Raw genomic sequence first — 72,089 nt, 5'->3', positions numbered from 1 at the left:
AACCAGCTTGGGAATGTTAAACAGCTCCAGATTTATTTTTTAATATGAACTAAAACGTGGAGTGTGGCCTAGAGGTTTGGCAGAACCAGGCGAGCCTGCTCCTTCACGCCACGGGCTGAGGGCATCTGGCCCAGGCTTACAAGCCACTGGCGCTCTGTGGAGACGAAAGGCTTGGGAAGGCAGGCTCTGCTCCTCGGCCAGGTGACTCAGCAGAGAAACCACAAAGCAACTCAGGTCGTCCCAGCCCTTGGGGGCTCACCTAATCCAGCTGCCACCACAGAACCGTGAGATGTTTCTTCTTCAGAGAATTGATGTCCTTCAGTGCATTACTAGAAAAACAACAATTCTACCAGGAGTCTACATAAAATACAAACGTCTGTTTGTGCCATCCTTCAGCCATCATGTTCTTGTCTTGAGAAAGTTACAAATTTACTCAAATCATGACCCAAAGGATAGGGCAGCAGAATGGTAACACCCTGCTTTGCAGCTTCGGGGACATCGTCTCAGGGAAACAGGCTATGTTTTAGACAGGCCTGCTCTTCCTGAGCTTTCAGTTTAAAATGATGATGAAGAGGATGTGGGAGGCAGGAGAAAGAGGTGCCGTTTTTGTCTCCACTACTGTGCTGTGGTTGTCTCTGTGATGTTAGCAAAGACACTTAATCAGAAGGGGCCCCTGTTTATCAGCTAGGCCGAGACAGCTCATGGGATTTATTTTGTCAGTGAGCCTTGTTGTCTTTCAGCAGCCTCCATTTCAGAGAGGAGCAGTTACTGCTTGGCTCTTTGAGTGTCTAAGAGCTAACTAATAGTTTGCAGCTTTTTATCCATATCCACATTTTCTATCTTGCCCACGTTTTGGAAGATTGAGCTGAGTGGAGTGTTTGCACTTACTGAAAGTTTGAACTCAAACAAGGCATCAGGAGTTCCTTACTGGGACCAGAGACTGTCGAGCTGATTTGTTCGGGTGCTATTTCAAAACTCAAAATACATCTGAACAGGTATTTTTAAGTCTTCATTGAAGACTTTTCTCATCATTCTTCGACAGTCTTGATTCACTTAAAAATGAAAACAAAAACAAAAACGAAACTCTACCTGGCTCCTACTTTGTCAAAACCAGTCTTATTTATTACTCTAAAATAGTATAGTACTCACCAGTTGTTCTTTGGTTTTCAAGCTGTTTAGCATCTGGGCACAAAAAATTATTGTTCTACCCCAAATAACCTCTTTATGTCTTGAAGACTCAAAAGCAACATAATTAGCTTACACACTTTTATTCTGCACTTAATTGTGTATCAGTTTTTGTCATTTTCAAAATAATGTCACAGTAAATCTGAAATGATATTATCAGGAGTTTGTTATTTGGGATCCCATGCTATATTTCAGTAATTATGCAAATTAATGAAGTAAGACAATCTTATTTAGAAGCAATTCACATGATAAATGGAAAATAAAACAGAAGAACATAGTTAAGCTCAATTCTCATTTTTACAAGCTGTGTCTTATCATATTACTGGACTGAAACACAGGCTTTCATTGTGAAATGCTGTATCTGTAACAAGTAAGATCATTATTAAAATTAAGCATTAAAGAGTACATTCTTTGCTCGTTCTTTATGCAGCTTGAGAGTATAATGCATTTTTCAAATTGCTACCATATTGTTTCAGAAATGCTTATCAATGTGAAGTGTCATTCAATTTCATGGGGTCCTCTGTTCCCATTCCCCCAGTTGTAAACCAAACAAGAAAACAGATGTGTGATTGCGGCTCTTTTGAGTATTAACGTTCAAAAAGATGTGCCTTTCCGCCAAATTCCAAATATTCTTGTTTTGTTTTGGATACTCTCACTCCAGATTGCTGCTTTCTATGACTAAGAGAAGCAATAGTCAAAGTGGTGCCATGAGAACTCGTTTTCAGATATCTCTTGCCTCTGGAGGCGTATGTCTCTCCTTTATGCCTCCATCTTTGGGACCTCCATGTTGTCTCCTAAGCTCTTCCACCTATTATAACTGGTGCCTAGCAAAGAAGCTAACATCAGTGGTGCCTGGGTGGCTCAGTGGGTTCAAGTCTCTGCCTTCAGCTCTAGTCATGATCTCAGGGTCCTGGGATCGAGCCCCACATCGGGCTCTCTGCTCAGAGGGGAGCCTGCTTCCTCCTCTTTCTCTCTCTCTCTCTTTGCCTGCCTCTCTGCCTACTTGTGATCTGTCTGTCAAAGCAAGAAAGAAAGGAAGGAAGGAAGGAAGGAAGGAAGGAAGGAAGGAAGAAACTAACATCACTTATTTCTAGTGTGGTTCCATATCCATGATTTCTGGGGTACTTGCTTACCATGTAGTGAATTAGAACCCCTATGTTAGAAGGGATCCTAGCAGCCCCAAATGCCCTTTTCCTTTTGTCACTTCAGAGACAGAAAGTTTACTCTTTCTCTGCCATTGTCGATGAGCGTTTTCTTTCCTCCTTTGTTTTGTTTTGTTTGAATGTTCTTGCTTTTGGTGAGCCCAAATCCGCTTCTCTGTACTTTTTAATCATTAATCTTAATTTGCCCTCTAGGGTAACACAGAACAAATCTAACTACCTCTTCCACTTGACAGCTTTTCAAATATCTGGGGAGAGGAACCATATCTTTCCTTTGCCTTCTTTTAGTCAAGTTAATCATTCCTGGTTCTTTCATTTGTTCCTCATTTGACATGGTTTCCAGATTCTGCCAAGCATTTCCCCTTCCCACCGCCCATCTTGATTGCCAACTGTGAATAAATTCTCGTTTCCCAATGGTATAAAATATGGTATCCAAGACTGAGCACAACATTGGAAGGTTCTGGAATTGACACAGGGACAGCACAGGACCTATAATTTGGTATCTATACTTCCCTTAATGAGACTGGCTACATACTACAGCTTCCTTTCTGTTAACATTTTTTAGATCTACTGTGCATCAGGCATGGCACTGGAGAGAGAATGATGAACAAGACAGACCCAGGTCTCACCCTTGTAGAACCTATAATAGAGATCCACTCATGTAAACAAACAATTATCAGATGGCGTGAACATGCAGAGATAGGTCCATGGATAAGGTACAGGAGTGAGAGGTTAACAGCCATTGATTCTGTGGGCTTTGCAGGGGAAGTAGTACTAAGCAGAGATTTAATGGCTGCCAAGCCGGATTGCTCCTTCTGATAGTAGTTTTTCAAATGTAAGAGTGCATTTTTTCTGGCAGCTGTCAAGTGACAGACTCCTTATTTTTAGAGGAATTTCAGAGCTTCCCCTTCAGTGACTCTGGAACTTAAACTTCACCTTCTCTGTGATGAGACCAGCACAGCCAGTGCACCTGGAATTTTTAAGGCAAGACAGAGATCTGCTAGTAGGTATCCTTTTGTTATTTAAAAGGTCTAGAACTTACACTTGAAATGGTATTTTTGGCTGGTACAAGTATTCTGTTAGTGACTTTATTCTTATTTTTCCAAAAGCTGAAAGCAAATATTCTAATCCACAAATTCAACCATGTCATTAAGAGATACACACTTTCAAATGCTGCCTTGGAAAAAAGCTACACATGGATTTATAGCGAAGATTTGTCATCAAATTCTGGCCTGGTTTCTTACCCTAGGAATTGGGTGGCTGACACTAATTCTCTGCTCTTTTACCTAAGGCTAAAAGCAGAGATAAACAGTGTCAAAAACCAAACTTTGCATACTGAATAAAACAAAGCAGAAAGATGAGTTTAATGCAAGACTTTTGATCTGCAAGCCAGGAAACTCAAATCTACAGAAGCGATGAGTGGGTTGTTTTCAGACTAAGGGATTTTTATGCAATAAAGAAGTTATTTCACTTTTTTAGTTTATTGGTTGCCTAGTGGTCTTCTTTCTTATTTGCATCAGGGTAGCTAAATAGGTGAGCAAGGATGTCCAGAGATGGTGTGAATAGATTTGGCATTTAGGGACTGGCTGATGTCCTCTGCTGATTTCTGAGAAGAGTCATAAATTCCTATAAGGTTAGATTAAGTTTCCTTTAGGGTCCTGTGTTGACCATTTCTGTTCTACCCCCGATATAAGTGACTCCACTTTAGATTAGTTCTACAGCAGAAAATCCTAGCCTACCTCTATTGTAGGCCTTTCATGGAAAACAGGAATCCATTCCATACACATCTTATCATGTCATTCTTATTGATTTGCAGTTTCTTTGCTTTTCCCATTAAGTCTCCAACCCCTGACAGTGCTTCATTTTGTTCTCAGCCTATTTCATGCTACTTCCTGCTAATGGCTGAGGAAGGGTTGATGGCCAAGGGAGGGTTGATGAGTGATGCAGTGAAGGGGGAGTTGGGGCTGGAAAGGTAGGAAGTTGGACAGAGGACTTAAAATTTCCTTGAGGGTAAATACTATGTATAAAAACACTTCTGGGGATTGAAGCTCAATTTATTTGGAAGGAGGCAGAAAAAATTTGCTTATTCTGCTTGACAAGGTCTAGTCTATGTGAGACACCATGAGAAAAACCCCTGGTTGGCCACCTTTCTCACCTACAGTTTACTTACCTTTCTGTGTGTATTACTGCGGATAAAATGTAGATGACCCTATGGCTCAAACGGGGGGATAAACAAAAAAGCTCAGGAAATGCTTTATTTATGTTGCCATTTACCTCTGTGATCATGGGCATAGATCTTTCCTTACATAAGGTTGAAATACAATTTCATTTTCTGTTGTTAATCTCTGAGAGATTGGAGTTTTATGTCTCTGAGCTTCAATTCCTTAGCTTCAGAGGTGACCTTGACGGTGCCAAGTTCTTATTATGAAAATGGCTTAAATGTGTGCAACACTTTACAGTTTAATAAAAACATTGTACCGGATTATCGTTACACTTTATCCTACTTTGACTTAAACAGAAAGCTGTTATCTCTATTGTACAGGAGAGGAAACTGAGGCTCAGGGGGGATTAGAGTTGCTTCAAGGCCACTGGTGGTAAGTTATGGAGTTGCTGGTATATGCAAGTCTTTGCATTCTGCCTCCAGAACTTTCTCTACTGAATGACACTGCCCAAGTCGTTATAGTTTATAAGGCCCCAAAGCAAGTAGTACTGCAAGTGATCATCACAAGGTCTCTCTAAGGGAGCTGAGGCAGGCATTATAAGGCATATTGTTTCTTTTGCTCAACCAATTAATAGGCTAAAGTAGAAAGAACCATGCTTAGTTAAAAGTCAAAAAAACCTTTAGGTCTCCATAGTATTTCCTTTGGCTTTCAAATCTCTAAGGCTCTTTCACATCAACGTTTTTATAGCATACCTACTCTTTAGGGAAGTTCTTACTGTTGAATGTAGTTGACCAACCGTGGCTATTATCAGTTTTGATTAAAAGAAAGAGATGTTATTGAATAAGAATTGACACTGTGGTCTCCAGGTATGATTTCTGGATGAATGTTGGCTGGCAAGGCATATAGTCACATGTTAATCTTCTATCTTTCTTTTCTTCATCTATCATGTCTACACTCTTCTATTTCTAAAAACACTTAAACTCAGTCACCACCAGCAGCTGGTGACTTGTCTAGACTTTGAGACAGTAACTCATCATCAGACCTCTCTAGCCACCCCTGCATTTTTCCTGCTCTGACTGCCAGGTGCCCCTACCAGATAAAGCTCTTCATAGATCAGCTTCATGGACATGTCACCTATGCAGCTGTATAGGACATCAGCCTTACAAGTATCCCATGTTTGGTTGAATGCTCCACTGTCACCAACTTGAAATTCTTTCCACTTTGGAACAAGGGGCCCTGTATTTTCCTTCTGTCCTGGGCCCCACAAATTGTACACTGGCCCTGGCTCCCCAACTAAACTCATTACAACATACACAGAGGTTCACGTTCTTTTTCCTTTCATTTGGTTCAGAGATGTAGACTTCTAGCTAAGAGACCAGGACTAGTCTTTGGCTAAACTTTATTGAAAGCTGAAAACATTTTCTAAGATACAAAGACTTCTGGTCATGTTTTCTTTCTCATAAGAAAACAGAGTTACACAGCTATCTTTAAAAAAGTTCTTAGAGTAGAACTCAAGTTCCTGTTTTATAAGAGAATGGTCCATTAAACAGAAGTCCTATTTAATGACTAAAGAGAAATGGAAACAAAGACAGAGAGAGAGAAAATAAAAAGAGAGAGAGATAGGGAGAGAGGAATCACCTGCAGATAGTCAAAAGTGAGTGTCAGACTCCTGTGCTTAGGGACTGAAAAGCTCAGAAAAGAGGAAAATAATATAACATGGTGTGTTAACAGTATTGGAATTAAAATTAAAAAAAAATAAGCACTTGAAATTTTTAATACATCCCCATTTTTTTAAAAACACAAGCTGAGGAATAAAAAAACTAAACTTGAACTACATTAGAGGGAAATACTTAAAAAGTAGACTAATTGAAGAGTCCATGATTTTCTTTGTTTCCTCTTTAGAGAATTACCCAAACTCTGAAATTATTAATAGTTTTGTATAAGACTTAATTTTTTTTCTTGTCAGTTGCTCCTAGTTAGTCATCAAAGTTCTCCAACCCAAATTTACTTAATGGCTATATGGGCATATTTTACTACATTAGACTGTCTTGTCATTACAGGGATTTGGTTATAGAATTTGTTTAAAAACCTTAAACATAGTGCATGGTTATCTAGGTTCTATGTCCATCTTTTGACTTGGAATTTACATCTTCCTTATCTCTGTAGGGCACAAAGAGAGGCATTAGAGTCGGGGCTGGGGGGAGAAAGAAAAGGCACAATCCCTCTCTGAAGAAATCTACAGAGTAGTTGGGGAGAAATGCACCAATGATTGCAGTGCAATGTGGGAACAGGTAGATGGTAGATGGGAAGTGGAGCCAAAGTGCAGTAACGGGGCCTTCAAGGGTGCAACCACCACAAGTCTTAAGTGAGATCAGAGAAAGCTCTTACGCAGTACAACAAGCAAACAAGGGAGGCATGACTTTCACCAGTTTTCAAAGTCATGAAAAATAAAAATATCACACACTTAAACTTCGATCGAAATGAACTTTTCCTTTTGCTAGAAGTTTAGGGAGTTTTGATAAGCACTGGTTTGTAAGGTACTTTCAAGAGAGCAATGGAGGGTAGCATAGCTTATTAGCTCTCTCCTTGGATCTATGACAAATATTAGTAACTAATTATGACTTAGAGTAAGTTACCTAACCTCTTTATGTCATGATTTCTTTACATGTAGATGGGTTTAAGAAGAGTATTTATCTCATGTAGTGTTGCTGTGAGGATTAAGGGAATTCACATGCTTAGCAGAATAAAAGTGTAGTCAATATTAACATTATTATTATCTTGACAGCTTCAAAGAAGTGTTCATACTTAGAGGGATTTTCTTCATAAGCAATCAAGCCAGATGCCGATTTTTTCCTCCATTCATCTTTTAAAGCTGAGTGTCTGGAAGGCAAATTAGAGGACATTTTCTTAATCGGTGGCATTGATTTTCACTTTCTCAACATATCATTGCTCATTTGTATTGAAACATAATAGTAAATGCTAAAACAAAACAAAATAAAACAAAACAAAAAGCCCATTGGCTCAGTTACAGAAAGAGTCATGAGAAGAGAGCCAGTAATTAAGGAGGCACTGGGCTTCACCGAGGGTAGTGAATGGGCCATGAAAAGGGCATTTTCCATGGTTCACACATGAGTGAAAAGCATGGACCTCAGAGCCCAGGAGCTCTCCACACTTTCTAGCCCTGCGACCTTAGGCAAGTCATTAAACAGCTCTGAGCCTCAGTTACAGATTTTGAAATGAAAAATACAATTTATGGAAAAAATAGAATGAAAGAGGAAAAAAAGAGAAAGCTTCCTCTGCTTTTTTTCCCACAGCATTTTACTGAGCTTTAAATGGAAAGATGAGTGTAAAAGTAGTGTATAATTTGGCATTCAAACTTTAATTTTTCTTTCTTTCTTTGATCCAAAGGAAACCTGTACACGAATAGTAAAATTATGTTTACCTTTTTCTATGCTAAGTGTTTGATTCCTCTCCCTGCTTATTGCTTAGTCAGGGATCACCCAGGTCAGGCTTCACAAACCTGGCAACACCCTAGAATCACCTCAGGGGCTTTTAAGAAATGCAAATGTGTGGCCCAACCCCTAGGTGTCCTGACTTCCATCTTCTCAGTCCAGCTCAGTCACTGGCAATTACAGGGCGGAGAAGGGATAAAAGATGTATTTGTAGATCATTTATGAAAGAGTCAGAGTTGGAAAATGACTGAAACTTTTAATTAAAGAGGAATGAAAATCTCGTTCTGCTTAATTTTCTAAAGCCACATTTCAGAATCACAGCCTGTGAATGAAAGCAGGTTAGCGGTGGCCTTTCCACCATCCCAACGTTGCTTTGGCTTATCTTGTTTCACTTTTCATAGCTATACTGAGAAAAGTCCTCCTCTTTTCTATATACTAAATTTCCATAGGTAAATGCAAGGAATGCTCTATTACCTAATTGTGGTGCATGAAGCCTTTTCCAGTTTGCTATCACCTGCTCTTGGTTTTGACTTTGAATCTCTTGATCTTCCTCCCCACTGACAAGAACTTTCATCTTCTGAGATGTCTGTGTGAAACTTTATTAATCTCCCTTGGGCAAAATTCTTTAGCAGGCTCCACATTTTCCCTTCTGTGCACTCTGCCCTCTTCTCCCCATCCGCTCTTTAGAGAGTGGGGACCATGAAATTTCCTCTGGGCCTACGGGTAGGCCAAGGGCAAATAGAGACGTAATAAAGGAGAGGTTTGTAAGCCCCACTCCTAGCTCTGGTCATCATCTTCCTTTATGAGAAATCCAGAGGTCATTTCCCAGGAAGGGATGGGGCCTCCTCAGGGTATAGACCCTTGGAAAGTGAATAGTCAGCAATTTATTTCTGGATTTGTATGCCCAGGAAACCTGAGCAGCCTGCTTTGACCAACATGATTTGTCATCTAGCATCAAGGGCATTTTTTATGGTCCTTGGTTCCCTGTTCTGAGAGAATGGTTATAACTTTCAGGAATATCTAGTTTGTGGCCAAAAGCAGGTCATTTTTGACTTATTAGGAGAAAAAGGAACTTGGGGACAAAACAAATGGCCTTTGGAGAGGAGAAAAGTTGCTTCTAGCCATAAAAGTAATCCATACTTGTTATAAAGGTTTCGGGAAATGAAAGAAGGTATATAGAAGTGAAATCAGCGAATATTCTCTAGCAAGAGAGGTAAGACTTGTTAGCACTTTGCTGCATTTTATAAACCATTTTTTTCTATGCATGTAGAATAGTCCCCAAATTAGAAAACATTAATATGAAGTTTGTATACTATTTTCTACTTAACATGATCTTAATAGCATTTTGCACATCAATAACTATTGGCCATGCACTTTTTTTTCCTCCTTAAGTGTCTCTACACCCAACGTAGAGTTGGAACTTACAACCCTGGATGAAGACAGCATGTTCTCCCAACTAAACCAGCCACGTGCCCCTAAAAACAGTCACTTTTGATGACTGCATAATATTCCACTGTGGGCATGTTCTTATTTTTAACAATAAAATCCCTTATTTTTTGAATATTTTGTGGTGTTTTCATTTAATATAAGTGAAGTCTAAAATATGCCTCTGTGCACAAACTTTTATGGGTTTCTTATTTTGAAAAAAAAAAGTTCTATAAAATGGGAGTCTTGCAAAGAAGGATTATGGGCTCTCAATGCTTGTTTCCAAACTGCACTGGGGAAAGACTGTTCTTGCTTATACTTGACAAGTGGAATACAGAGCATGTGTTTCAACTTACCTTTGCTGAGCAAAGCACATCTTACTCCAAACCACATTTCTGGCTCATTTCCCTATAATAGATTATAGAAAACTGAGCATGAACTACTGTGTTTCACCCAATCTAAGACTCCAGCAGTTGTGAGATGTACCATAATAGAATATAGCACTGAGAAAGAAAAATTGTCAAGGGTTAAATTAGGATGAACCATCAATTGTAAGACATACCCCAATTGCAGAAATGTTCAAGTGTGAAAACTTGTACAACTCAGAATGAAAGAAATATGCATTTAATTTTATTTTCTTTGGACCTTTTGCAAGTGGGTCAAGATGGATGTGACATCAAATGCAGGGACAATGGCTGTCTTTGTCTGACGCACTGACATGGCCTCTGGGCCTTCTCTGCATCACTTCCTCACCTCCAACCCCTCTCCAAGATTGTCCGCACCATACCTATCATTACGGTTCCTCTAATGACCCACCTGAGTTTTCTCTTCTTTTCATTATGCTTCAGAATCATAGGGCTGACGTTAATGGAGTCATCTAGGGACAGTGTGGGGTGGGGGTAGGGCGTAGGAGTAGAGTTTACATACTGAGTTCTCTTGAAATTTTAACTGACCTGTCTCTTACAACACTTTGGTATGACTCAGTTATTTTGTATGACCACCCATGCTAACCCAGTTCTTTCTTTTTTAGGTCAATTCCTACCATTCTAAAAACTTACTCCCAAATTTTTTTTTTAATTTTTTATTTTTTATAAACATATATTTTTATCCCCAGGGGTACAGGTCTGTGAATCACCAGGTTTACACACTTCACAGCACTCACCAAAGCACATACCCTCCTTACTCCCAAATTTTGTAACCATTTTTCCCTACTTATGTAGGGAGAGAAATGCACACATACACACATGATTTACAATGCCTTCTCTCCTCTCTCTGGAGTATGTGTGTATGATATACATATTATATATATGCATATACCACATATACATATGTGAACACCCATGTACATATGTGTATATATACTTCTAGAAAATATATATATCTTCAACTTATAAATACATATTTTATACTATACACCTTGTACTTCTTGGAAGAAAGAGGGTATTCATATATATGTCCATATTGAGAAACACACATCCATAGTTTATTAATCTATATATTTCCCAGAAAAATATAATGTATATATTTATAGTCAGTGCCATGGAAGAGACTTTAGCTATATCCTTTTATATTCTTTTATAAGCAGGTTAGTATGTAATAGCCTTCTTTTCCCCACCAGAGTTCTGAACCGATTGAGATAAACAAAAGAATAGCTAAATGAAGATCAAAATATCATTCTATTTCTGATAGAGCGTGAGCTGGAGAATGCAATCTAGGCATGAGGTACAATAGATTTACTATGCAACATAGTCCAGAGCTCGGCCTTCAGGACAGGTAACACTGGACTACTGTAACCCTCCCTCTCCCCCAAGAGGAGCAGGTATTTAATTTCAAAGGTTACTGCGTGGTAATGAGCAGATGAGAATGCGTGCCTTTCCAGGGTCAGTCAATTCCTAAACATAGTAGGGGGAATGGGTGAGCTGGCCATGCCGGGCGTCTCTGCATACCTCACCCATTATCCATGCCACTCTGCCACCAAGGGGGTGGTGCAGGGGACCAGGAGCATTAGAGAAAAAACAAATAAAAACCCCTCCTCTTGGAAATCTGATGAATGGAAAAGACAGACTTCTTCCCCGTCACTGGCCTTTATTTTACAGAGGAGAAAACTGAGGCCAAGAAAATTTCATCCTCTTTGTCAGAAACATGTACCCAGTTAATAGCAGAATCAGTCTTATATTTTTCTTCTCCTGGCTCCTACTTTGGTGTTCTTCTCTAGAGGAAAGGGAGCTGATGGGCTAATTCATAATAAAAATAAAACCTACTGATTCATTCAACTAATATTTATCAGACATCCAGTGTGTGCCAGCCACTGCCTGGTCCCCGGAATTAGTGCTGAACAATACAGAAAAAGCATCTGCCTTCTTGAAATTTACCTCTTAATTGGGGAGACAGATAATAAACAAGCAGCTGAAAGTAGGCTACATGCTACAAAGACAAGCACAACAGACCAAGAGTGACAGAGGCGACTCTTAACAGAGGGCATTTTGGGAAGGCTTCCATGAGTAAGCGAGAGTTGAAGAGAGGAACCAGCTATCGGATTTCTGCAGGAAAAGGGTTCAGCCTGAGGGAATGGCTGACATCTTAGAGGCCCACTGAGTCCCAACATGCTTGGTTTTGAATGCATATTTTGCTAATTTAAGGAGAGGGAAAGGGACACAGAGGGTAACAACCAATGAGTGGATATTTTGGTCCCCACATAGAAGATGAGCACTTTCTCCTCTTCCTAAGGCTAATCTCGCTAGCAATTATCAGCAGATTAAACTCCTGGGTGGAATGTCCCTAGAAGACCTTGCAAGCTCCCCTTTTAACTCTCAGCTGAGCAGTATTATTCTAGGTTACTCGTCTGGAAGAATGGCTTGGAATGATCTTTATTGTCCTTTGGTTCTCCCATGCTAATAATAGCGCAGCACCCTCTGCAAGCAGGGACTGCCATACACATTAGGGGCGAGAGTCTCTCAAAATCCTCGACTGTTGTATGGCTTGTTTGCTGTCATCCCTTATTAGTGAAGGTGTCACAGTCCCAACTCGTATCCTGTTGGGCATTTAGTATGTTTCTAGTGAATGCTTGTATTACATTGATTTTGAATCACCAATGGCATTAAGTTGGTAAACAACACAGCTTTAGAAGAAATCCTCTGAGCTTTTGGATATTAAGATATTCTTAACTTCTGCTCTTTCTTTGTTACAGCCAAGTCCCTGGTAAGTTCCAAAGGATTGTATAGCCTGGCTCATCACTAGGCTAGGGATCCATAAAGCTTATGTTTCAAGCTAGCTACTACTGTCACTACAGTGTGACATGATAGGGACCCACAGTGGTGTGAGATTTCAGGGAAACTGCACATTAAGAGCCAATCCATTCAGTTCACCTGGAAGAAAAGTCATTGGGCAAGAAGTGGGAGGGTAGCAATGCCCGGGAACATTAACTCACTCAGCATGGTGCTGAGCTAGTGTCTGTCAGGGGGGCTACATAATTAAGGTACGTAGACTTTCCAAACTATGGGAGGGGAGGAGAGGTAATGGGGACTGGAACAGGTCTGGAAAAAGCTGAGCTGTGTGTGTGCATTAGTGTCTTTAAAAAGCACAGGTGAGGGAAATGCCTCTCAGAAGTAAGGAAAGAGAATTGGAGGTGGCTAATCACCTTTCTCTCTACATTCGGTCTCTCTGTGAAAAGCCAGGATAGAAGAGATGGGGAGATGAAAGTGTGCTGTGAATTAACAGCAGAGGAAAAGCCTTGGGTGCAGGATGAGAATACCCTGCCCACCATTGTATTCGCCCTTCCCCCAGTGTTCTCTAACACAGTGCCCGGCAATAGGAGGGGTTTGGTTCTTATTTGTTGAAACATTTAATAATGTTTGACTGAACAAATGAATGAGTGTGGTACCTTGAGTCAAAGCCCAGTGTGCTTTTCAGGGCCTACCTGATCAATTGGTCTTCATGTAAAAACGAATTGTATAGAGAGAGGCTATTTAAGTGAACTCCAAAGTCACATTGTATCTAACAGGATGACTTTGAATGTACTCATCTCAGGCTTTTGGAAAGTTGAGAGAGGACTGTGACCATGAGGCAGAAGCATAAATAGTAACCTGTGCCTAGACTTCCTATAACGGAAATATTTATATGAAGCCTTTCATTGTAGGGTTTGTCATACCTCTCAATTCACTATGAGCAAAAGTTTTACTATTGACGCACACAATTCACTTCTGCCGACTTTAGCAGGAACTTCAGAAGTGCCTCAAAGACCCATATAGGTTACACGTGGTCCTTGAGACAATGAAGTTCTTATCTTCAGTTTCTCTCTGCCCAGCATATTACTTAATTGTGCTCAGTTATCTAAATATGTGTACATTTCTTCACACCTGTCCACCCAGCCTTCATCTGCTTATCTATCTACATCCATCCATCTGTCCCTCCACCCATTTCTCAAATTCTCCATTCCCACATCTAATCATGCATCTATCCACACTTTATCCATCCCTCCATCAGTCCATATATTCATTCATCCATCCATCTATCCATCCATCCATTCATCCATCCAACCATCAGTCCAACTGTCCATCTGTCTGTTCACCCATCCAATTCATACTTTATAAGCACATTTTATGTGCCAGGTTATGTGTATTGGGAATAGACCTAACAAAGACATGGTCCTCTGTCCTAATAGCTCATTGTCATTTCTGTTATGAATTACCTCTTGGGCTGATACAACATGTGGTTTAAACTTCTATTGCATTTTAATATTCGTATGCTTGTCCATTTGCACAACTACAAAATTAGCTTGTTGAGACCATGATTTGTCCCAATTTCCTAATCATATTGATGAGAAATCTGTGGATCAGGGAAGGTATGCAATTTGCCTCAAGTTTTCTCAACTGCTGATGGCAGAAGAGAAACCAAGACTTAGGTGTTCTCAGTGATAACCCAGGAGAACTCTTTCTATCACCTCCTGTGCATTCCCCCTGCTTGTGCCTTCAGGTAGTGTACATCTGGGGCCAAAGCTGAAGTGGGTACTCACTTTCTGAACAGGATGTAGATTCTATGGATAGTCTGAAGTCTGGGTCTCATTATTACCCAGGAAGACCACGCATGCCATGGGAACAGGACCCTGATGAGTCTTCAAGAAGCCAAAAAGAGATCAGGGCTACTGCATCTTTTAATTTCTCTAAGAATATTTATGATGTGTCATTAGAGGCCTTCAAGCCTGCACAAAACACTGCATTTACAGATGACACCCACTTCAGAAAGAGCCTAAGGGGGGACTCATTAGCAGACAATTAGTTATTCAACTTGTTAAACATTAATTCCTCTTACACCTCTGGTCTGACTAGCAAAACAGAAAAGGGGGAAATAGAGCTCAACTCTATTAGAATTGAAATAGAGGGAAATAGAGCTCAACTCTAATAGAGCTCAACTCTAGTAACTCAAGTTACTAGTCCTTATCAGCAGCCCTCCTTTTTCTCTATAGGCCTAAAGATTGCGTTGGTATGTGCTTCATTACCCTTGGGGCTTCATGGAGGAAGAGGCCTTCTAAAGAGTAAAGTTTCCTCTATTTTTTTTTTTAAATTATGAATGGATGGTCTTTTGCATACAAGTAACATGGTAGTCTCAAGCTCCCACCATAGAGGACAGGCACCAGATGTCTTGGATGCTAAAGTTTTTAAGGCAGTAGACAATTGGCACATAGGACTGTGGGTGACCACTGACATAATGACCATACCGTGGGAGAAAAGAAGACCCTGTTGCGAGGATTTGGCAGAGGAAGTATGGGGCAGAGAAAGGGAACAGGGAGCCTAGATTCTAGATTATCAGCATCTAGAAATTTTGGGGACGGAGAGGGAAAGGAGATCATTCAGGAAAAAAGAAAGGCACCAAGCCAATAGACCAGGGATGCTGTGTTTTTCAGTGGAAAGCTGCAGAGCCATGTCTAAAGAGCCATGCCAGCTCTTCTGAATCAAGGCGCAGGGTGGGGCTGATTGGAGGGAGCAAGGTGTTAGGGCTTGGCCTACATGCTACAGGTTTAGGCCAAGGTTTTTGAATCAGCAGATCCCTGCTATCCACAATGGAGCTAAATAGTTAAGGAGGGTTGGGTGGAGCAAGACCACCAACCTTCAGGGCCAGGACATTCCCAAAGCTATTCCTGGGTCTCATGCAGCAAAGTGGTCGAGGGTGAAGATGCACTGGTCAGAAATGGCCGAGGTACCAGGTAGTAAGGACAACATAAGCCTGGGTTTCTTAGTCTTATGAAAGAAATCAACAGTTTAGGGACAGAAAGATGTTGGCACCTAACGAGAGGGAGAACAAGAAATGAAAGAATGGGGATAGCCCTGGTGATATCAGTAGGAGCCTTTACTTAAAGTCAACTGTACCCCTAGATTCACTAGTAAATGAGCCAATACATGCTCTCCTTCTGCTTAAGTAACTTCAGTTGACCTTATAGCATCTGCCACAGAAGGTGTCCCGAGCTAGCCAGTTCTGGTTCCAGGTTAGGACTCACCTTGTGTTAAATTTTAAGAAATAACTGTCATTCTCCCAAATGGCCAATAGACACATGAAAAAGTGCTCAACATCACTCAGCATCAGAGAAATACAAATCAAAAACACAATGAGATACCACCTCACAGCAGTCAGAATGGCTAAAATTAACAGGTCAGGAAAAAACAGATGTTGGCAAGGGTGCAGAGAAAGGGGAACCCTCCTACACTGTTGGTGGGAATGCAAGCTGGTGCCACCACTCTGGAAAACAGTGTGGAGGTTACTCAAAAAGTTGAAAATAGAACTACCCTGTGACCCAGGAATTGCACTACTGGGTATTTATACCAGTAGATATAGATATAATGTAGATATAAATGTAATGATCTGAAGGAGCACATACACCCCAATGTTTATACCAGTGACATCTACAATAGCCAAACAACGGAAAGAGCCTAGATGCCCATCAGCAGATAAATGAATAAAGAAGATGTGGTATACATGTGTGCACATACACGCATGCACACACACACACACACACACACGCGCACACACAGAGGAACATTATGCAGGCATGAAAAATGAAATCTTGCCATTTGCAATGACGTGGATGGAGCTAGAGGGTATTAATGCTAAACGAAATAAGTCGATCAAAGAAAGACAATTATCATATGATCTCACTGATATGTGGAATTTGAGAAACAAGGTAAAGGATCATGGGAGAAGAGAGGAAAAAAATGAAACAGGACAAAACCAGAGACAGAGACAAACCATAAGAGACTCTTACTCTCAGGAAACAAACTGAGGGTTGCTGGAAGGTGGGGGGTGGGAGGGTGATGGACATTGGGGAGGGTATGTGCTATGGTGAGTGCTGTGAGTTGTGTAACACTAATGAGTCACAGACCTGTACCCCTGAAACAAATCATATATTATATGTTAATAATAATAAAAAGAAATGGAAAACATTTAAAAAAAATAACGAAAATAAAGATGTTGCTCCAATCGTAAGAGAAAGACAAAAAGAAAGAAAGAATTGTCATTCTCTGAGTAGTTTGCACCAGGAGTCCAGGAAATACAACTCCTCATGGTACAGACCCTCTTTATGTTATAAATAGGAACACCCAGTCTCAGAAAGGTGGAGTCGGCTATCCAAGGCTATGGAACCTTGTAAAGCTGTAAAGCTGATTCCACAGCCTCTGGAGTTCAGGTGTTTTCCTCTCTGCCATGTACTTCACCCCACCCCCCTCAGTGAGGTGAATTCCCATTATCATCCTGCTAACCCCTTAAGGCTTCCAATCCACTTTTCTGCCTGCGGCACTGTAAGTTTTCTTTCTCTCCCTTTCTCTATACCCAACAACACATATAGGTCTCAGAATAGGACCCTTGATCATGGCTGGGGACAGCTAACTAATTATCTGTGCATAGCAGGGCTAATGAGCAAGACACACATTATATATATATAGAAGCTGAGTGTGTGTGTATGTGTGTGTGTGTGTGGAGCCTCTGTCTTTCTATAGAAGCTGCTGCTCAGTAAATATTCATGATATAACTCAGGAGGACTATATATTTTCTCTTGCAAGGTGCTGCTAATGCGGCGTGGCCAGTAGGGTTTGGAGAGGAGCCCCTTTCTGCCCTTCTCTCCCACCTCCACACCCGGACTCATCTCAGGTAGCTGTGCCTGTTCTGCATGCCTGTCTACCAGCCTGCCAGGTGGGTCTTCCCTGTTAGTGCCAGCCTGCTGCTTTATGTGGCACTGTGTGACTGATTTGATGACCTGTGACCTGACTGTCCATCTGGCCACTCAAGAGTTCGCCCGGCTGTTTACCTTTTTCTGCTGTGACTGAATTTCCATCGCCTCTCTCAGCATCTGACTTGCAAACCACTCTGCTCTGTCTGATAAACGGATGAAAAGAGAGAGTGACCTCCTGCTGCCAGTTCCACCCTGAGCCCTCCCCATCTTCGATCAGAATGCACCTGTGCCTCCGAGGCTCCTGCTTTCCCCTGAACTTGCCGTTGCCGCCACAGCCACCACCCCAGCTTGCCGTGTGTGCGGGGCTCTGTGAAAGGAGAGACGTTTCATTTTGCACTTGGCAGGCGCTGAACTCAACTGGACAGCGAGACCCAGGAAATATGACACCATCTGCTTCCTGCCATGTTCTGGCTCCCGCGTTTGATGTCGGGGCATCAGCTGGTACCTGAGTGTCCCAGGTCCCGTGAAGTGAGCCATTCAGGAAAGGCCCTTCTGACACTTTCATCAATAGCGCAGTTTACACTGGTCAACCTGTGCTGCCGAGCTTTTTTCCTTCTTGACTCCCGTAGTAAAAATGGCTTCCTGCATTCTAAGGTTTCCACACACACGTAAGTATATAGGCAGGTAATAGAAACATTAGCTTATTTGGACATCTTTGCGTAGATATGGACTTTTTTCTGCTATAAAACTAGCTTTCTTGGATCAGTCCCTGGCTGCCTTGAACTGTATCAAGTTGTGTGCTTTGGTTGCCTCCCCATTCCAGGTGGGAGCGAGGTCCTCAACTAGTGGTTAACTGAGGATTAGGCACTCCAAAAGGAGGATTAAGCCAACAACTGTGTCATGGAAAATAGGAAAGACCGGTTGGGCTTCTTCCATGCTGGGAGTACCCAAGCCAGCTGGCAGCATTCGGGGCCATAGGAAGGTGCAGGAGCCATTTCCCTCTTGCAGCGGCCCTTTGCAAATCTCAAATTTCCCCGAACCTCTGACCTGATGCTCTCTCTTTCTGGAAGCTGCCAGGCAGGTGGCATGGGCGATGCATTCAAGGCTGCGTTCTTTTCTGACTCAGTGGTTGTAATCCCTTTGTGGACAGACAAATCAAGCCACCTGTGCGGGGTATTAAAAATGAAACAAAATGCAAAAAACAACACTGCCGATCTGTTAATGAATTTTCAGACTGAAAGTGTGCCATCTGGAACAGACACAAGGGCTTCTGGAATCTGTGTTGCTTCTCTCCTCTGTCTTACGATTTTGACATGGTTTTGGTTAGCCGTTTCTATTTTGATGCTTAAAGAGTGATATTCCACAAAATCTGAATCTTAATGGAAGATGTGTGCTTTTCTCATTTAAGTTGGTTGGCTGTTTGAAGAATTATGGCATTGCCAAGTTGTCCTGGTGGCGTTCCTGAGAAAATTCTTTTTGGTCACCAGATTGTTTCCTAAATTAGCTGAAGCTTTTAAGTCCTAGGTGATAAGGAAGATGAGAAGATTTGTCAGTGTCGAGTATGACGTTAGAACAAATGCTGTGTTTGAATTGTAAGAGAGGCATTGGTTTGTTGTTTGTTGTCTTTTTTTTTTTTTAAAGGTTTTATTTATTTATTTGACAGAGAGAGAGATCACAAGTAGGCAGAGAGGCAGGCAGAGAGAGAGGGGGAAGCAGGCTCACCACTGAGCAGAGAGCCTGATTCGGGGCTCCATCCCAGGACCCTGAGATCATGACCTGAGCTGAAGGCAGAGGCTTTGACTCACTGAGCCATCCAGGAGCCCCAGAGAGGCATTGGTTTTAACAAAAGATAGAGAATGGGTGGGCTGTTCACGCACATATGCGCAGGCCATGACCCTTGGTAAGCAGACCCTTACCATGACTTTAATAAGAGCCATGGCTATACTTAGCCAGCCCTACAACAGACACATCCTACTGGACTTTCTTCAGGGATGACTGATGAAATGCACCTGTGCATACATACATGCCTACAGGCATGCTGTAGTACAAGCCATTGTTGTTACACCTGCTACAACCTACGGACAGAATTGCTGTCCTCCCTTTGACCAGATGAGGGTAAAACCAGAGCCCCTTCCCATTCACCCACCTCTGCCAGGCTAAGTTGTCCCCTATGAGGAGTGGTGAAAACTATAACCTATCCTCTGATCCTGGGGCTGGAATGAAAAATGTGCTCATGTTTTCAACTCAGAGAGTTATATGATTATGTTGCTTGTATCATCACCTAGACTCTAGTTTGTTTAATTACTAATATCTGCTGAGCCATGTCCTATTGTTTAAGATTCTATTGTTTAATACATCTGCCCCTTGGACATTTGTAGGGATATCTATGTGAACATCATGGTAGTTCTTCATTGTCCTTCCTTCTTGACTGATATAGGATTATGGGGATGGCCCATTCAGTCCTTGAAGGGATCAAGAAGGCTGTGCACTCCAGTAAGTAAATCCTGGCTAGGACGTGAGTCTGGTCAGCAGTTGGCAAGCTGAAAAGAAGGCTCTACAGGCATGGCCCCCTGCAGCAGGTCACTTTGTTAGCACTGAATGATAAGAACCTCGGGCATCTTAGAGGATGCCATGTCCTCGGCAAAGAGCCCACCACACACAGAGAGCAAAGGATTAGAAGTCCCACAATGGAGATCCATTAAATGCTGTAGTGTTAGTAATAATTAAGCAGCGTTTTATGATAGCACCAGCAGGCTAGTCAAGTGAATAATTCTTTTCGAGGTTTGCTCTTTCTCTCCATAGGTAAAGGCTTTAGATGGATTTATGACATTGGCTGAAATGAATCAGTGGATGAATGATTACAGGATTTGGATGTGGTTAAGCCAAGATTAATGCCACAGATTCCTGAGAACGAAGGAGATGACTGTCACCCAAGTAAGTGAACTTACCGTTCAAGATGTACAGGCTTCTAGCCAGCAGTTCAAATTCTCAGGGCACATACACACACACACACACACGACCTCAACCCAAACCCAGCATTCCCGTGGCACACAATGAAGGATGGTAAGCAAACAACAATAATGATGGAGGGCTTGAGATATGGTGAATAAAATACTCAACGTGAGTAAACTGCTGCTTACTAGCATTCCCAGGTCACAAGGGTACCATTTAGGCCGGGGCCTTAACGAGGTCATTTACCTTTACCTACACCAGCACCATTACCTTAATTGCTACTCAGCCTTCATGGAAGTGTTTATGGGTAAACAGTTTTCACCAAGGGAGTTATTAACTACCCCCTGGATTACCATAGGATCAGGAATCATAAAAATAGTAGCAATTGTAGTCATAATAACCTATGTTGTGTAAGTATCCGTTATAAATGTCTTAAATTTTCACCACCACCACCACCCAGAGCAGCTTTAGGGTGAAGCACAGCATAAGAAACAGAGCACTGGTTATTAAAAAACATGGATGGATGAGAGAGTCTTCCTTATTCATCAAGTCTGGAAAGCATAAAAGAATAAAAGGGCTGCCATAACTTGACCTACCTATTATCTCTATCGTCTCATATTTGTGCTGAGGAACTAGTGGTAGGCATGTGAATGTCCTCACAGTAACTGAGGGAGGAAGTGTGCTAAGTAAATATGTTTTATGCACATGCCCAAGGTCAAGGTGGAGCCAGAGTTCTGTAAATAGCATCAGTTCCACCACCATTGGCTCATTCGATGGCTACAGGACATACAAAGAAGTTGAAAACATGTATTTCAATCCGTGCCCAAGATATTTAACTAAATTGAATAGATTTGGGGGCCGTGGAGACCCAGCTATCCCATTTTGGGGATTGCTTTTCCGATCCCTTGCCATGGGTCTATCTAGTAGTAGATTCGCTATAGACTGAGAAACACCGAAACTGAATTCTTGGTTGAGACAACCTAGAAATGGCTCTCGCATCAGTCCCTGGCTGTCCTGAGCTGATGTTCCATCCATATGGTCTCCCAAAGTCCTTCCTGCTTCTGAGCCATTGTGATAAGCCTCCTCTCTCTCCTCAGTTGTCCGCATTACCCACAAAATGAAATTCACCCTGAAAGAATTTTATTCGATGCACTCTGTCTTTGGACCCTTTCTTTCTTCTCTTGCTGTCTCTTACAACTTCTCTACCCAATGTAGCACTCTGGATCATTTATGCCCCACTCTTTATGCCCTCCTGGCCAGCAGAAAGCAAGATGATGTCAGTATGGTATTTCTCCAATTGATCAATCAAAAGACCACCTTTAAGTGAAACAAATGATCATGGATTTCCATAATGACATGTTACAAACAAATTAAAAAGTGGGTTTGGGCATCTGCAAGGATCTGGTAGACTGAGTTTTGATTCTCTTTCTTGGTCATTAGAGAACAAGGTGGTTCTTCTTCCAAAGGGGCGCCTTTGAAACATTTGAAGAAAACAATCCTAGATTCTTCAAGCGTTTTCCTCATCAGGGTAACATTTCATGTTTCTTCAGCTGTTCCTTACAGGAAATAGTTTCAAATTCCCTTCCATTCAGCTTATTTCTCAGATGAAATCCAGTTGTTCAATGTCTTTCTTAAAGCATCAGCATTACGACACCCAGACACCTCATTCCCTTGATCTGGATCCCGCACTTCTAGACTTGTCATCTCAAACTGTTAAAAGACTTTTGCAGCCATATCCTATACTATTAACTCATGTTGATCTTGCTGTCAACTCAAAAGCCTATATCTTTTAAAACACATGCATGACTATTATGAAACCAACCCTCCTTCCTTCTGTATTTGTGCAGCTGGTCTACTGAGCATAAATGAAGACCTTCACGTTCAGCCCTGTTAAAATCCACCTTTTTAGTAAGCCCAACATTCTAGCTTCTCAAGTCTTTGATGATCCTGATTCAATATTTTGATCTCCTAACTAGGTCCCTCAGATGAAAATTGATCTACATACCATTTTCGTACTTGGTAAAATGCTGCTGTCACAGTCCTACCCTCAAATCAAAAAGAGACCTGTATCAGGCTAGGTTATATGCTGAAAACTCAACACCCACAAGAATGAAGAGGTAGGTAATACCAAGTGGTCATGCAGAGTGTATTAAGGTGTTTCAGTTCTCATTGATGAAGAACATGATTGTCAGTAACAGTTTGCCGTCCAACAATACCGAGTGGACCTTGGCAAGTGATGGGTGGAAGGTACCATGTTACTGTGTGGCCACACTCCGGTGGTGTTTAAACTAAGGCTAAATAGCTCTTGCCATTTTTTGACAACTCAAGCTGCAATGATGTGCCATATATGTTTCATCTTAAGATATGGCTCGTAATGCAAACTAATTAAAATAGGGTGCAACAAAACCATGGATCAGTTCTCCTTTCAGGCAAGGACATATACCTTGCTCCTGCCCTCAGGAAAGTCTGCCTAGCAACAAGGAGATCACAAGCAAGACACTATCCCCTCCTCACCCCCACCACAGCCAATACTTCAGATGCTGCTAGTGGTAAATGCAGCCCAGAGAAGGGGCAGAGCAATTTGCTTGTGTGTCACTGATTAGGTGAATGTCCACACACATGAACAGAGGGGTGATTTCTCAGGAAAATCATAACTGACCCACTCTATTGTTGTTTTTAATTCTCTTAACACACACACACACACTGAATGAAAGAATGAAGGAAGGAGGGAGGAAAGGTCCTTTCCAAAGTGATCTGGGATAAACTCACTGCTGTTTTCCCAGGTAATAAAGATGGCTATCTTTGTCCAGAACAGATGCTATGAGATCATGTCTCCAAGAGATGAACTGAGAATGAATTCACTTAAATTATGGTGCTCACAGAGAGGATTTTAGCTGAACATTTGTTCATATGATTTATGGCACCCTCCATCCGGTGGAGTCAATGCGAAAAAATGAAACTTAATTACAGCATACAGACAGCAGTTTGCTTAAAAGAGAGCTAAAAGTTTGTGGAGATTTTTTTACTTTTTTTTATTTTTATGAGACAGGAAACTTATCCTAAAAGAAAAAGGAAGAAAGCTTTATAAAAAACATTTGCAACTCATCAGAAGTGTGGGTCTGGCCTTTAGTGTTGGGGGAGGGGAGGGCGCTGGCTGTGATTCCGCTTGGCCTCTAAGCAAATTACCCGCTACCTCCAGGTTCCTACCCACCCAATTCCTCCTCCGATGCTAGCCTCTCCAGGATTCCCTTTTATTTTAGCCCAGGCTTTCCCTTTAGGGAAGAGAGTAGTATTATTGTCCTTTCTTCTTGGCAACTCAAGTCTGGAATTTTAAATTTATAGTTTAAGAACTGTTCCGGTGTTTATATGGCTCAGAGGGTGTTATTATCAAATCCAATTAAAAAAATTCCTTCTGCTAATAAAAAAGTCAGCGCCTTCCCATTAAACTAGGACCCACCCTTAAGTTAATTAATGGCTGTTAGCACCTTCTTTGCGTTCAAGGGTCTCTAGGGACCGGGCTTCTGCGGCAAAGCAGAGTCTAATGGGTAGGTCAGTGGATTAGTTTGAGGCATACGCCTGACCCCCACCTTATTTTACATCTGAAGCTGAGTCTCATAAACTCTTTATATCTTGAGATCTCCTGAGATCCCGTCCAGAGAGGCCATGTTAATGGTACTTATTTGGCGAAGTTTTTTAAGATCTACAGATGAACCTGTCTGGTGAATAATACTAATGCTTATGATATCATTGAATGATAATTGGCCCTCTTTGGACCATTTAGGATTCAAATGCCTCCACCCAAATCATTTCCTGAACAGCAGCCAGCCTCTGAGGGTTAGATTTAGCTTTTTCACTTAAATTTGCAAATTGGCACTGGGTTCATCAAGAAAGAATATCTAGCAACGAAATGATACTACCTAACATTTGGATAGCATTTTGTATTTTCAGCATGCTTTCAGGTAATACATTATGTAACTCACAAGCAAACAGCATTTTATCTTGTTCAGGTATGCGAAGACAGCAGGATTCCTGAATTCTCAAAAACCCATCATGAGCACCTCTGAGACCAACTGTGGGGTCTATTTTCAATAGATTTTGCAGTTAAAAAAAGTGATCGATGAGTCCATTTCCCCTCCAAGAGTCAAGTGAATTTATCAGCTTCTGAGTCCTGCTTTCACCTAAAATAAGGTGCCGGTCTGGGCGCTTGAGCTCAGATTCGGGGGACGCCCACCCAATTCATCCTCTTCTCCTTATTACTCGCCTACCAGTTCTCTCTCACTGCCATTGCTGCTCCGGTAGCTTTAATGGAGGGCATCAGCCCCGAAGAGCAGCTCTACAAATGTGTGTGTCTTCCCCGTGCCCGGGAGAGAGGAACCTCTCACCGAAGCCTCACCTACAGACAATTTATCTAACAAATTCCATTTCCTGCATGCCATTTGCCAGTATTTATCTTGTGTGTGGGCTCCCATGGAGGATCGTCATAAAGGATTGTTCTGTTACAACCCAGAGTCCTATTTTTCCATCTAAATAATGAAGAGTCTTCAGCTCCCTTTCTCTTTGGCTCCCTACTGCTTAGATAAGATGTCCATAATCAGGATGCTTAATATGAAGGATGCCATCTGGGTTATGTAGTTTTTTGTTTTTGGTTTTGTTTTGTCTAGAAAGGGGCCCTCTTTGTAATTTCTCTCCTTAAAAACAAAGTCTGGGGGCACCTGGGTGGCTCAGTGGGTTAAAGCCTCTGCCATCGGCTCAGGTCATGATCCCAGGGTCCTGGGATCAAGCCCCACATCAGGCTCTCTGCTCAGCAGGGAGCCTGCTTCCCGCTCTCTCTCTCGGCCTGCTTCTCTGCCTACTTGTGATCTCTGTCTGTCAAATAAATAAATAAAATCTTAAAAAACAAAACAAAACAACAACAACAACAACAAAAACAAAGTCTGTTGAATTTGACAAGCATCCTTCCTTCCCTCTCTCCTCCGGTCTTACCTCTCTTCCTCCCGTCTTTCCTTCCTCTTTCCCTCCATCCCTCCTTTCCTCTCTTCTTCCTTCTTCCGTACACAAAAAATAGCCAGCCTGTTCTATGTCAAGTTGTCTTTCTTCAGAGATTCAAATATATAATAATAAAATGCCATTTATATAATTTACTTGACAGGTAAACTGTGCTTTGTCTGACAGTGTTTTAAATTAACAGTAACCTAAATAGCACACAGGACTCTCCATACGGAAGTTGCTTTCTTCTCCTTCATTTTTTAATCTTCCAATTGCAAGCCATTCATTTTTACATTTCCATGTTAAAGATAGGACACTAAAAGTGCATTACCTTAATAATCAATAACTCAGTGGGAGGTCCTAATGGGGAGAATTCACTGGAAGTTACATTCCAGTTGAAGTAGCAAAGGACCACCATAGGCCTGCAGGCTATAATTAGACAACCATAAAACTAGGAGGTAAAGGGTGGCAGACTACATTAGCAGTAAAATGCTAACTTGCAAGTAATAAGTCTCGAATCTTTCATGTCTACTCGAGTGTCACTTATACTTGAACAAGGAAAATGTTATGTTAAAGAAGAAATTTACATTTAGGATCCCTAAAGCTTAAGGACTGGTGAAGGTTAGTGTGGCAATGAGAAAACAAATGAATACAAATCTGCACACTTCACAATTTTCACTCAGTGCCCCCTTCCCTCTCCCCTTCTCTTCCAGCCACCCGTTTTCTGTCCCCCTCCAGGGTCTGAGAAACATCACAGAATTTAAACACAGGAAACCAATATAAAAACCCTCTCATGCAAAGAAACAGTGTGGCTGACTTTACATTGTTTCTATTCATGGCTCGCTAGTTTTACATTTTCTGATCAGTGACGGCCACTGAGACCAGGAAACCAGTTTCTTCAAGAGCATCAGTGGACTGTCTGAAGGCCTTGCATTATTGATTTTCTGCTCGTAGATTCCAGTTGCTCTGTCAATCATGGGCCAGAAATACAAGATGGCAGTCAATAAGCAAAAGGACGGAGCTCCCACGAAGACAACAAAATAATTCAAAAAGATCTGATGGAAGCAGAAAATGCCAAAATCCTCAGGAGAAAAGAAATCAGACGAGCCTTTCTGGAAAGGAAAGTCCACAGGGCCCCCAAAGACACATTATCTTCAAAGGGGAATATGTTTTTGCCAATGAATCTGGAATTTGTTCACCCAATTAATTCATTAATGCAAACACTTACTAAATGTCGGTTGGGCAACATTATAGGCATGGATGTCACAATGAGGAATGTTATTCTCCTGCTATTGGATAGAAATGTATAGGGTAAACAGGAAGTTGCAAGAACGTGTGCTGAGCACTGTAGGAAGGGTAAGTACAAATGGCTTTGTGACTACAGGGGATGGAGATGCGTGTGGTAGTCCCGGCAAGTAAGGAAAGATCCCGGGAGTAACAGTTGAGCTGCATCTTGAAGAACGTTTAGGAGTTCCACGCACAAAGGGGGAGCAGAACACTCCAGTTTGAGGACTTAGCATGTGACAGTCACCTTACACTTGCTCACTTTTATTCACACAGATTAAACAGGCGTATGAATTATTGAAAGAGGCATTCTTCAGACTAGAGCCATGAACTGAACACTCTGTTACGTTGGTTTTCAACTGTTTAATGATTTTTCCTCTCATCTTCTATGAGCTGTAATCCCACAGTGTCTAACTTACACTTTGTGCAAAGAAGCTGCTCAATAAATATTTGTTAATGGATTGATCAGGGAGAGGAAGGCTCAGCGTGAACTGAAGAAGAGAAGCAAAATATCTTTAAGGAGTTATTAAGTGTCTTTAGGATCCTTTAATGTGACTAAAAATATTAAAATTATTAAATGGTGAAAAGACAACTATGGAAACTCAAGAGGATAGTATCCACTACCAATTCAACATGCGGGTAATGGGATTTTCTGCTTGATGGGATTTTCTGGTTAAAGAATAGCTATCTTAAATCTTTTAAAGTTGTATTTGTTCAAGTTGCTACCACATCTACTAGATAGGGTGCTAAGCATTCTTTCCATTGTTTCCTGAATAATCTGACTCCTCGGCTCTGTTTCCTCTCCCAACTGGTCAACCTCATTCATTGGCTCCAGCCACAGTGGCTCTTCTGAAAGCTGCCAATGTCTTTCCACCTCAGGACCTACTGATAAGTTCGTTACTCTTTTTCCTGAAACACATTTTTTCCCCTATAAGGTATGAGGGGTTTACGGGTCCCCGGGGAAGGCTGGGGATCATTCTCACTGAGTTTGGCCTGTTTCCCTTTCCTCTAGGAAGTTGCCACTAATCCTTACAGCTGCCCATATAGCACTGAAGCAAATGATTTTCAGGAACTCACCCCCAAACCACTGCAAACCGCCTCTCTGCTGTCTGGCTAGGAATCTTTGCAACTGCCCCTGGAGAATACCACCCTCTCTTCTTCTCTGCCTCCCACTCATTGTCTAACTCTAAACTAGGACCACCAAAAGAGGAGGATTCTGGGAAATGTATTTCCCTGTTCTGCTATGCAGTGAGATTGCATCTGAAGAGTGGGTGGTTAGGTTGAATTTACTACAGATACTCCAACACCTTGGCCAACTTCTACACAACCTTCATTTTCCCAGACTCTCTCCTGACCCCTAGACAAGACAGTGCTCCTCGGTCATAGTATTTTTCTTAGTAACACTTAGTACAATTTTAATGTTACGGTTATACATTTGATTATAGATGAAGTATTTTTCTCATCCTCTAGAAGCACTAGATCTTTGGGTTTACCTAAATACCCTCTCACCATTTGCAACCTATTAGGCTCTCAATAAACGTTTACTGAAGGACCAAATGAAGTACCTCCATTTTTTTTTCAATGATTTATACTCTGGGAGTGCCTGAAAGTCATCCTTTCTGGATGTTGTACAGGGGTGAGGTTTTGATGTAGGTGCAACAAATTGGAAGGGATTGACTTAAATCAATGATTGAAGGATAAACTTGGAAACTGTTTTAAAGGTTAATAGCAGGGAGGACAATTGGGCATTCTCTATCAAAAGTTTTTAGAATAGGTGTATCCTTTGACCTAGAAATTCTAAGAATGTATTCTAATGACATTTTAAGCTGTGAGAGAGATTGATGTCTAAAGATTATTCATTGCATTATTCATTGCAGCTTCTGGAAAGAGTTGTCCTTACTCTGTGTTTATACTTCCACACCTACCACTCACTTCTTAACCACTGTTGTATGGCTTTAGTGCCCATAAACCCACTAAAAAAGTCTGCCTGATGCCAGTGAGGACCCCTTTCTCATCAATAAACCCAATGGGTATTTGTAGTTTGTATCTTCCTTGACTTCTCAGAGCAGTTCTGTGGATAGTTTTCTCCCTTTTAAACATCTTCCTTCCCCCTCTGGCTTCTAGCAACTTGACTATTCTTCTGCCTCTCTGGCCCTCCTTTTCTCAATCTCTTTTGTGAGCCTTTCTTCCTCTGCTTTGTGGTTTTGCTCTGGGTTCTCGTCCCTTTCTGCTCTCTGTGGGCAAATTCATTCTTTCCTATTATTTCAATTACCTTTCATATGTGGAAAAATCTCAAGTCGATCTCTAGACTGAAAGGATTTCAATACATGCAATTGGCTACTGGATATCTCAATTCAGCGTGTTAAGCTCAACTTATTTAAAACTGAATAGGTCATCATTTCCAGCAAATGTGCTTCATTCAATTACTTTTTCAGCTAAAAGTGTGAGTGTGTGTGTGTCTGTGTGTATGTTATGGAAATGGAGATGAAGAATCTTTTTACTTACTTCCAGGTAGGCAAGTGGACCAGCAGCAGGCCATAAGTAGTCCATGATTATTCTTTCCAGTTATTTCTATTTACTGCCCAGTTAGGAAATTCATTCCAGATTTTGGCAATACAGCACCGTCAAGTCCTGATCGAAAGTGTTTTGGGTTTTAGACTCCCTCTTTTTCTGAATCTTTTAGGGTATTTAAATTTTTTTTTCTTAAAGATTTTATTTATTTATTTGAGAGAGAGAGTGAGAGAGAGCATGAGCAAGGAGAAGGTCAGAGGGAGAAGCAGACTCCCCATGGAGCTGGGAGCCCGATGCGGGACTCGATCCCGGGACTCCAGGATCATGACCTGAGCTGAAAGCAGTCGTCCAACCAACTGAGCCACACAGGCGCCCCTTAGGGTATTTTAGATAAGACTAAAAGAGCATGGTACCATTTCAAACCAGAACCCAGAAGTATCACTTTTAATGGCTGCATAGTTCCCCGTATCAGAATTTATTTAGCCATTCTTCTATTGCAACATTCTAATAAACAATTAGTTCAGAAATATTTTAGTGAATTGAGGCCCCAGGTTGGTGAGGCTGCACTGAGTATAGGCTTCACGATGTACTAATGTTCGTGAGTCTGAAAATCTTTAGCGTTTGATATGAAAGAGGAATTCCTAGCAGGAGTATATTCACCAGTATTTCTGTGTTTCTTTAAAAGAGATCTTCTTCCATATTCTGAAATAATTTGTTAGAAATAAAGCGGAAAACCATCTTTAAGAGATTGGAGGATTATTGTGTGTTTTATACAAGAATGGCCTCATACTTTAATTATGGGAATCTTTGGCTCTGCCTTGGTTGAAGATTACAGAAGGATAGTTTTCAAGATATTCTTGCCTTATTGACCTCTCATAAATCAGTTCAAGTACAAATATATCTCTGGAAGCTTGAAGAGAGAAGGAAGATGGCAGCTTACTTTCCAGAGGAATAGGACTTCCATTTGATTCATTTGAATAGTAAGTGAAGTTTTAGGGTGACTTTTAGTATGCTCAGATAGCTGTACATCTGTCCCATGGCTTGACTTTGTGTAGACTGAGAAAACACCAACATACATGCGTGAGATTTAAAAGTGACACTAACCTCTTGCTTGCCTCCACTACCTCTCCTTAATGAGCCTATCTGCTCTCAGCAAACCTTTTCTGGCTTGTTATAGTAACTTAATCAAGTAGCATGTAAATCATAAAAGTTTATTTTGTTACCTAGGCTAGCCACTTGTTCTGAAGTATACAGAAGTACAAAATACGGACCATTCTTCAAGAAGAAAATAACGTCACTGAGAAGAGGAACTATGTGTTTGAAATAAGTGGAATATAACTTAAGTACGTTGGCGGTCCTAAGTGTGAAGATGGAAAAACTTAAGTGGAGTGGGTAGGAGGGCTTGGCAGCATAAATACAGTAGCCGTAGTTGTGTGAAATGAGTGATTCAGGATGTTCTGCTCAATACCAGACGGTGGGACTGGAAAAGAAGTGGGAGTTGGAGCAAATCATCTTGGAAATTTAAGTCAGAATTGACCTGAGAGCAGAATGGTCTATGTTGAGAGAGAATGAACTTCCTATTACTGAAGTCATCAAACAGATGCTGGAGAAGCACTGACTGATACTGTTATGGAAGGGGTCCAAGAGGGAGATAGGAAGCTGGACAGGGGATCCCCCAGATCTATTGTGATTCTAAGAGTCAATGCACTGCTTACAAAGCAGAGATGATGGAACTTTCTACCAATTAGATAGCGTTTTATATAGATAATGCAGAACAAACATTGTTTTGGTAGACTTGAGTGAAGCATTTCTTCTCCAGATGTAACAGGCTGTGAACTTGTCAGTGTGTGCATTCTTCTGGGATATCATCCCCTGGCTTCATCAGATTCTCAAAGTTTCTACCATCCCCCAAACACATCCTGACCACAGCAAGAGAGCACCCTGGTTAAAAGCATTTTCTCCCACCTCTTACTATGTTTCAATGAGTGAGAATTCAATGGTGAGGTAGCGGTTGTCTAACAGAAAACAAGATCCAAGAGACAAAGCCAGGAGAGTTAAACACTGGTGGTAGGAAAGAAGAAGAGAAGGGACCTAGGGGGTGGAGTAGGGTGGTGGAGGGGGTATGACTCTTTTTTGCATTGGCTCAAACTAAAATCTTTTTCTTCCTCAGGGCAGCCCCCTTTCCATTTTCGCAAATTGTACCAATGTCATGTGAGGGTTCTCCAAAGAAACAGGATAAAAAAGATATGTATACTAAAAAAAAAAAAGAAAAAAAGATATGTATACTTATGTTTATACATACATACATACACACACATATATGCATATATATATGTATATATATATATACACACACACACATATAAACGTGCGTGTGTACTTAAATTAATAAATCTCTTAAAATATATGAGTATTATTTTAAGGAATTGGCTCATGTGATTTCAGGGACTGGCAAGTACAAAATATGTACATCAAGCTGGCATGCTGTAAAGCTGGAAGGAGTTGATATTACAAGCTTAAGGCAGAATTTCTTCTCCTCTGGAAAAACCACAGTTTTTGTTCTGATCTTCAACTGACCGAATGAGGCCCACACATATTATTGAGGCTAATCTCCTTAAAGTCAACTGATTGTAGATGTTAAAGACATTTACAAAATACTGTCACAGCAACACTGAGATGAGTGTTTGATTAAATACATGGGTGCTGTGGCCAAGCTAAGTTGACACATGAAGTTAGCCATCACCACCGTTATGCCAATATCTTCCAGGCCAACAAACTGAAAGTGATCATTCTTTCTCATGAAATTTTATCATGCTTTTATCTTAGAAAGGAACACAGGAAAATCAGTTTTTAACGGAAGTGGAATGAGGTGAATGGAATACCAAGAACACACTCAGAGCCTCCTGCACAGCTGGGTCTAGGGCTGGCTAGCAGTCGCTGAGCCATTTGCTCTTCTTTGCAAGTGGTAGCAGTAGTTTTGCTCTTATTCATCTCATTTTGTCTTGGTGTGATGGATGGCTTAGATTATGCATAAAATTTCTGAGTGAATGATGTAATCCACTATAACTCACCAAGCTGGGGAAATAGCAGATATTAGCAAAAAACCCATTAATGGTGTGCCTTTAATATATCGCATCAATATCATAATAATAGTTGCTGCTGTCACTTGTTGTGGCATATCCAACAATTGCAAAATCATTGATTTTTGCTGGTGTGTGTTTGAACTTGCCTGAGTTTGGCTGTAGGACCTGGGTTGACTTCACATCTGCTCTGTGGCTACCGGGCCTTCTGAGACATCTCACGGTCTGACTATTCATCTCACAGTCAGAGCAGAAGAGCAATGCAGGAAAGTGGAAACATGGGATGCCTACAAACTGTCACCTCTTCTGACATTTTATTGACAAAAAAAGTCACATCAGTGGGGTGGGGAAGTAGATTCTGTCTCTAGTGGGAAAAGTTGCAGAGTTACATGGTGGAGATCACGGATACAGGGAGAGGTGAAAAGTTGGGCCAATAATTCAATCGACTAAGTGTATGGTAGTCTATTAATTTTCTATGGTTGCTTTGACAGATTACCACAAAGTGGCTTAAAACAACAGAAATGTATTCTGTCACACTTCTTCAGGCCAGAAGTCTGAAATTAGTTCTGGGCTGAAATCAAGACGTCCCAGAATTGGGTCCCCCTGGAAACCCGAGGGAAGAATCCATTCTTTGTCTTTTCCAGCTTTTGGTGGCTGCTGGTATTGAGTTGTGGTTGCTTGGCCCCCATCTCTGCCTCCTGGGTCGCATGGCCTCTTCTTTTTCTGTGTGTGTGAAGTCTCCCTCTCCCCTCACGGACACATGTGGCTGCATTTAGGGCCTGTTTGGATAAGTTAGGAGACTTCTCTCTATCTCAAGATCCTTAACTTAATCCTATCATTTACATATTAAGTAATAATTCATGTTTTTAGGAGCTAAGGTCTGTTGTCTTTGGGTAATATTTTTCAGCCTATCAGGGAGAGCAACAGCAACCATAGAAAGCTCACTGTATAGAAGATACTAATCTAAGTTTTTATATATGCTAACTCATCTCATTCTCAAAACAACCTTTGATGTAGTTTCAGTTATTGTCCCTAGATGAGGAGAATAAAGGCAAAGAGAAGAAAACAACAATGTGACCAAGTACGAGAGCCAGGATTTGAGCCTTCTGGCTCTAGTTGCTTTTCAACTTTGCCTGTAAATCCAGAAACATAGATGGGAACCATAGCCTCTAACGGGGAATTTTAGTGCTGGACTTTCCATATCATTCAGTGGATTGACTTCTTATACTGGAAAATATAGAATGACTTCTGAGAATTTCAGGTACTGACAAAAAAGAATGCCTTGGATGCTGTCAGCAATTGTTCCAGAACTATTGGACTGGGAGCAATAACCATATTTCTGGGTGATATTCCAGTGACCAAATTCTCAGCAGAGCTTCTCCGTTCAGAATATTTCTGCTTTGTAAATGCTTTTGTTTCTTCTCTTCAAAATTACTAAGATTGTGATTAATGCTTGACAGAGTTTGTACCCTTGCTTCCTGCAGAAAGCTGAATCCGGGGAGTCTTAGAGATGCACAATTCCATAGGAAACAATGTTGAGAGAGGATAATGGTTAGGTTATTTTGAACCAGTCATCCAACAGAACAATGTGCTTCTTAAACACACAGGCATTTCTCAGGACTAAAATGCTGAGTTTTCTTAGCTTAGTGTCTGATATACTTTGCACAAGGGAGGCACTCGCTGCATATATCAGGATGTTTGTTATCTCGGCTTAAATACTCACAAAATCCAATTTATTATACTATGAAGAACCCTCATATTGCCTAAGGAGGGGCAGATTCAACCAGATGGGGGGTGAGCCAGATGTCCCCAGAGATCTTTCTACTGTTTGTGTTCTACCAGGACTTTCCTCCCTTTGCTCTTTATAGCCCAAATGTTTCTGAACGTCATTAACTGACACATAGTTTAATCCTTTGTCCCAGATCAATCAAAACTATTTTATATATAGGTGGGATATTTATTTCCGAATGGTTTTGTTGGACTTGAGGTATGCTAAAGATTTTTCTGCTATACATTAACAGTCACTGTTATTTTCTCCAGAGTAAATACATTTAGATCCGTGAGCTTTAAATAGATTCCAAGCTTATCAAAACTGTATCTTTAAGTCTGCCAAAATGCCTGAACAGTAAAAAACACATTCTCACTTAGGCTTCTTTAAGTCAAGACAAAAATCAGTTGCCAAACTATCAACAGTAAACTCAGAACAAGACCTGATTCTTCAAATTTTCAGTTTCTATCACTTTGTAGAGAACTACCCTTTGGATGAGTCTTAAAGAGAAGAAGGAAGATGAAGGCTAATAATTAAGAATCTACCAAAAATGGAACTGCCAGAAACTAAACATGGTGCACAAATCAGGGAAGTACAAGGAGTTTTACAGCTACCTTTTCTCTGAATATTACTGCAGGCACAGAGGCAAAACACCTAAAATATTGGGAGGTTTAGGATGTTTGTGTGCAGTGGGAGGTCTGTTTGGGAGTTTCAAGAGAAACAGGAACCCTCAAGATGATAGTAATACATCAACACGAAGCTTGTTCCCATGTCAGATGTTAGCACTCACTCTCCTCCGTGGCTGGGATGATCTCATGTCTGACAGCCACATGGCCCCGCCCCTGCTTCCATCAGACCTCCATCCAAACCCCTCTCTGCAAAGAATCCCCTGAGGAGTTGACAATCCTGACAAAAGTAGCAACTCCTGCCACTCCACCTTTGTCCCTGTTTATTTTTTTTTTCTTGATTTTATTACTACTTCAGTTGATTATATGTTCATTTGTTGTCAGCTTATTTATTTTCTGTCTCTACCCGAACCTGCACACCCACACAGAATAGTGCTAGGCTCCGAGTGGGTGCCCAGTACCTATCTGCTGCTCCTGGTTCTTGCTGAACCCCCATCCTACATTTCAGTTACACACTCTGTCTATTTGTTTGCTTGTTTTTAATCGAGTGCTTATGCACAGACACTTTGGAATTCAGAAAAATCCATTTGAAATGTTTTCATAAATTCATACACAAAAAACCAGGGGGCATAAGACATGAGAGGTCTTTTCACAGATAATGAAAACGAAGCTCCAAGAGAAAAAATGAATAGTTCAAGGTCACATAGCTGTCAAGAATTGGGAAGTTCTGAGGTTTATGCTACTGGCAAGCTAGCAAGTTAGCCTTCTATACTGTCATGGACGCTGGCAAAGACATGACACTTCTGGGTCAAAAACAAAGGACTTTATTCTCACGGCCTAGCAAACTTCACGGACATTATATTTGCACCATTTCTCCTTGTTCTCTCCGTCTACTCACCAGCCTCATGGGAGCAATGTGGAGGTTACGCAATGTATATATTTGAACACACAGTGGGTTTGCATCATAGCTAAGGAGCCCTGAGGTTAAGGATTTGCATATTTCGAAATAAGCAGGAAGCAAAGCTGACCTTTGTTCCAGAAGATTCACTATCTCTATCATTCAATGTTGTAAAACATACTTGAAAAGATAAAGAGAGGTCATACTACTGCTCATAAGACGTGAAGAAATGTTAGAGATCTCTGGGGAACTGTCTTTGAACATAGCTTGGTTAGTGAGAACAATTGGGAGCCATGTTCTAACTCTTAACTAGATTATTGCTTTATTAAATTATACAAAACCTGTGTAGCTCTTAGTATAAGTTAACTATTCTCATTTTTCATAGTGTCTTTTTATTTTGGGGTTACTGTGGAAAGTATCTGCTTTACTTCTGATTACATGTACCGTAGACATTGGGATAGGCTTGACTTGGTGAAAGGTTGTAGTAGAAAAAAAATCAGCCATAATCGCAACAACAGTGAACTCTATTCTGACCACACTGATACAGGAAGCCAACTACAAGAAATCATTAAATGAATATAGATCCATCAGGAGTGTTTCACATCTTGTAAACATAATAAATACACAGAATCTTAGAGTGGGGACCTTAAAGATCACCCTCCCAACTTGCCCTCTTTCCCCAGATTTGCCCATTTACTAGAGAGGAAACAAGATGGTCTGGATGACTCGTCCATAGTCATAGGGAGTTAATAGCAGAGCGGGGAATGCAACAGTCTTGATATAATAGTAGACCTGTAACAATAACGTAAGTCTTATCTTCTCATATTGCTTTTTAAAAGGGCATTCACAGTATGAATGGTCTGAGCTAATTGCCTCTTTAATTACTTTTTCAGGAGAGTGAGGGGCTGCCCGGATTTGGAAGGTGATGAACTTGGGATAGATTGCAAGAGAGCCAGGGGCTGCAGTGAAGTTAAGAATACAGATTAAATGCTGTGAAAAATCTTAACGACATTAGTTAATCCGTACTTATCTACTGAGTAGGAGATATAAACTCCAGTCAGATGTGGGTGTGGATTCCTACTTTATTTAGCCGCTTTAAGTTATTTAACATTGCTTTGCCTCGGATCCTTCACCATATACAGTCTGAAGATAATAACCATATTTTTCTTATAGGATTAAATGATAAAGGCATGTATGGTATTTAGCATAGTACAAATATAGCCAGCACTCAATAGTATTAGGATAACTTACATATTAGGTACCTTAGATTTTATGTTTATTTTTTTTAAGATTTTATTTATTTATTTGACAAAGACAAAGGGAGAGAGGGAACAGAAGTGGGGGAGTGAGGGAGGGAGAAGCAGACTTCCCCTTGAGCAGAGAGCCCAAGGCAGGGCTAGATCCCTGGACCCTGGGATCATGACCTAAGCAGAGGGCAGATGCTTAATGAATGAACCACCTAGGGTCCCCATAGGTACCCTACATTTTATAAATCATTTGGACTATTATCTGTTGCACCTTCTAGTTGCTTGTGCCAGCTTTCTCCAGCCTGCTTTGTGCACTCGAGAAAGAGCCACATGTGCCACTTCAATAAACAACCTTGGGTCCAGCTGATGGGGAGCTGGGGAGAGGATTGGAGCAAGTGAGTTCCCACCGTGAGCTCACTGGAAGCCCACCAAGAGCCTTTAAACTTCTGTCAGACTTCCCTCTCTGTGTTGCCCTCAATACTGTGGGGTTCTGGCAACTGCCCTCACCTCCTTGCTTGTCACCTACTAGCCACCGGTATGGCATTGTCTCTTGTGGTCTCCTACATTTTTGCTCTCGCTTTTATAGAATCCCTTTGTTTAATGTTTCTCAAATTATCATAATCTGAATGTGCCCTTTAATTCTTGCTGATTCATCATCTCCCTATTTGATCTTTACAATAACTCCAGGAGTTAAGTATTATTTCCATTTAACATATGAATGCACGAGGCAAGTTAAGCTGATTTTCCAAAGTCAGTGTACCTTTAATTGACAATGTCAAGACCAGAATCTGGTTTTTCTGGCTCCAAAGTCCACGGTCATTGATGTGTTTCTACATCATGCCCTAGATCATATTTCTCAAGGGCAGGCCCAGGTTTTACCAATCTTAGTGTGTATTCTCACTTCCTTCCAAGTACACAGCATATACTCAATTCGTATAAAATCTCAAATATAATTTAAATTTAAAGGTTATTTTTGGGGAGGTGTCTACTACTTAATCTATATTACATTTCACGTAATTTGAACATATTGTTTTACTATATGATAATAATGCTATAACTTATTGACTGCCAAAAAATAGCACACAATTGATGAAGGAATGCTGTTGGTGGGTGGTAGGGAAAGAGGAAGATGACTTCACAGGAAGCCTGGGGAGTTGTTCTGGTTGAATTCTTCAGGTGTTTTTTTTTTTTTTTTTTTTTTCTGGGTCTCTGAAAAGTAAAGAGCTCTGGGACTTTGACCACAGATGAAAGAGGTGGGTTTTTGTTTTGAGAGAAGCTGACGGAGGTGAGTGTGTTTTTTTTGGGTTTGAATTTAGTTCTTTTCCTGCATTATAGAATCTAATTTCCTACAGAAAAGTTTAGCATCTGTTTTGTGATTTGATGAATGGCTGTGAGCTGTTAATTTAATTGTTTCCTAGTAAGACACTAATGACCTTTTTTGTTCCACTAAATACTAGTGTTTTTAGTTATAAATTAACCATAACTAAACACTTGGAGCTCCAATACTTACAATTCATATCACTCAGGTTTATGTTGTAGCAAGTGGAGTTAGAAATACATTTGGCCTTTGGTTTTGCTTCCAAAATCTAGTAGATAAGAAGGCCACACTGACTTTCTCGTGACAGCAAATTTAGGGAAACTCCTTGCAATATCAGACAAAGGAGAAGAAAATAAAAAAAAATACCCCAACACATTTCTAAGTCTAAGAAATCCCTTTGGATGTTTTCAGACTAGGAGTTGGAGCCTGGAATTTGGATCTTTTCAGTCCCTGTGACCTCAGAATTCCTTGTTCTCTGGGTGGCCACAAGCAAAAGATAGGGGTAGGGAAGTTAATCTAAAAGCTGACTCTCATATTTACTTATTGATCACCAGGTTTCAGATGTTCTTTTCAGAGTGAGGACATCTTTATATATTTCATGGGAATAAATATTAATTTGGCACTTCTCCAGGTCTTCTGTCATGGCCACTGAGTGTTGATTTGATTGGTAATTGAAATTAGGGCATTGCAACTCCCCCTAGACTTTAATCAGCTTCCTCTTGGAACACTGCCAAGTAAGATCTTTTCCTGAAGGGCCCCAACTAAACAGGGAGGCCACAGAAGGTTCGAGTCTGCCTCTAGCAACTGGAGTAATGCAATTGCTCGGGAGGTCTGTATCATCAAGAGATTTATTTCCTGCCTTCTTTGAAATAGCACTTTCTCACCAACTAGGAATTCTCCCAAAGCTCCAAGATAAATATTTTTGGAAACCTAATGATATTTGATTTTCTCAAAACTGAGACAAAGATAAGGTGCATGTTGAGGAAGGAAATAGGCAGGAATCTCAGTCCCCACTCCTACCTGAGGCATATTTAGTTTCCAAAACCGAGCAGTTGAAAGAAATTCAGAATGAACTGCAGCTTGAGTAAAAGGGTTTCACTGCTCCTTCATTTCTAGGATTGAGGGAGGGTTGCTGTGTGGAATGTGGACCTCCCAGACATGGAGTTGATTTTACGGCAAGGCTGGTATGAGGAACCAAGGGACACTTCCACCAGAATAAATAAGAATTCTTTAAAAGTCAAGATTTGTATGATGATGTTAAAAAAATGAGGGAATAAGTGAGTAGTGCATAAACCACATCTTGATATCTTTTTTTCCTTAATCACCCCTACCTACCTCCAAACTAAAAACATTATATTCAGCATCTCAATTATATATTATGTTTTAGGTAAAATGATACCTTACTATTGAGATAAATTTGCAGCCTTTTAAAGGAAGCCTATAAGGACTAATATTATCAAACCTTAGGCTGCCTACCTATCTATTAGAAAAGAATATATAACCACATTTTGAAAGAGTGAATTGAATTTTTCATTTTTCTGGAAAGGTGTGTTTCTAAGCTTAGAATTCACTGGTAGGGGGCACCTGGGTGGCTCAGTGGGTTAAAACCTCTGCCTTTGGCTCAGGTCATGGTATCAGGGTCCTAGGATTGAGCCCATTGGGCTTTCTGCTCAGCAGGGAGCCTGCTTCCTCCTCTCTCTCTGCCTGTCTCTCTGACTACTTGTAATCCCAGTCTATCAAATAAATAAAATCTTAAAAAAAAAAAGAATTCACTGGTAGTTTTTCGTGTTAAGCACAGCCATAAGGTTCATATCAAGGATGGCTTTTAATGACTCTTAAGGTGAAACTCTACATTGAACATGTGAATCACCATCAAATCCATCAGCACATATTGTTAGTTCAACCGTTGGAATTGATCTAGAATTACAGTGCTTCTCACCAACCTGCTGCTACCATTCTGGTCTGAACCACCGTAACCTCTTACAATCACTTCCTGGCTGGACTCCCCAATTCCAACTTTGATTTCCTTTAGTCTCTTCTCAACTCTCTCTGATCTGTTTTATCAAAATACAGAAGATTACCTTTTTGCTCAAAATCTTCCAAGAACTTCCTATAAACTCAGACTAAAAGCCACAGTCTTATGCTGGCTTTCAAGGTCCTATGTGATCCTTCCCACTTACCTGTGCTCTTTTCCATCTCTTACCAGGCTCCATCCAACTACTCTGGTCTCCTTGCTATTAGTCAACCATGACAGGAAAGTCTTAGCCTTAGCTATTTCCTCTCAGAAACACACGGCAAGGTGCTCTTTCTCTCTCATTCCTTTCAACTTTACCCAAATGTCACTTTCTTTGTGTGGCATTTTGTTACTATTTGATTTAAAATTGCAACCCTTCCTGTAACTGTTTGAATCTCCTTCTCAATTTTTCATAAGATTGCCATTTCTAGGGATTCCTGGGTGACTCAGTTGGATAAGTGGCTGCCTTAGGCTCAGGTCAAGATACCAGGACCCTGGGATGGAGTCTTACATCAGGTTCCTTGCTCAACAGGGAGCCTGGTTCTTGTTCTGCCAGTTCTGTCTGCTTCCCCTTTGCTTGTGCTCTCTCTCCCTCTCTCTCTTTGACAAATAAATAAATAAAATCTTTAAAGAAAAAAAAAAAGGATTGCCACTTATAGAAACAAACAAGCAAACGAACATCTTTTGTTTATCGTCTGCCTTTCCCAGTGAGAAGAAAAGTTCTATGATGGTATGCCTAGAATACTGTGGGGTTCATAGTAGGAATTCAAAAGTATTTTTTTTTAAGATTTTATTTATTTATTTGACAGACAGAGATCACAAGTAGGCAGAGAGGCAGGCAGAGAGAGAGAGAGGAGGAAGCAGGCTCCCTGCAGAGCAGAGAGCCCGATGCGGGACTCGATCCCAGGACCCTGGGATCATGACCTGGGCCGAAAGCAGAGGCTTTAACCCACTGAGCCACCCAGGCGGCCCTCAAAAGTATTTTTGAATGAATGAGTAAGGCATTATGTTTTTACTTTTTTGCAATTCTGCTAAAGATTCTGACTCCAATCCCACTTTTTATCAACAACCCAATTCCAACATATATGGGGGGGGGGGGTTGGTTTCCATATCAGTAGGCCATCTCCAACTGGGTGTCCTATAATTCAATTCAGTTCTGACACTCCTGAAAAATAGCATGGGATTCTACAGGCTAAAGACTCCATCTCACAGTGTGGTCTTACCCTGCTGCAAACCTCCACACCAGATGAAAGAGATAAATAGGGAAAGGGGGCAGAGCCTTCCATTCTTTCTCCAGGCATGCCACTCTTCTTGAGCCTCCATATGTTCACCAACCTGGAAGCTCTCTAAATACCCTCCTTTTTTTTTTTTTTTTTTTTTTTTTTTAAGGAGGCTTCATTGCATAGGCATGATTGATTAATCATTGGCCCTTGGTGATTGATTCAAACTCTAGATCCTTTCCTTTCTCCTGAGGTCAGGAGGGTGAAACTGAAATTTCTAATCCTTTAATCACATAGGTGGTTTTCTTGGCCACCAGCCCCCATCCTTAGATAGACACCTAGTTAACACAAGAAAAGACAATTTTATCTCTCTTATCATTCAGAAAACTCCTAGTTTTAAGAATTCTGTGCTAGAAACAGGGTTGGTGATTAAATGTATATCTCTTATTATAAATTACAGTATCACACCAGTAAAGTGTTCTCAAGGTACAGTCTAAAGAGGAAGACAAAAATAAAAAGTACATGGGATATGTAATAATTACACAACAGAGCAATTCTCCAATAACAAACACCTGCACCTACTCAACACATGCTAAGATCAAGCAAACCAGGGTGGTTTTTATTTATTTATTTTTTTAAGATTTTATTTATTTATTTGACAGACAGAGATCACAAGTAGGCAGGGAAGCGGGCAGAGAGAGAGGAGGAAGCAGGCTCCCCGCTGAGCAGAGAGCCCGATGCGGGGCTCGATCCCAGGACCCTGGGATCATGACCTGAGCCGAAGGCAGCGGCTTAACCCACTGAGCCACCCAGGTGCCCCGCAAACCAGGGTTTTAACAATATGACGTTTTCCTGAATATAACTGGATTCTTGAGCTTCTGTCATCTTAAGTTCCTATCCCAGAAAACTGTGACATCTCAGGACGAACCACAAATCCAACTCCAGGTATGTCAAAGAATAATCAGATGTTTTCCTGAAGATTCCTTAGAAACACTGAAGAATATAACATTTCATATAACAATAAAATCTCCTAAAAAGTACTGCTAATCTTCTTTCTCCTAGATTCCATTCTATGGCTTTCCACATATTCTCTAGTCTGTGTCTCTCTTATGGTTCCCCACAACTTCTTAAAATAATCTGGAACTCTGACTAGTACCTAGATCTAATCCCCTTGGCCAGATTCTGATATTAATTATGTCATTATTCTCCAATATTTCTTCATTCATACTGATTAAAACTTATTAAAACTGATAAAACTTATTATCCTGATTAAAACTTATTATCCTCCTTTTGTCCATAGTATATGGTACGCATTTTTATAACAATCTTGACATCACTAAACTTACCAAATTTATCTCTAACAAGACTCCTTCCAGTTTAACCTTCAGTCATACTGGATTGCATTCAATTCTGTAAATATGGAAGCTCCTTTTATATCTCTGAGCCTTTGTTCAGCTTTCAGTTCTTTCCCTCCATGGTACTTCGCTTTGTATCTCTCCGATGGATTTAACTAGAGAAATATCTCGCCTATGAATTTTGTTGTTGTTGTTGTTGCCATCTTTCACAGCTAGAATTGGTCACATTGCTTAAATGCACAAAGCCTAATCCTGCCCTAAAACATTTCCATGGGCTATTCCCTCTCCCTGGGATACATCTTGCTCACATAGCCACATGCCTTACTCCCATAATTTCTATTATCTGCTAAATATTATTTTACTAGGAAACTGTTCTTCAAAGGATCTGTAAAAAAGACCTAAAGCCTACCTTGATCCTCACTTTGGTACTATCCATTCTCCTACCATGCCTTATTTTTCCTCCAACAGCACTCATTTCTATATGGTATATATGTACTTATTTATTTATTCCCTCTATTCTGCTACTAGAACACAAGCTCTATAAGGACAGATTTTTAAATTGTTTTCTTCACTGTTATCTTCCTATAATCCAGTACACAATGCTAGGTATAGATCCTCAATAAATATTTGTTGAATTACCTGATGAATCAATGTTAACTGTCTCTCTTACTATCTTGTCTATAGACTCTATGAAGAAAGTTACTAGTTGCATTTTATTCACAATTTTTACTACATAATTTTATATATTTAATGACTGGAGAGATAAATAAATGTATTTTATCTTGAGCACTTAGACAAATTTGTCACATTGAGTGACAAATTCCTCCTCCTTAGGAGGAAAGACTCTTCTGGGTAGAGGGAACATCAAATCCAAAGACCAATGGTACCTGTACATTTGATATATTCTAGGAATAGCAGAGTCAGGATGGATAGAGAAAATTAAGAATAGTAAGAGCTGAGCTCTAATTGGGTTATATCACTTAGAACGTTGTAGGGCTTTCAATAGGAAGACACTGGAGGATTTTGAACACAAAAGTTACATAATATGGCTTAAAATTTTAACAGGACCTTTTTGCAAATAGCAGACAAGAAGATTACAAGGGAAGGAGCACCTGGATGGCTCAGTGGGTTAAGCCTCTGCTTTTGGCTCAGGTCATGATCTCAGGGTCCTGGGATTGAGCCCAGCACTGGGCTCTCTGCCCAGCAGGGAGCCTGCTTCCTCCTCCTCTCTCTCTCTCTGCCTGCCTCTCTGCCTACTTGTGATCTCTCTCACTTTCTGTCAAATAAATAAATAAAATCTTAAAAAAAAAAAAAAAAGATTACAAGAGGAAGAAGGGAGATCAATGACAAGACTACTGAAATAATCTGTGAGAGATCATGGCGGCTTGTCCGTGTCATGATTTGGTAGCCATAGAGATGGTGAACAATGGTTAGGTTCTGAATATGTTTTAATGGTAAATCCAATAATAATCTCTGATGGATTGGTTGTGGAAGCAAAAGGAAAAAAAATGTTAATATTCTGGCTTCTGAACTTCCATTTCTGAACAAGGTGGAATAAGAGACCAGGTTTATATTCCTATGTAAAACAATCAAAGGGAAGACTATGAAATATGTGAAACAACAATTTTCAAGACACTGGATATATCAGGCAATAAAGGACAGTGATCTGTGAGAGAAGGAAGATGTGAGGTGATCCCAATTGTTGCTCAAAGTTATTGCCTTACTTTTTAGTCTGTGGAGCGTGGAGGGAGAACCCAGGATGATCCCAGAAAACTTATTTAGCTGAGAAGGTCCTGGGAGTCTGGGGGGACCAAGATGGCTGGAGTTTGTGGGATAGAGTAATGCAGAAGAGAGAACAATAGAGAGATAAAGAAGAAGAGAGAGAGTTAGCTGGAGAATTGCAGAGGGTTCCTCTTGATTACTCATCAGAAAATTGATTAGCACATGCATGCATGCATGTGAAGAAACTACCTGAAGCTGGGAAAGAATGTTCCAAAGGGACCAGAGGCAGTAGTATCCAGTGTTTACAGAAGGCTAAGAGCAGCCAGCCTGAAAAATGTTATAATTCATGGGGTATTGGGTAGAGCCCAAAAGTCTTGCCTGAGTATTTGGGAATAATTAGCTGTCAATTAAATGCTACTCTGGTTTCACTTAACAAATCTTATAAGAAAGATGTAAAGGTATTAAACTCTTTCAAGTAAATTAACTGCATTATATAATAAGGCTTAAGAATATTTATAGAAATCAAAAACAAAGTAAAATTATATTTTGGACATTAATCAAAGATTACCAAACATGAAAGAAGTGGAGAAGTATGACCTTTTAATGAGGACAAAACTCAATCAATCAAAACTCACCCAAAACTGACACAGGGGTTAGAATTGCAGACAAGGACTCTAGAGCACCTATTACACTTGCATCCCATTTGTTCAAAAAGTTAAACAGAAACATGGAAGATACAAAATTGACCTAAATCTAATGTCGAGAGAAAAAAAACCTACAATGTTTTATCTATAGATGAAAAATACACTGTATGCTATTAATAGCAGATTATACTAACTTTCTCAACCTTTCTTATTAACACTCTCCAGGAAACCTTTTTTTATCTTTTTTCCCTAATAATCTCCATTTCTGATGAAATGTATAACCACACACATAGTGTAAAAGATGGTTTTGCTTCCCAAGAATTAAATTTTTCCTTCTTGGGGAGACAGCCCCTCTATTGAAAATGCATGGATTCAATATTGCAAATGGAAAGATGAATGAAATTGAAGACATAGCAGCAGAAGCTATCCAAAATGAAATACACACAGAGAAAGAGTTTTTTAAGAAACGCAAAGAACATCAGTGAGCTATGGGAAAACTTCAAGTGACATAGTGTATATGTAACTGAAGTCCTCAAAAGAAATGAGGAAAAAGGGAGACAGAAAAAAAATGTTTGAAGAAATCATGTTGAAATTTTCCACATTTAATGAAAATTGTAAACCCAAAGATCAAAGAAGCTTCTTAAACCCCAACTAAAGGAAACATGAAGAAAACTACACAAAGAGACATCATGATCAAATTGCTCAAGACAAAAGATAAAAGAGACCTTTCTAGCATTGTGGGGAGGAGGCATGTTAAAAACAGAGGGACAAAGATAAAGATGACAGCAGATTTCTCATTGGAACAATGCAGCAAGAAGGCAGTGGAGCAATATTTAAAGAACACTGAAAGAAAAAAAAATCTATGAATTTAAGTTAATACATCCAGTGAAAATATCTTTTTAAAAAAGAAAGTAAAATAAAATTTTTTTCATATATATAACAATTGAAAATTCTCTTCATTAAATGGTATTGGGAAAGCTAGGTATCCAGTACAAAAGAATGAAGTTCAACCCTATTGTATTAGTGCTATCATAATAAAATATCACAGACTGGGTGGCTCAAATGATAGAAATATTTTTCTCATAGTTCTGGTGGCTAGAAGTCCAGGATTAAGGTGTGGACAGATTTGATTTATCCTGAGGGCTTTCTCATTCATTTGTGGTGGTGGCCTTTTCACTGTGTTCTTCCACAGCCCTTTTTCTATGCTTGTGCACCCTGATGTCTCTTCTTTTTTTTTTATATGGACGCCAGTCTTACTGGATTAGGGCCTCACCCTTATGACCTCATTTAACTTCAATTACTGCCCTAAATGCCCTATTTTCATACATAGTCAAATTGTGGGTCCTGACTTCAATATATGAATTTTGGGGGGAAGATGTCAGCATATAACATTTACTTTTAGCCATATGGAAAGATTAGCTCAAAATGTACTAACAACCAAAACAAAAGGCCTAAAACTACAAAACGTCTAGAAGAAAGCATAGAAGAAAAACTTCATGAGACTGGATTTGGCAGTAATTTCCTGGATATGGTATCTAAACTATATATACTAAAGGTAAAAATAGACAAATGGGACACATCAAACTTAAAACTATTTGTGCAGCAAAGAAAATAATCAGTAGAGTAGAAAGGCAACCTATTGAATGGGAGAAAATATTTGCAAACCATATGTCTAATAAGGGGTTAATATCCACAATTTATAAAGAACTCTTACAACTCAATGACAACAACAAAAGTCAAGTAACTTTATTTAAAAGTGGGCAAAGGAGTTGATTAGGTATTTTTCCAAAAAAGATGTACAAATGATTAACAAGTAAGTGAAAAGACACTTACATCTCTAATCATTAGAGAAATGCAAATCAAAAACCACAATGAGATATAACATCACATCCATTAGGATGGTCATTATAAAAATGGAAAAATAACAAGTGTTGGGAGAATGTGGAGAAATTGTAACCCTTTCATGCTGTTGGTGGAATGCAGAATGGTGCAACCACTGTGGTAAACAATATGAAATTTTCTCAAAAAATTAAAAATAAAGCTACCAAAAGATCTAACAACCCCATTTCTGGGCATATATCTAAGGAACCGAAATCAGGAACTCTAATAGATATTACACACCCATGGTCTTTGTAGTAGTATCTATAATAGCCAAGAGGGAGAAACAACTGAATGCTCATCAATGGATAAAATAATTTTTAAAATATGGCATATAAACACAATGGAATATTATTTGGTATTTAAAAAGTAAAAAAAAAAATCTTGTCATATCTTACCACATGGACGAACCTTGGGGACATTATGTTAAGTAAAATAAGCCCGTCACAAAAAAGAAAATATTAGCATTTCACTAATATGGGGTACCTAAAGTAGTCAAACTCATAGATGCAGATAGAACAGTTGTTGCCAGGCGCTGAGGAAATGGGGAGATGTTACTCAACCAGTATAGAGTTTCAGCTTTGCAAGATGAAAAAGATGGAGATCTGTTGCACAACAATGGAAATACATTTATCAGTACTGACCTATAAACTTAAGACGGTAAAAAACAAACAAATAAAAACCTGAAGGAATTCTTTGTCAGCAGACTCACACTATAAGAGATCTTGAGGAACTCCTTCAAGCAGAAGGAAAATTGACAACAGGTGGAAATATGGATTGACACAAAGGAATAAAAACCACCAAAAATGGTAACTATATGAATAAATAAATGGCATCTGTTCATTATTTAAATATTTTAAAAGATCATTGATTTTTCCTAAAGAAAATCAGCATTTTTTTAAAGGTTTTTATTTAGTTATTAGACAGAGACAGACACAGTGAGAGAGAGAACACAACAGGGGGAGTGGGTGTGGGAGAAGCAGGCCTCCCATGGAGTAGAGAGCCTGATGCGGGGCTCGATCCCAGGATGCTGGGATCATGACCTGAGCCAAAGGCAGACACTTAACCACAGAGCCACCCAGGTGCCCCAAGAAAATCAGTATTTTAATGAAAAGCAGAGCTAAATTATAATTATCTTCAAATATGGTATATGATATACTATCTGATTTTCATTTTATAGTTTATAAATTTCAAAGAAAATTCAAAAAGAAAAGAAAAACAAAAGGAATTAGGAATGTTATGACTTTTTTACTTTCAGTTGTTTTTCTATGCATAATTTTATGTTGTAATTTGTGTTGTGTTTAATTTTTATGTTTAATCTTATTGTTACTTTTTAGTTTTTAGATCTTATGAATATATTTCTTTTAAATTGACTAATTATATCATGCAAGAATGCTAACATGAAATCTCCCTCTTAATAAATTTTTAAGTACAGAATACAGTATTGCTACAATGACTACACCACAGCAGACGATCCTTGTCGCGCGCGAGGACGCCTCTTCACTGTCAGCGCTGGATTCAGCTGCCTCCACCTTTGTAACTCCCCTATACGTTCCTACCCTGATCAATATTGACCCGAGCAGGTAGGGACAGCTCTACGCCCCTATTCAGCACGAAGAAGTTATAGAAGATGAGACCTTCCACCTTCAACCACCTTAAAGATTTAAGGGTCAAAATTGTTCAGGGGGGAATGATGAGGGAGCAGGAGGCTGGCTGAGGACAAAGCAAAAGCTGGCGCCTTGCACCCCCTCTTCACCCGCTCCCCTCCATATGTGTAGCATTCCTCAGGCACCCCTGATCGCCATAAAACGATAAATAGTTAACTTGCAGGGATCGCAATCCTGCAGAACAGGAATCTCCCTTGCCCTACAAGATGTCCTAGAGACCTAAACAGGGAGGTTACCTTATCAATAGCACAAATTTCCAGAGGCAAATAACTCTTGGTTCCTGAAGCCCTAATGTCCCCCTCCCACCATAAACTGGAGGAGACTGGGGTAGAAGGGAATGTAAATGATAGCAGGATCATAACACCCCACCAAGAATCTCCCAACTAGCTTGATGTTAATGCCTGACCTAAAGACGACATTGATCAGGCCATAAGGGCAACTCTGTTGAAACCTCCCATTCCTTCACCACCTCCCCCCAACCATGGGGTATATAACATGCCCACCCTCACAACCCGGGGCAGCAGCTCTTCCTGCCCACGGGTCCTGTCCCCGTGCTTTAATAAACCACCATTTTGCACCAAAAAAAAAAAAAAAAAAGAATACAGTATTGTTAACTGTAGGCATAACCCTGTATAACAGATCTCTAGAACTTATTCATTTTGCATAACTGAAACTTTATACCAATTGAATAACAACGTTTCATGGTCAAAAAGAGAAGAAATCAAAATAGAAATTAGAAACTATTTAAACTAGGTGAAAATAAAAGCACAGCATGTCAGAATTTGTGGAATGCCACTAGAAGAGTAGTTGGAGAGAGAAATTGATAACATGGAATACATTAGAAAATAAAAGTGGTCTCAAGCCCATTATTTCAATTCCCACCTTAAGAACTAGAAAAATAAAATAAATAAATAAATACACTGAAAGCAAACAGAAGAAAGAAAATAATTATCAGGGGCACCTGGGTGGCTCAGTCAGTTAAGTGATTGCCTTTGGCTCAGGTCATGATCCCAGACTCCTGGGATTGAGTCCCAGAAGGAGGTCCTTGCTCAGCAGAGACCCTGCTTCTCCCTCTCCCTCTGCCTGCTGCTCTACTTACTTGTGCTATCTATCTGTCAAATAAAAAAAAAGAAAGTAATTATCAGAGCAAAAACAAACAAAAAGTTAAAAAACAAAAACATTCACTGAAACCAAAAGTTATTCTTAGAGAAAAAACAATAAAACTGTAAACCTTTTCCCAAACAAACAAAGAAAAAAAAAGTAGTCTTAAATGATAATATCACAGATGAGATAGGGGACACCATTAAAGGTTCTATAGATATTAAAATTATTATAAAAAACATAATGACCAATTTTATGCCAGTAAATACCACAATTGAGAGGAAAGTGACAACATTTTTAAAAAACACAAACTATCAAAGTTAACTGAGGAAGAATGAAATTATCTAAATAGCTCTATATCAAGTTAAAAATTGAATTTATAGCTAAAAACCTTTCCACAAGTAAAAGTCCAAAGAGATAAGTTTTAGTAGTGAATTCTACACATTATTTAAGAAATAATTTATACCAATACTACCCAAAATTTTCAGAAAATTGAAGAGGAGACATTACTTCTAAATTGATTCTGAGGCCAGCATTATCTCAATACCAAACCAAATAAAGACATCATAAAAAAGAAAAATAAAAACCAATATCTTTTATAAACATAGGTGCTAAAATTCTGAACAAGATTTAAGCAAACTGATTCCAATAATAAAGAATAATACATCATGACTAAGTAGATTTATCTGAAGCATGCAACATTGATTTAACAATAGAAAATCAATTAATGCAGCTCACCACATTAACAAACTGAGAAAGAGAAAAAGATACAATTTAAGTAGATACAGAAAAGCATTTGACAATCAATTCCTGATAAAAGTTCTCAGGAAACTAGGAACAAAAGGGAACTTCCCTAAACTGATTAAAAGACATTTATCAAAAACCTATAGGTTACATCATACTTAATGGTTGAAGACTGAATGTTTTCCCTTAAGATCAGGAACAAGACAAGAATGGCTGCAATCACTATGCCCATTTAATATTATGCCAGAATTGGCCAGTGATTTAAGGTGAGAAAGAGAAATAGTCATATTGAAAGAGAAGAAGCAAAACTGACTTACTTTGAAGACAACATAATCATTTGTGTAGAAAATCAAATGAAATTTTCAAAAAAACCTATTTGAATTGAAAATCAAGTTTAACAAGTTTATAAGATATAACATCAATATACAAAACTGTTTTTGCTTCTATATCATAGCAATAAGCAATCAGAAATTAAAATTTAAAAATGTATTATTCATAATAGCATCAAAGTTGGCAACCCTTAGTGATAAATCTGACAAAAATATACAAAACCTATACTCTGGAAACTGCAAACCATTGCTGAGAGAAATTTTAAAAGACTTAAATGAGATAGAGATACATGCCTTGTTCACAAGTTTAAAGATTCACTGTTGTTAATGTTAGTTGTCCAAAATTTGATCTATAAATTCAATGTGATTTATTTATTTATTTACTTACTTACTTATTTATTTTTAGATTCAAAGTGATTTAAATAAAAATCTCAGTAGGCACTTTTGTAGAAATTGACATTTTTATTTTAAAATTCATAAGGAAATGCAAAAACATGAGCAACATTGGAAACAAAAGCAAAGTTGGAAGACTAACACTACCTAATATCAAGATTTATAATAAAGCTCTATCAATCAAAGTACTATGGTATCAGCATAAGTATAATGAAATTGATCATAATAGAGAATCCAAATATAGACTCACAAATATATAGATGACCAATTTTTGACAAAAGTACAAAAGCAATTCAATGGATAAAAAGTCTTTTCAACTAAAGCTGTGCAATTGATTAGCCATATGCCATAGAAAAAAAGAAAAAGAGAAAGACAGACAGACAGACAAACAGAAAGAAAGAAAGAAAAACTTTGATCCATATCATGAATACCTTGTACTATACAGATATTAACTCAAAATGGGTAAATGGGTCATGAACCTAAATATGTATCCTAAAACTTAAGAGACTATTTCTGACCTTAGATTAGGAAAATATTCTTAGATATGGGATCAAAGGTATGATTCATAAAAGAACAAATTAGTAAACTGGACTTTGCCAATGTTAAAAACCTCTGCTCTTCAAAAGAAATTATTAAGAAAATGGAAAGGCAAGCCACACACTAGAGGGAAACATTTGCAAGTATCTGATGAAAAGACTTATATCCACAATATATAAAGAAATCTCAAACCTCAGTAATAAAAAATAATCAAACAACTGCATTTTAAAAATAGGCAAGCGGGATGCCTGGGTGGCTCAGTTCATTAAGCGGCTGCCTTTGGCTCAGGTCATGATCCCAGCATCCTGGGATCGAGTCCCACATCGGGCTCCTTGTTCTGTAGGGAGCCTGCTTCTTCCTCTGCCACTTGGTCTGCCTGTGCGCACTTGCTCTCTCTCTCTCTCTCTCTGACAAATAAATAAATAAAATCTTTAAAAAATAAATAAATAAAAATAAAAATAGGCAAGATATTTGAATAGAGACGCCACCAAAAAAAAGTGAGTGGCAAATTAGCATTTATAAAGATACTCAACATCATTATTCATCAAGGAACTGCAAATTAAATTCACAATGAGATACCGGTACACACTTACTAGAATGACTAAAATCAACAAGAATAATTATACCAATTATTGTTAAGAATGTAGAGTGACTAGAACCCTCATACATCCCTGATGGGAGTGTAAAAAGGCACAATCGCTCTGAAAAATTGTTTGGCAGTCTCTTAGAAATTTAATCATATAGCTACCTTGTAGCTTCTTTAAATTTATATCAGTTATATTTGTTGTAGTTCAAAATGAAGCTAGCGTCCATCTTTTCAGTTCAGATGGAAGAATGAACACTAGAGGTCGTATTAATTCCAGGCACAGCCAAGGAATAGGCTCAAGGGATAAGAACACTAGCTTACCATTCAAAGGAAACTATAGGACAAGAAGTTAATAAGCACTACCCTAGAGATATAATCACCAGCTGTACCTAATGAATTCTCTAACATAAAGAATAAATATATCTTTTTCAGAATCCAAGTCTCCTGAGATGGACAAAACCTCTAGTGGACCAGACGAAGTGGCACCAACATTTGCTAAGCATGACCTCAAGGGTTTCCGATCAATGGCGTCCTTCTTTTCAGGAGGACTTGCCCCAAATTTTGCCCTTAAAAACCCTCACTTGCAAGCCATCAAAGAGTTATGAACTTTTGAGAATTAGCCTCTCTTTCTCCTGGGTTGCACACCAACAAATCACCTATCTTCATGGCAAAAGCTCAGTGCCAGTTTTTATTGGCTTTCTGGCATCAGAAAGGTGTCCTTTGGTTCAGTTACAAAAACAAGAAACAATTCAAACATCCATTAATAATGAAGGGACAGATAAATCCATATATATACATACAATGGAATATTACTCAGCTAAAAAAATGAACTAGTGATAAATGCAAAGGCACAAATGAATCTCAAATTAATTGTATGGATTAAAAGCAAACAAAAGAATGAGTACATACCATATGTCTGAGATGGAGGAGCCTATGGAAAGAACAGCTTTAGAAGAAGATTAAGAATTCCGTTTTGTGTAAGTTCTCTCTGAGAATTTGTTGGACATCCATGAGATCCAAATAGGCAGGAGAAAATGTAAGTTTGAAGTTAAAGGGTGAGGTGTGGTCTGAAGATAAAATGTGGGAGTTATTGACCAAACAAATAATATTTAAAGCCTTGGTAGGTACTCAAGAAGTATTGGTGATTGCCTTAGGAAGATCATTCCTGAATCATCTAACATTTACTGACCATCTACTATAATTTACCTAGGCATAATTGAGGAGTGATAGATAATGACTGTAATATGTAACATATACTGTTATATAAGTGATTTATGCATGATACTTTTTTTTTTCAGTAAGTGCAACTTTTTATCCTTTCTTCTTCCTTTTCTCCCTCTCTTTCTCCCTCCCTCCCTTCCTTCCTCCCACTCTTCCTTTTCTTAATATGGCTTTGTTTTTTTGTTTTTTTTTTTTTTTGGTTGTCTACTAAAGCTCCCTAGGACTGTGCTTGCTAAGGGAGTTGAGGGTCTATCAAAGAGCTTTCTTTATAAGTGGAGTTTGAAAGCTAGTGCTTAAAAGTCCATGCTAATGACCTAGTAATTGTTTTAATGGATTTTCAATGAAGTGTGAAGTTCTCTGCTGACTTCTCAACAAAGTGTAAAAAATGGTAAAGTATGTGAGAGAGTTATTCTCATTCCTGTGCATTTGTCTCTGTCTGTTTACAGAATCAAGAAACATAACCAAGTACAGCTTTGGTTACTTTATCAGTACAAATCTGTTTGGGGAGTGTGAGCATTCAAGCAGCCATTTTTGGTTTGGTTTGGCTGGTGGAATGGGGTGAAGCAGTTGCCTTCAGAAGCACTTTCATCCTTTTTGAGCAAAGAGAAGTCTTCAGAATCTGATAGATTTGAAAACAGGGGCTCTAAAGAGGCCAGCCAGGATTCCTGTCATGCTTTTACCTTGCCTCTCACTTGGAAAGGAATAGATGATTCTCTAGGCTTTCTCACTTCTCATTTTTAGTACATTTTGTTTAGAGGACCAAAAGTTCCAAATGTGGCATCCAATCCCTAAGAAAGAAATCCTCTGTGTAATTGACATTTGTGCTTTCATTTAGTTTTACTACTGTGTTAAGTTACTTTGGGGTAAGCATTTACACTAGCCCAGAAACGACTCAGGAAAAGATAAAGTTTCCTCATGATGCTGAAGATGTAGAGAATGCATACTTTAGTGTATTGTGACATCTGTTTTCTTCTGCCTTTGTTTGGTAGCATCTAATAGATTTGGAGGGCATGGAATGGTCAAATGTTGTTTCTTGTGTGAATCTCTAAGGCTTGGAGTCTATGCCCTCTATGTCAGCTCTTTAGTAGAAATACTACTGAGATTACACAGAGGCCACTGATAACGCTTCTCGACAGTCGTATTCAGCCCAGGGCAAGGTAGTTGTGCCTTAGGCCCTCATCAATAAGTTTTAAGGGGTTATTATGAATGAATCTGTCTCATAGAGCTGAACTGCATTGAGTTTCTTAGCGTTGCAGTGAATTAACAGAGCATGACTGCCTTAGGTTGAGTTTCTTAGAAACAAACCCTCAGACAGAGATTTGTATACAACAGGTTTACACTTAGGAACAGCACGAATCAGAAATTGAGGAAGAGTAGGAATGGGTGGGTGGAAGGAGAGGTTGAACTGAGGTACAGTTGCAATAGCTTAGCCCAACCCATGGGGATCCCTGGATCTGGAATGGTCCTGCAAGAGTTTTTCCAAATTGAGGCAAGATGGCAGGATTTTGTACTTTTCCATTAATCAATCATTGGATGCACTGGGGAGAGAACTTAACCTTGGACAGGGGGGCTCCCTTTGACAGAGGGCAATTCTTGGATTTGGATGCAGGAATTAGCCATCAATAGGCAACGCACCTAATAGCTGTGGGAATGAGTGCCTCAGTCCTAAAGGGGACTTCTGCATTTGGCACCACAACACTGGTTACACAATTAATAATATAGGACAAGACTAGATCAGCTATATTTTTGGCAACACTACAGTTTCATTTTTCTTTGAAATCATGTCAGCTATTTGCACTAATAATAACAAAAATAAATTATTGAGAGCATTCTCTGCACTATTCACATCCATATACTGTAGTTTTTCCCCCCTTTTAATCCTTCTAGCAACCCTTGAAAGTAAATATCGTATTACCATTTTTCTTAAAAAGTATTTTTTCGAAGAGATGAATTGCTCGATGTCATATAAGTAGTATCTGATTCATATCATATGTTTTTCCCTTCAAGTTATACTGTTTTCTCTGTTTAGCCATATTGGACTTTTTTGTGTGTCTCAAATTGATTTTGCTTTTTCTTACTTCTTTGGATTTCTACGGTGTTGATCAGTCTACTTACCCGGGATGCCTTGCCTTGCTTGTCTGCCCATCACTCATCCTTCAAGGCTCATTCTAAAGATCATTTTCTCTGTGAAGCCCTTCTGGACTTCCTCCTAAATAGTTGTGCTCTCTTCATCTGTGATCCCAGAACACTTGGCACATTGCACCCAATAGGAGATTGATGCCTGCACATGAAGTGAATGCGTAAGTTCCTATTTTCAGTCATGTTGCTTTACTTGGAAGGTTACATGATACATTTCTTCCAAGCCTCATGGAACAACTTCTGACTTCCTATAATGGCTCTGTGCTGATGAACTGGTCAGGACCTGGAATATTTCTTCCATCAAACAAAGTACTCATTTGTAGTAAGGATATATACTGGAAAGGGCCTTTTTTGCTCCAACTGACTATCATTTCTGCCTGTCCTTTGCAGGGACTATCAGGAGTGGTGCAGAGTAGACACCAATATAGAGACTTCGAGGGCCACCCACTTGGCAGATCTTGTGTTTAGTCCATTCTGTGTGTTCCCGGCACTCTCTTATGTATGTCCTATCTTTCTAAACTGTAAATTATATATCTATTCATTGCCTTGCATTGCATTGCAATGCTATTCATTCTAGGAAAAGGGTGATTCTAAGTAAGTGGATCTATTAGAATAATTAAATGCAGATCTCGGAAGTGACAGTTTACAACTCAGGAGCGGCTTAACTATGGGGAGGGAGAGGTTAGTCTCATATGCCTTATTGCATTTCTTACCACTGACCTTACAAAACAAATGGAACTAATTCACTGTTAATGCTGAACCTTAAATATTTCTTCTAGTCATTTCTCTCCCTTTTAGGTGACCACACTCATAAATATATTCTCCCTTAAATATTAATCGAGTTTTGTTATTTAATCAAAAAGCTTCTCTGTTCTATTCTTACTTACATTAGCCTTTTGTGAGACATAATATCAAAAGCACCAAAAGATTACATAATTTATATCTACATCTTCTTTTTTCCCTTTCAAACCCCCATTTTTATAGGCAAGTGATACTTTTGTGACTCCTTGGAGACTCTCTATCATTAAATCATTCCCCCAGGTCCATCTTCCCTTTACCAGTCAATAATACAATAAATCAGTATTCTGAAGGTTCGTAGAAGATGTTGAAGTTATCTCTCAGAAATCCAAAGATGATACTATTTTTCCGAAAGTTTTAAATTACAGTTTTTAGCCCTTTAAAGCATCAAATACTCACTTTCAAAGTATTGTCCCAATTTTTCTCCTGGTTAATTTTGTTTTAGCATCCAAGTTACCTTTATTTTCTGTTTGTTTTAGTCATTAACCCTGCCTTTTTTGATCGCCAGCATTTGGTTATGCTTCATGTCTTTTTATTCATTGCCTGCAAATGTTTGGTAAGCATAGTCACATTCATTTATTCAAAAAATGTTTATATGGGACCACTTTCATGCCTAATAGGTTAGAATGATAGGACTTTTAGAGGATCTTATCAGTCTGCCTACATGCATGAGGCTCTGCTCTGCCTTAAGTGTTCTGCCATGAGTCAGGGACTGAAAGCAGAAAGTGGCCAAGAAACTACCTGTGAACCGGCGAAAATAAGCACAGAAACAGGGGGGCATTCAGATAGTCAAGGGCACAGAGTGGCAGAGAGACACAGAGAGACGGGATTTCTAACCATGCTTGCTGAGGTTCGGGGGGCTTTTCCTGGAGGATCTGCTATCTAAGCTAAATCTTGAAGGAAAAATTGGGTTTCTCCAAGTGAAGAAGGAATGGAAAAATACAGCGTGCAGGGAAAACAGCAGTAAGTACAAGTATGGTGACTTCAAATATTATGTAGTCAGAATTACAAATAATTCAACATCGCTAGAGTGAACAGGAGAAGGCAAGAGGAGGGGGCTGGGTTGGCATGGGGAGACATGGCTCTGGAGGTGGGCAGAAGTCAGCTCACAGAAAACTTTCGGACATGCTAAGTGACTTGGTCTTTGTTCTCGGGCAACGGGGAGCTGTTGAAAGACTTTTAGCAGAGGAGGAACAGATTTGAGTTTCCAATCACTTTCTGGGATGTGAGGAGAACACATCTGAGGGGAGTGAGTTCCAGGGCAGGAAAACCAGTCTAGAAGTGCTGCAGCTACCCAAACAAGGTGTGGGAATGGCTGAGATTTGAGGGGAGGTAGAAGAGATGGAAAGAAAGACACCAGTTTGAGAAATCTTTAGGAAATACGCTTGCTTGTGGAATGTGAGTGGGTTGGGCGTCCTGTCATCTGTCCACTAGTGGGTGGAGGTATAGCCTCTTGGGCAGTTCTGGGAGTGAGAAAGGCATCGTTCTTGACGCCCACCACCCCTGTGCACTGTCAATACATTACGTGTACGATCCCGCAGGGGGGGTGCTCATGAGGCACCAAATTTCCTGCAGCGGGTCCAATGCGTTACTCAGAAGTTTCTCTTTTTCCTCTTGAATATCTGAAGCTTAATCCCAGTGAGGAGAGCTGTCATTTTCTTCCCAGATAGGAAGCGTGAACTGTCTTTTCGAATACCCGGGGGCTTTCTGAACTCACAAACCTTTCATTATAAGTACTTGTCTAACTTACAGGGAAGTTACACAGAGTTCTCACCATGCACTATGCTTAAGATGCAGTTCACATGTCTGTAGTCCTACCCTTGGTGCATGGGCCCCTCAAAGTAAGCTGCCTCTACAGAGGTCAAAGGAATTGTTCTTTGAATCTGGGAGGTGGGTCTCAGTAAGGGGGGGGCGGTGTTGTCTATGCCTAAGACTGCTGGTAGCTATGCTATAGAAACGTAGAAATCTGTAGAAACTTTACATAGCTGCCAGAAGAAAAAAACTGCCAGACATTTAAAAAATTCATTCATTTATGAGTTAAAATATTTATGAAGGATCCACTCGAGGGCTTGGTGCTGTATTAGGTACTGACCAATTTACTCTCTCTCTCTCAGATTAGGTAGTAGGCAGGTCGGGGCTAGGAGGTAGGTCATGTGAGACGGTATGTAGGAGTGGATAACTACCCAGGATAGCCCTAAGCAGGAATGACAGGTCGGGGGACCTAAACCAGAGTCTTGGAGCAGAAGCCGAAGGTCAGGTAAACCAACAGGTCCACATGCAGTATGAACTTCAAGGGGGAAGAAAAAAGATGGAGAGGTAAGACAGAGCTAAGAGGTGGGACCAGACAGGGATGACTCCAACTGGCAGCAGGTAAAGGACGAGAATGGAGAGTCTGGGGACATTGCTGTGGCAGGGAGAGGCTCACTGTATGGATGATGAGGCACTTCCTGCTGTCTTCAAAAGGAGTTTGCAGCAGCCATGGTTTAGAGGCGTAAAGGAAGGGCTCTCAAAAAAATTACTCCCTGCTCGTGGCAGATAAGGCTGAAACAAATGGAAACACATAGTGATAGAGAGCAAAGAGCATCCAGTCACATGTGCTTTTGTGTGATGTAGGTGCCTTGAGGAAGAGTTCAACGTGGGCCAAACTGTACGAGTTTTGGTGAATGAAGTGCAAGTGGAGTTGGACAATTTTCCTGATCCAAAACTTTATTGTTTTTTTTTGTTTTTAAAGATTTATTTATTTATTTGACAGAGATCACAAGTAGGCAGAGAGGCAGGCAGAGAGAGAGGAAGGGAAGCTGGCTCCCCGCTGTGCAGAGAGCCTGATGTGGGGCTCGATCCCAGGACCCTGGGATCATGACCTGAGCCAACGGCAGAGGTTTTAACCCATTGAGCCACCCAGGTGCCCTGACCAAAACCTCATTGTTTTAAAACCAAACTCACCATCTCCCCTGACTCCACATTATGCACACTTCTGGTATCAACCTCGTCCTGGGACTAATGTGCTTCAATCTTCTTCTCAGGAGCAACCTTCTTCATGAAAGCCCACTTGGATGTCCTTAAATCAGTATCAACTGCCCTCCTTAGAGATTGCAGCCACCTCCTCCTGGCCAATAAGTAACTTGAATAATTGCCTCTGATTGATCATGGGGTCCACAAAAGATTAATTTTTTCCTGTTCATCTCCCTAGACATCTAGTCCATTAGATGATGTTCAACACTTCCCTTGGGCCCGATAGATCTCTATCAACTACCCCCCCATCATCCTTGTTTCTATTCCCACAATTTAAAAATTTCATCTTTCTTTTCTCTTCAATCTGCCCATTTGCTCTGGGTATGCCTGTCCATCGCCCATCCCTGGCACACGATTTATTACTTCCAAACCACCTCTGCTTGATTTTTCCACCAGTACTTCCCTTTCCTCCTTCCTTCTTCTTTATCCTGCCATCACCTTCTTCCTCTCCAGTTCTTGTTCACTTATTTCTCTCATCAAATAGTTGTAAGTGCCTACTTTGTGCCAGAAACTGTGTTGCACGCTGGAGGTGTGACAGGGGCTGTGACGCACTTCCTGTTCTGCAGATGGTCACAGTCTGCCTCATTTGTGTTTTATCTCTACTTGAATTTAGAAAATTAATATTAAACATGGACATTAACATTTACTTCATGGTTTTGCAACACACTTTCAAATTTTGTTTCTTGTGTAATTTGATATTTTTATAAACTTTAATGAAATTGATTTGTTTTTAAAGGTAATTGCTCTCGTGGAGTTCAACAATGGTGGAGGTGAACACCGGAGTTCAATATGGACCAGACATACAAGTTTATACTCAAACAAATTATATCATGACAGTGCCATTACATGTAGAACAGCCTCTTGTTCCAACCTCTGTGCCATTAAACTAACATTTGCTTATAATTGGCAACACTGTAGGCACTTGGGTTCCAAGAAGAATAATGCTCACACCTTGACCTCTAGCAAACTCAAGTAGTCTTTTTTACCCTCCTTCTATGACATTTCCTGTCCTATTTCTTTCTGGTCCCAAAGGGATGTGGGGTAGACATCAATTATTTCGTCTTTTTAAAAGAGAAGTTGGTTGACATGTTTTTCTCTTTTGTCAACAGAATCCTTTCAGTCTTAAGCATGTCCTTTCTCTGGCATCCGGTACATTTGATCACCTTGTAGCTGTCCCAGCTCCCCACAGAGAACCAGGAGAGGGACCACAAAAGCCATTTTATTTGTTTCAACTCAGCTGTGTTCTTAGAGCTCACCTTCCAGTTGGGCAAACATTATAACAAACAGAAAAGCAAAGAAAGTAAACGTCTGAACGGGTTTTCAGAAGAACACCACACTCTTGAAAGTTAGCTGATTTGCTCTACCTCTTGATTCTCTGCACGATGGAAACAAGTGCCTAATTGATGTAGCATTGATATTATTTCCTCTCAAAATGTACAGAATGACACCTTCTTTCTTCTGAATCCTAGCTCCACCTCAGGGGGGACTTCACGCTGAGATGTTTGCTTCACTACAAAACTTCGACTTAGAGATCGGAGAAGCAGCAGCAGGTGCAGGGGTGTGCCAGGTTTATGGAAATGAGCCTGTGGATGCCACAGGAAGGGGAACACAGATCCAGCAGTTCTCTTAGTTTGTAATAGTAAGGAGAACTTTGTGTGCTGTGCTAGGAATGAGAGCATGAGGGAAGAAGAGCTTAAGGAAGTAAAAAAAAAAAAATGAGAAGACGAGCTGTTTTCATCTAAGTCTCAGAAAACTCACATATTTTTGTATATATTCTGGCAACAATACAGACATGCAAAAGTTTTTTTTTTTTTTTTTGTTTTGTTTTGTTTTTTTTAACTCTCCAGATATTTTGACTATAATGATCTGTTTCAAGATCTTTCCCGGCCATGAAATGATGAAGTGGTGGAGTGAGGGGCCTGGAGCAAGGTATAGTACTACTGAGAGTCTAGCAAGTTTTTATTAAGTGACTCATAAATACTAGGGAGAAAATTATAATAGTTACTATTAACTCATTTTAATTAAGGTGAAACTCGTATTTTTTCCTAATGTGGGACTGTGTTCTGAATCCATCACTACAGGGTCTGGATAAATTCCAACAACTTAAGCACTAAGCCATCACAGGAGCAAATGTGCATTGTTGATGTTACAAATGGGAGCACGGATGGGCTGGAGGAATTTTCCTTCTTAGCCATGGAAGTGCTGTGACCTCAGCTGAGCTTTTTAAGCTCTTTTATCATTTCTTTTTCCGTGTGCAAAGTGGAAAGGGATGTTGCAGGTGTCTTATGGGCAATGCCTAAGTAGCAAAAATCTTCCTGGAGAGGGATTTAAGAGTAATGATGTAGGTTTATGTCTTCTTCCATGCTTTCCTCCCTGGCCAGTCCTCCACCTTCACAAACTCTCCTGAGCTGACTCTGGGCTCCTTCTCCCCCTTGCATAAGCCTTAGCACCATGGAGCCTGGTAGGTGGAGTGGGTCCATGACAGATATTGACATTAGAAGCATTTAAAAGAACACATTGAAAACACATCATCAACCATTTACATCTAATTGTAGGCTGACTAATGCCCTCTCACTCCCCAAGACATTCATATCTAATTCCTGGAACCTGTGAATGCTGTTATCTTACATGGTGAATGGGAGGTAGTTAAGGATCTTGAGATAAGAGATTATCCTAGAATATCTGGGAAGGCCTAATCTAACCATAACGGTCCTTCCAAGTAGCAGAGGAGTAGGAAGGAGAGTAGGTATCAAGTGTCAGAGGGAAATTTGAAGATGCTGTGTTGCTGGCTTTGAATGTGGAGGAAGGAAATACAAACCAAAGAATGCAGGTGGCCTATGGAAACTGGAAAAGGCAAGGAATGGCTTCTCTCCAAGACCGTCCAGAGGGTACCAGTCCTACCAACACCTTGATTTTAGCCTAGTGAAACCCATTTGAGACTTCTGAGATCTCAAACTATAAGATTATAATGAACTTGTGTAGTTTTAGGCTACTAACTATGTGGCAATTAGTCACAGCACCGATAGGAAACCAATACACTTCCTGAGCTGATTATTTCATCATTTGATAATGGACTTCGGCATGAAAAAGTTCTCCGCCAGCCTTCTCCTTTAGAGGTAGTCTACTACTAAATGCAGGAGGAAAAAGTTGGTGAGAATGGACTGAACTTTATAGCTTTACCCAAGGGCCTAGTGAATGGATGAAATTCGGTTTAATTTTATTCATCTTTACTGTGGTTACAGTGGAAATTAGAGATAAGGTTGACAGATGTGAAATACAACGTAATAGACTCCTGTTTTTGTGCCCTAGGTTTTCTGATAAGGTTATGATGTCAGGGGTTTGGGGATGTGGAATGAAATTCCTTCTGTAAATGTGCATAGATCCCCTCCCCCCCACCCAACAAAGTTAAACTAGGCCCTTACTATTCTTGTTAACAAGTCACACAGATTATGTGGCTCTCATAAATACTCAATCTTGGAGCTGTTATATAAAAATGGTCACATTATATAACTTTTTTAAGCTTAAAAAGTTATTTGTATTGTTATCATGATTTATATTATGATCCATTTTTCCATTCATTCAGTCAAATATTCAATAATTATATGTTAATCACAATTATTTGATGCATATTTTCTTGAGAAAAATAAATAACAAGCTCACAGCAAGGGCAAATCTACATAGGTACCCAAGAGAAAGAATCCAATAAATCTGACATTGTTACCAAACACACTGGAAGTTTATTTAATGTCATCTGCAAAACCTATTTTTTCTTTCTTTCTTTCTTTCTTTTTTTTTTTTTTTTAAGAGAGAGAGAGACAGAGAGAGGCAGAGAGAGAAGGATAGTCCTAGGCAGGCTTCACACCCAGCACAGGGCTTGATCTCACAACCTGAGATCATGACCTGAGCCAAAATCAAGAGTCAGGTGCTTAACAAACTGTGCCACCCAGGTCCCCAAGACCTAATCTTATCAAAAGAACCCACTGAAGAAACAGATGGGACAAGGGGGAGAGCAGAACTGAAATTTTGAATTTTGGCAATTTAATAGTCACATGGGTTTATCCTTCATTCACTCTCTGAGTATAGAAAGAGGTACATTCAGATCAGACAAAAGGAAATATCTTCTCATGATGTCTAACTGCTTGCAGAGTTAGAGTCAGAGATAGCAAATTTGAGAAGAATTCTCCCAGGCCTGTTAAATACCTTGACTATTGATGACAATTGCGGGGAACAGAGAAGATGCCATCGTGAGGGGGGCTCTGGAGATGAGGTGCTCACTTTGCTGCTGAGACTGGCATTGCTGGCCGACCCAGTCCTGTGTCTGAGGCTGTGGTTATGAGGTATGTGTGGACAACAGGGCACTGATGTCTCCATAAAGGAAAATAAAATGAAGAATTACCCAGAGCTCTGACTCTACAGGAATTCTATGGTTTTCCAACGTCTCTAAAAAAAGATTATTTTCAGAGTCTATTTGTTTCACTGCTGGATATCACAGAACAAGATGTAAGGGCTGTTTGTCAACTCTTAGGCAGAGAAATCACTAATTCATTTCTTTCGGGGGTCAGGGAACCTGGTCTCCTTTTATCAAAAGAAAATTACTTCACAGAGAAAGCAATGTCATTATAAGGAGGTAAGGAATTAAGCAGTACTGCATTTTCAAGCTGCTCATTTGCTTCTGTTCCTTAATTGATTTTTGAGCTAGAGTTCACATGCTCACTTTCTGGCTAGAAGTTTAGAACTAGCTTTCTATATGATCATAGAAAATCATTAAGTAACTTTCATTTATGATGAAAACATACATACCAACATATATACATTCACACACACCTCTATTTTCAAAGGTCACCTTTGTCTTGAAGGTTGAACCTAAACTCAATTCATGTACTGAATATATGCTGTGTGCCAGGGACCATGATGGATGCAGGGGGAAAAGAAAGTCATGGCTCATGTCTTCATGAGCCAATGATCTCTTGAGGAAGAAATGAACTTGGAATAAGAAATCATTCATTTGTTTAACCATTCACTCAATAAATATGTATTGGGGACCTGTTACAGACAGAACTGTGTCCTTCCCAAATTCATATGCTGAATCTCCAACTTCTAACATGATAGTATTTGGAGATAGAGACTCTGGGAAGGTAATTCAGGTTAAATGAGGTCCTAAGAGTGAGGCTCTTAGTCAACAGAACTGGTATCCTTGTAGGAAGAGGAAGAATCACCAGAGAACTCTCTCTCTCCATACATACATAAAGAACACAGGACACAGAGAGAAGCAAGGAAGAAAAGCCTCACCAGAAACCAACACTGAAAGCAACTGAATCATGGACTTGTAGCCTCCAGAACTATGAGAAAATATTCTATTGCTTAAACCACCCACCCTATGATATTTTGCTGTGGAAACCTGAGTACACTGCTACAGGACCTATCATGTGCCAGGCAATGGGTTAAATGCTAAGAGAACAGCATTGAACACAACATGCACAGTTCTTGTTCTCAAGGAATTTCTTTCTAGTGGAAGAAGGTTAAGTGTACTGAATACTATCAGAGCAGAAATAGAGTTACTTGGGGAGAATTCAAGGAAGGAATCTGACTTACTTAGGAGTCAGGAAAATTCCGTTAAGAAGTGATTTTCTTGATCTCAAGAATAAGTTCAAAGATGGCCAAGGATGGGTTTAAGGAAGTTCTGTCTAGGCAGTGGAGATAGCGTGTGTGAAAGCCTGGTGGCGGGAGATGCTGTGGGTGGCCTGAGATCCTGAAATGAAGGTCAGCATTGGCAGAGCTTAGCTGGCCATGGAGAGAAGTAGGCATAAGTCAGATCACACACTCCTGAGGTCACATTCTGGAATGTGTACTTGATTCTAACAGCTCAAGAAGGATTCTAAATGACAGAAAGGAACTAAGCTGAAGTGTTATAGGGGAACTCTAGGGGTGGGTAAGCAAGTCGAGAAAAATAAGGCCTTGAGATCCTGATGATTACAGTAGCCTGGAGGACCGTTTGTCAAGGCTGGATGGAGTATGCGGAAAAGGTGATTTTATGGAGAAATAGTCATTTTTATATGCCTAGAAGGATCAATCCCTTAGGAATATTTTGTAATTGTTATTTCCATAGCCTGCCAGGAAAAGAGCGCCGAAATTATTTCAAAGAAGGGTACTTCAGGTGTTTGTGGTTTTAAGGCCATCAAAGGCCACAGGAACCCTACCAAAACAGACTTCTCAAAGTACAACGTGTCGAAAGACATGTATAACTGCATCATTCACTTAGAAACGTCTTTCTTTCCTTGTCGGCCGCAGGAATGGTCAGAACTGATAAATGGTCTGCTAGAGACTTGGGTTTGTTGGCGGTAGGTGCTAGCAATTACGCTCCTCTGACAGGGTTCAGGCCCACACCTCAGAGGAAGCTTCACTGACAACTGAAAGTGTTGATGGGAAGATGATCAGTTATGGTGAAGCCTGGATGTTACTGCCAAGTAATCACACACTCAGCATGAATGTCATTCTCCACTCCAGAGAGGGGTTGAAAGGAGGCTAGAAAAGGCTGGGGTTTCGAATTATAGCTACAGGAAAAGGTGAGTGAGGGAAGAACGAGGGGAAACACACATTAGGGTGCCAGATGCTTGGTCGAGTTTGTGCAATTACTTCGTCATTCCCCCTCCCCACATATCGCTGAGCCATCCCAAGCTAAGCACATGGAACACCCTTCTTCATGTCCTATGAGTTCCACAAGAGTGACTTTCTGGAATCGAATCAGACGCTTCTGTGATTTCCTTGACTTATTTTTCTTTTTCTTGTGGATTCTGTTCCCTTAGTTGCTACTTTGCCTAGCTTCTTCATCTACCACATAGCACATCAGAGAGTATTTTACACAATTCCTGTAAGACTTGAAAGCCCTGAACTTGCAGAGTCATAGCATTTCCCTCAATGGTTGATATTATGTTTGCTTATTTCTTTTTCTCTCTCTGGAATGCCCAGCTGGGCTTGGACTGAATTCTCTTCTCTGATCTGCAGCGTGGCGTTTTCTATACATGCACTCCACCAGCGGGCTGTCCCTGGTTATCAGTGGGAACTCTGCCCAGAGAATAAGTGCAGAGCATGTTCTCGAGGGCTACCATAAAGGCAGGAGACAAGTTTGCCCTTTGACTGTAGAGAACAGTAAATTACCATGAATAATTTTAGCTCCATCTGTAATGTTTGGCACAGGAACATGGAGGATGGCTAGAAAACTTAGTATCTTGGAAACTGCATATTCTTTAAATGCAAAACGGAGGACATTGCTAAATAAAGAGAGAGATGGCAGAAGAATTGTTTCAAGGTGAATTTGTCATTTATCAGCATAATATTTAGACAACCTCTCTGTCTTTCATTCCTTTCTCTCCCTGACCTAGTTTTAATTATGCCGTGTGAAAAATGTACTTGGTCTTTACAGCCATAAATTAAGTTGCTTCTTGTAACTGCTTCTAAATTTCAGGGGTAAGAGAGTTGTGCTGGTCTTTGATCATGTACTACAAAAAATGTCAAAAGACCACGAGAAAAATAAGCAAGGTGAAAACCTGTTAAACAAAGGTTCAGTTTTAGCAAGTTTAAGGTTTTTTGTTTGTTTGTTGGTTGGTTCGTGCTTCTGCAGTTACCTATTGATCAGGAAGTTGAAATTAAAATAAGAGTAACATAAAACTCTTCAATGTTTCCTTTTGGTTTTCTACACCTATGTGTGCAAAAAATTGTTGAGCTTATTCAAGTTGCTTTTTCTCAATTCCCAAGCTGACATTCTAGAACTATGGGTCATTGAAATTTTGGTTCTGGAAGGAGCCTTGTTTTATTTGTACACTGTGAGTGACAGCATTTTGCTTTTTCTTTAATGGTGGATTACCTTTTCTTTGCTCCTTCCACTTTCAGGAGATCCCTGTCTCCCTGCCAACATTCCTTAACGCCTTTGTTTTGAGCATGCATAAAACATTTTCTTTGAAGCAAAGTTCTTATTTAGCCAAACCAAACTGGTTTGGTATTACAAAAGAGGCTGGGCTTCAAAACCACCAAGAAAGGGAATTATAATTGGCTTTCTTTCCCAAGCCAAGAAGCTAGGAGGCTAGCTAATCTTAAACATAAGTGTTTCATATTGACCTCCTCGTGTGTGCAAAGCTCTGAAACTGTAGCTTTATGTGCTTTTTCTCCTCTATCCTCACAATAATTCTAGAAGGTGGGCGGTGGGCACCACTTACGTATATTTTACAGTTAAGGAAACTGAGCATCAGAGATGCTCATACGTAAATGGGACATAGATGAGATGTGTACCAAGCTTGGCAACCTGTGCTCTTCCCGCCTTGCCTCCCTGCCACCCGAGCAAGTGTAAGGGAATTCTCCTTGAGTCTGTGCTGACTGCCATTCAGGGAGAGGGAAAAGGGGATTCCTGTTTGGAGCCGTGGGAGGCAAACTTGTACTCTGATTCCATGGTCAGGCTGATGTTGGAAGAGTTACCGAATGTCTGTACCTCAGGTTTTTAATCTGTAAAGCGGGACTAATAATAGGATCCACTCATAGGGCTGTTGTTAGGACCGATTTATCCATGTACACTATTTAGCACCTTGTTTGGCCCAGAGACTATTGTAAGCAACTCTTATTTTCTTTCTCTGCCTCCCTTCCTTCCTTCTTTCTTTCCGACATCAAACATTCACTGAGCATTTGGTCCAAACTTATTCATTATTTTAGATACGGACTTTGCAGATGTGAATATAAAGGAGTCCTTGAAACTCAAGGCTCTTAAACCCTTAAGTTTGGGGGTGGTTGGGTGGCTCAGAGGGTTAGGCCTCTGGCTTCAGCTCGGGTCATGATCTCAGGGTCCTGGGATCGAGCCCCGCATCGGGCTCTCTGCTCAGCGGGGAGCCTGCTTCCTCCTCTCTCTCTCTCTGCCTGTCTCTCTGCCTACTTGTGATCTCTGTCTGTCAAACAAATAAATAAAATCTTTAAAAAAAAAAAAAACCCTTAAGTTTGGTGGGGACAATAAATGATAAAACAATGGGTCTAAAACCATTTTAAAAACACAAGTGATGAACAAATGGCAGAATAGATTTTCCCAGATGGAGAAATGGAAGAGGAGGTAATTCGGAGTGGAAAAAATAGCATGTGCAGAAATATGTGGCAAGCAGCTTGATGTGGTGAAGATATGAAAAGTATGGTCAGAAGTGATGGAAGGTGAGGTGGAAAGGCCAAGTGTAGGCAGTGAAGCCCTCCATGCCTAATGTAGGGTCATTATTTTATGTCGATAGCAAAAGTGTGTAATCCTTACTATGCGTAAGTCATTGTTCTGTCATTTACTAGTGTTAACTCACTTTATTCTCACAATGAGGTAGATCCTGTCATTACCCCATTTTAGAGATGGAGAAACGAAGGTGCAGTTCAAATCACTATTTAGTCTCTCCACGGTTAGTCATTGGCGTAACTGGACTTTGAACCCAGTTTGGCTCTGGAGTCCTCTTTTTTTTTTTTTTTTTTAAATTCTTCCTAATATTTTATTTATTTGAGAGAGAGAGCGAGCGAGCATGAATACGGGATGGAGGTAGGGGTAGAGGGAGAGGGGCAAGCAGACTCCTTGCTGAGCAGGGAGTCCTACCTGTGGCTGGATCCCAGGACCCTGAGATGACCTGAGCCGAAGTCAGATGCATAGTAGACTGAGCCTCCCAGCCACCCATGGAGTCCTCATTTTCACTATCTTGCTCAGCTGCTTTGCAAGTATGCATCTAACCCCAGGAAAGTGGGAACCTATGCACTAATCTTAGGCAGAGCTGGTATGTGATTTTTTTTTTTTTTTTAGCTTTATAGGAAGATTGTTTTGGTGGCAAAGAAGAGTGAATTGGAGGGGACAGGCTAAAAGCAGACAGACTGGTTGGGAGGGTATAATAACCCAGGAGGAAATGATAAGGGCTGGGCCTGTCATGTTGGGTAATAAATTTGAGGGTCAGTGTGGAGGCATCATTGTGGGGAGGTGGGGAGGGGAAGTAGGAGAGAGAAGATAAAGGTCACTTTGGTTTCCAACTTGCGTGTTTGAAAAAATGGTAAAATCATTAATGCTCAAGAATCAGCCATGTGGAAAGGGGGGATTAAGTAAGAAAAAGCAAATTCTTCTAAATCCAGGAACTATAAAATGCATCATTAGATAAGAATAATTATATGGTTTCTCAGTATGCCAGTCTGAGGCACCCAAACACCCACAGAGTTGCTAGGAAAGAACGAGCGAGAATGTATACTTAACACAAAATGGAAAACAAAGGTCAATAGAGACATAGGGAAACTTGTTTGGAAATATTTCTCTTTCAGCATGAAAATGAAACCATTTGTGGCATTTCAACGTAGCAAAGAGGGGAGGGCAGCCAACAGGGTGGCCATGGGATGGGAGGGTTGGCCAGGTAGAGGCAGCGTTGAGAAGCTGAAACCTTTATTGGCCAGCAATGTGGTCTTAGCGATAGTTATTATTCTGTAGGACCAGTGAGGCGGAGAAGGAAAACACCCAATGAAACCACCACAAAAGCTTTTTTAGTTGGTCGTCTTAGTCCCTGTTCTCCCCTCCTTCCTGAATCCTATTATCCTTCTCTCTCCAACTGTGCAAGAGTATTTTCTCCAATTAAAACTCATATTGGGGCTGATGCCTGAAACGTTACATTATGAGGTAGGAGAACTTTACAAAAGATGCCTCTGAAACTTGCAGCAGAGAGGAATCAGGACTATCAGAGAATGGGACATACCAACCCAAGCAGAGCTTTTGGCATGGGAGCAGCCCCCCAAAGTTCACTAGGCTTTTTGCTTTTCTACTTAGCATGTCCACAAAGCTGTCTCAGACAGTCGTATCAATAAAGCCTTGAAACTTTGCAGACCATTTGGACTACAGATTGGAATATAGCTGCAAAGAAGCAGATTTACTGTGTCTAAATGCAAAACCAGTCGACTCAACGTGACAATTTCATATGGGTAAGCCCATTACAACTTTGTTTGACTTCTTTCATCTCTTCTGAGTATATAGGATGTCATTAATGTAACCAGCTGTGTGGCTTTCTGTGAATACCAACAGCAGAGGAAAAAACCCACCCTCAACAGCCACGGGTTCTCCTATTTTCCACTTAGATAGCTATTGTATTGCCAAGGCAAATGTGAAACAGGCTCCCACAATAATAGCAATTTCCCAAATGCCCTGTTAATTTTCAGTAAACCAAAATAAAATGTGTTATTATTTATTAAGAATATGCACTACATACGGTTTCCAGATGATAAGTATTTCAGTAAAGTACCACACTGAGAACAATTTGAGTTGGCTTGCGAGCTGTAACCTTAGAGTAATGGGTATAGCCCGGGGTCAGAATTGTCACTTTTATTGGGTTAATTCAATGTTCATGGTTTACAGACTATGATACAGGACCAGTGAAAAGTTTTTCCATTCCCAGTTTCAGCTGCATTACACATATAATTTTATGTAAAAGAGTAGCGTCCTGTATACCATTATTTATTTGTAATGACATTCACTAAGCAACTGCATGGCCCAGGATGATAGTGTAGTCTGGGGCAGAGGATATGGAGCACAGATTCCAAACACTGGGTCTGAGACAACTGCTTCGTTTATGTTAACTTTAGAAACACAAAGTCGAAAAATACAATTTCCCAGTTGTGGAATAGCATGTCATTATTTCACAATCAGAATACAAAAATGTGAAGGACCCCAGGTTTGGGGAATGATAGGGGTTCCCTTAAGGGTAGTTTAATACATTTGAAACCTTTTCTATTACACCTGAGTCTACCTGGTTTATGGGGAGCCCTGATCCAACGTCTGGTTTCTAGAACCTTCCAAACTCCAAGGACAGGATGACTACACCCAGCCAGGACTCTGGTGGTCTGGCTGGTGGTCCTGGCCCATACCAGACTCCTGAGACAGTTGTGTGTCTCAGCTTCATTTCTTCTCTGTGTTTCCAGGATCACACAGCTGGGACTATGATTTCCTGACCAAAGGCTGCCTGGGCTGGGAAGGACTTGGACTTAGCCCTCAGTTCCTGTCTCCCTGCTGGCCTTGCTGCTAATGTTTGCTCAGGCCAGACCTAGGTCTGGCGTCCTGTGAAGAAGTCTGGGTTGTGTCACCACCTCCCGTCCCAAGGTCAAACCCTCCTTGTTCTCATGGCTTCAGGACATTAATTAGAATTCCATTTTGGCTCTGGCTATTTGCCTTGAAGAAAAGGAACGTATACTGCTTTTTTAAAATTATACATGAAATGCATATTCATTTTGGAAAATCATAAAATCCTCTTTAAAATTATACCAACTCCCACTGCCTAGTGATAATCACCATTAACATTTTGAGGCTTATTCTTCAAGACTTTTTTCTCTGCACATACATGCAAAAACTTACTTGTCTTACAGAAATGAGATTTTATAGGTATATGTGCATTTTTTCTTTTCTTGCATTAACAGTTTAATATGAAAAATGTGCTTCACAAAATTATTTTTAATAGCTGCTTAGTATTCCAATTTACTTCAAATAAATTTTGAAAATCCA

Source organism: Mustela putorius, unplaced genomic scaffold (assembly GCF_011764305.1).
Source record: "Mustela putorius furo isolate JIRA1106 unplaced genomic scaffold, ASM1176430v1.1 tig00003853_pilon_pilon_pilon, whole genome shotgun sequence".
Lineage (NCBI taxonomy): Eukaryota > Metazoa > Chordata > Mammalia > Carnivora > Mustelidae > Mustela > Mustela putorius.
The sequence above is the reverse complement of the archived record's forward strand: the minus strand, read 5'-3'. Positions refer to the sequence as shown.